This window comes from Sipha flava, unplaced genomic scaffold (assembly GCF_003268045.1).
Source record: "Sipha flava isolate LNK unplaced genomic scaffold, YSA_version1 131_pilon_pilon, whole genome shotgun sequence".
Classification (NCBI taxonomy): Eukaryota; Metazoa; Arthropoda; class Insecta; order Hemiptera; family Aphididae; genus Sipha; species Sipha flava.
In genome coordinates, this window is record NW_020271757.1 from 763,565 (window position 1) to 835,653 (window position 72,089).

The 72,089-nt window shown below is 34.6% G+C and overlaps 2 protein-coding genes across 3 annotated transcripts in view; one reads left to right on the forward strand and one right to left on the reverse strand.

The window, feature by feature from the left end:
* Nucleotides 1–22,134: 22,134 nt before the first annotated feature.
* LOC112694588 (neurogenic locus protein delta) lies at nucleotides 22,135–37,886 on the reverse strand. The gene is made up of 8 exons (XM_025570107.1): nucleotides 37,168–37,886; nucleotides 33,198–33,464; nucleotides 31,034–31,091; nucleotides 28,734–29,009; nucleotides 26,047–26,107; nucleotides 25,254–25,578; nucleotides 23,713–24,941; nucleotides 22,135–22,880 (listed from the first exon to the last, which is right to left on the reverse strand). Exons 1-8 carry the CDS (start codon nucleotides 37,231–37,233, stop codon nucleotides 22,757–22,759), a joined length of 2,406 nt encoding a protein of 801 aa, XP_025425892.1. The 5' UTR covers nucleotides 37,234–37,886; the 3' UTR covers nucleotides 22,135–22,756.
* Nucleotides 37,887–71,035: 33,149 nt separating this feature from the next.
* LOC112694643 overlaps nucleotides 71,036–72,089 on the forward strand; it is a 4,731-nt gene continuing 3,677 nt past the window's right edge. For both annotated transcript variants that reach the window (XM_025570179.1, XM_025570180.1), the window contains exon 1: nucleotides 71,036–71,220. The gene's annotated coding sequence lies outside the window, so the exon portion shown is untranslated. The remainder of the gene's footprint in view (nucleotides 71,221–72,089) is intronic.

Consider the following 72,089-nt stretch of genomic DNA (forward strand, 5'->3'; position numbering starts at 1 on the left):
ATATTCATGTTATTAACTAGAATTTAAAGTCTATATATAATAGCACGTAGAAGAAGCAATAATTGACTGGGAACGGGAACCTTCTGTGTCATAGAAGGATTAAGCATTTTTGAGCATGTTTTAAACGTTTATCACTATAATGGTTCTCAAAATATTAGTTTTATGTTCCAGAGCACTTGTAGATATGTGTATTAAATGTTTTTTATTTAATTTTGAATAGGCAACAAGTATATATTTTTATATTTTTAAACAAAACTATTAATAGTTATTATTTTTAAAAAACATTTTAACTATTAATATCCATGAATACAACATCCAATACAATAAAGTCATCACAAATGTGCGGTATCACTGGTATCTATAAATGTTTCTACATACAATTTTAGTACCTTGAATGCCGAAGTACTAAATCGATGTAAGAGTTGTTACTAGATTTAATGTTTTCAACTTTACAATCTTATTTATGTATAATATCTTATATTTTTACATTATATTAATTCATATTAAAATTGATTATGGTTTAAATGTCTTCTATTTGTTTATTTTTTTTCGTTATACATGATTAACTGATAATCAATTAAAATTGTTATAATGCATGTAACCACAGTAAATTGTATATTAATGTGATGACTATGCGAATAAATATGAATGTAAAATTTAGAATAATTCTATTAATACAGGAAAAGTTTTATTATAGTTAGTTTGACAACAAATGGTACCAAATAATTATTTTAAGATTTAGTTTGAAGTATTCATATTAAATTTTAAAATATTTGTAATTTAAAATATTTAAACTAAATAACGACTTTTTAAAACGTATGTAAAGTGAACTATATTTATAACGGTACAAACTAATAACTTTAAAATCTTAACAAGTAACAACTATAGCAACTAACCAGAGATAAGAATTAAATTCATCTAGAACTTTCGAAATGAATTACAAAATAATTATTCATAATATGTTTCATAATTAAAAATAGGCCTATTTTTCATTCCCTTTAATGTTCAATAGTAATAAATATGATGGTACGTGGTCGGACCAACGTGAAAGATATTAGAACATGCATTTTGGTTTCCTGGCCATGTGTTTTCCTGTTCACGGTTATCTAAATCCAACAGAAAGGGTAACAGACGTCATAACTTCAGTAAAAAACCCTTTCGGTTATTAATTATGACGAAATAAATTTCCGCACGGCCATCAGGGACGTTCTTTTTATAGAACGTGCATATATCATGTCAGTTTAATAATTTGATTTACACGCTCCTTTTTATAAAACGCCATATTTTTTACTACCCCTTTAAAATAAAAAAAGTAGAACCAATGTCCAAAAATTGTCCTATCCCCTCCAAAAGTTGAATACTTATGGTATTGGTGCTAGTTTTTAATCATAATTCTTTTAATACAACGTATTTTTAAATTACTTTTCTTTTTTTTTCCCATTCATTAAAATGTTATTGTTTTTAAAGTTATTATAAAAAAAATGTCTTGTTAATTTTAATATTTAAATCATAAAATCTCAGTAAGCACAAACGTATAGTAGCAGATACCTATACTTGATGGTAGTTCGTATCATTGTACTTCATGAATTTCCCCCTTTTTAATTTTTTTTTTTTTTAATTATTATAAAAGTATTAAAAATAATTCGGAATGTGGAATATAAAACAATAAAATGCAAAGAGCTCGATGAACTCTAGACTAATTAAAATTCGGTACCTCAAACTTACGTCTTCAACTATATTATGGAGGCTACTTCACTAATTATCCGGTATACCGTTATGATAAGTGTAGTCCGAGATGGCCTCTATATAATAAAACAATACTGCTGTAGCCTGCTTATTGTATGCGTGTAATGATAGTAATTATGATTAATTAACCTGCCCGAAATGGTTTGTGTGTTTTTCTTTCGGGAATCTATTACCAAAAATAACAGTCAATAATCCGAAACGTGAAGTACAAAAAGATCATTTCTTACCTAGTCATTTTCTGAATTGATAGACGTAATTTGTTTTGGGCATCCCGTTTCCGATGTGTATACATACGCAGACCTCAATTCACAATATTGTATCGTATAATATCCATAGTAGTACAGGTGCTTTTGATTACTTTATATTTGTAGCGGTGCGCCACTCTGTGTAATAATGTACATAATATAGTAGTAGAACTATCGAGTGGACTCATATTCCGTTGACGTAAAACCAAACACAATGCATATACAATTCATTCTCGTATAATTCGAAATAGACTTGTATCAAATACCTATAAAAAATAATCGATAAAAGTAATGAAATTTTATACCATAATCATGGGTGCATTTGAATATTTTTGTATTTGTTTGCTTACAAATTGAAATACATGATATCACGTGGAATGGATTATTATTATTATAAAAAAGCAAAAGTCTTATCACAAATAGTTAGAACCAGGATATTATTAATGTGATATATACATAAATATATTAAACTCACATATTTTTAAAATATAACCGATACATATTTTGATAATTAAAGAACACTGGATTTATCAAAACATTCATAAAATTATAATAAAAAAATTGGCTATAAAATACAAAATACATTTTTATTCCAAATAAAATTAAAATGATTTTTTAATTTAATTAGTAATAAATGGAACGTAATAAAATTTTTTGGACGTGGGAAAAAAGGAAATGGTTTTTATGAGTATATTTAAGATCATCATTTTATATTTGGCTAATTTGTATTATTTTGCAAAGAATCAAAAAATAAGTATAATATATAGTAAAATATGTATTTATTTTTCATTTCAATTAAAACGTTCAATACATTTATAAAATCATCTCCCACGACAATAATTGTTATTATAAAACAATGACGAAGGTCGAAAGGTTCATTAACTTCAAACATGATAACAATAAGGGAACACAGTTCTAGGGAAAAAGTTGAAAATTATGGAAGGCCAATTATGCATAATATAATAATTTTAGTTCAAATTATGGTTGGTGAAAGACATTCAAAAAGTATATAATTTATATAAAAGCCTTATTGTCACATAGAATTGCAGTAATAATCACGATGGCATGTCGATTAGTGTTAGCGATATTCATATACAATGTACGATAAATACATTGTAATGATCACTTATGTATCAATTTTTGGAGTATAGATCATAAAAACGTTAACACTGCTTTAATTATTTTTTTATATGTTATAGGACTGTAGAAAAAACGCTTAACGCGTCATATTACAGGCTTATAAGAACCCATAATAGCGGTCCTACCACTTCTTTTAAGATATACGAAACTAAATAGTTGCATGATTATTTTTCCCGTCGGAGAGTTGAATACGGAACATTTTTTATTCATAAACTATTTTTATTTTATTTTTATATTATTTACTAAAAAATATACGTATACATTTTTATACTACTAAAGATTTAATTTGAACTTTTATTCGATACCGTTATAATTTGTACATATAATCATGTATATTTATATTATATTATGTACTAGTAAAAGTCTGAACACTCTTTGTATCCTTATACAATTTTTGTTTTTAGCTTAAAATTTTTATTTTAACGAGTAATTATGCTAAAATGAATTTATTTGAAAAAACTGAACGAGATATTTTACTTTTGAAATAGTCTAATTATTCTCAATCACATTCGTCGGATTCGTGTTTTCACCAATATTAATCAGTATAATAACTATTAAAAAAATAAACCTCTAACCAGTATTATTAAGGTAGATTAATAGTGGTATAAACATTTTATAGTTATTTATTTGAATATTTATTTTTAAAGTAATATCATTAAAATATATATTAATAGAAATATTTTATTCGTCATGATTCATGAGTCTTATATTCATTTTAATAAAGTAAGTAATTTTATACTTTATGAGTTGGACATTTAATTCAATTTCATTCTTAAGCCATTTCACTTGATGGTTTATAAGTTATAAATACAAAACCTTATATAAATACATCATTATTTAGTTAAATTATCAATTTAAACTTCTGAAATCAGCTTATACACTTATGTTAATTTATCTATAATAAATTCGATCAACTCAATTTGAAATTCTTAAAATCGTTTTCATGTTGGAATTGCAATGAAATTTGTATTGAATATAAGTTCATAAATATTTTTATTTTTCATGTATAATTTAAAACTAGAACGTTTTCTTACATTGTTGGCACCAACAATGAGTGAATACGTCGAATAAGATCAATGTTGATCTTTACAGAATCGGTCGAATCGCATTTATCTTGAGTTTTTATTTATATATTTATTTATTTATACTCCCCTTTACCTTCCAGTGTACTGAACTGGAATTCCGGAAATCAAAAATTGAGTTTATTTAACGTGCAGTATACCTACATTAATCACCTACCGAACACACAAGTTCTTGTGTATAATAATGTATAGACCCCCATCCAAACAACCCTTCTACGGATTTCAACTGCATGTTATCAGCGGGACGCCTGGTCATTTTCTTAAGAAACGTCGATGACATGTACACGTCGTCTCCACCCTGCTCGAAAAGGATAATATACTCAAACATGTCAATAACTGTCGGTTTTCTGCACGGGCCACACACAAGGTGTGAAATGTGTCAGTTTTTTTATCGGTCCTCATCGCATGTATATACACAAACATCATATTATAGTAGTGATGTAGAATACACACACACACACACACAATATGTGTACGTATTATGTATTAATGTATATGTATTTAAGCACAAACATATCATAGTTGGAACGTATACATATGGATAGGTACTACATACACATACAAATGCTTATATATAAATACTATACAGTATACACACGCGTGTACGTTTCGGGGTCTGCCGATATGTATAATAACGAAACTCCTATCGTGTACTGCACGACGACCGGTGACACACAAAAGGAACATGATATAAGGTATTCGATTTTTATTTTAAGATTTATAATCGAGACGGACATTGATGTGTCTGAATAAGAACTGGAGAATATGTTCGCCCCGAAGGCGGATAGGTAGGTACTCCATACACACAATAATATACAATACGAGGAATTAATTAAAAAATGGCCCACCACGGGACATATTTTCCCATGACCACTCTACTTACCGACTGACGAAACCGTTTTTTTTTTTTTTTATACCGCATTCTATTTTATTATTATTATTATTATTATTATTTTTAACTAAAATAAAACACATATTTATAGCAATGAAGTGCGGTTATAATTATGTGGATCGCTTGTCTTAAAACGCGTAAAGAGGAAGTGCATGTACATTTATGCGTTCAAGAATTAAAACAGAATTAATAAATCGTTTAGTTTGTACGCTTTCGGTGTGATATTATATTCTAGCTGTATGTAATACGTTCAACGGAATTTTTAATATTTTTTTTTACTGCTTTATAGGTATATTGTATGTATACCAGGTATTTGTAATATATTACAACCAATAATATTTATTAATTATACTTTCTATTGTCTATCACATAGTATGTGCACACCTACGTCTACCTATGTTTTATTGAGCACATGATCTAATTTCGTCAAACTCGATTCACAAAAAAATTAATTTTAGTGGTTTTTCTCATGGTTAGGTAATTACTTATAAAATAAAATATACATTTGATCATCCAGATTAAAACACCTGTCTAATTAAGAATGTATATATTTTTCTTCTAATATAGAAGTTTTTTTTTTGTTTGGAAGAATAATTTTTACGTTTTAAATGCGTAATAAATAATGAAAAATAAAAATATAATAGTTGTTTATCGTTTTTAAAATAACAAAACCGAATTATATTATACGCAACAGCTTTACCATAACAATATAATAGATATTTTTTTTTAATTACGTATAGTATACACATCGGAATGGCTAGTGTGAATCGTTGTAACTATTAATTCAAATATAAATTTAAGCTTAAGTGGTGTATATTTTTCAGTTGCACTAATATATAAGTGTTCTTTATATTATTAGGTATTGTCGTACGACCTATTTAAATTTTAAGTGGTCGCATGTGGTTTAAATTACTTTTATATCGTATTTAATTAGAAATTTTACATGTGAAGAATATTATATATTTCTGAGTAAATCTTTTTATTATTTTCTTGACCTGATGTTTTTTTTTTTGTCTGTAATGAGGTGGAAATTTTTAACAGTTTCACCGAACACGGTTTACGGTTTCTAATTATTATAATAAAAATGTTGGTTTGAGTTTAATTTATTTTTAAAATTTAAAATTCAAAATTTAATTTTAATAAAATTAAATGTACATCTATACATTTAATTATTTTATAAGATGTACCAAGAGAGAGATTAAGGCTTGCTGATTTCTTACTTTAACACTTGAACTTTAAATATGCGCGCTATGGGTACTACCTAAAAAAATGTATTCACTTCCAAATTTTATTATTATATTGCACATGAATTTATTCGATTTAAACTTGATAATTAATTATATTTTGATTATATCGATTATACATTGATCATTAAAATATATGTATTTGTTATCCACCGAGGAATTCGAATACCCGATAAATATAATAAATGTTTCGCCTACTTCAACATTCATGTGTACACTAATTTATAATCGTTCTATTAGTTCATTAATTATTTGTCAAAACGATTTGTCCAAAAGATAAATAAAACAATGAATAAGCTATACGGCATGCGCGTGTCTATTAGGCACGACTACATTATACATGGAGATATACATATAATTACTAACAAATGAAACTATTTTAATTATAACTTGTAATTTAATTAAAAAAATAGAAAATCACTGGCATTACAAACGTTGTTATTATACATCCAGGTATATAGTTATGAATCATAGTAACGTACCACCACCGTACGTCATAATATATCTTAATACACGCGACACATAAATGATATGTTGAAGATCTGAACGACTCGAAAGAAACATATTAATGTGTTCGTGTCATTATTAAGTTAAAGGAAAGAATAAATAACGAATAATTGACACTTTTCGATTTACAGGTATACGAATAGGTTTTCTAGATCACGTTTCGGAATGTGATTGTATTGTGTGTGCAGTGCACAGTTCTGTAGAACCAGTAGACTTCGGGTGCCTCGAGCTTCTTCTAATACAACCCGCAGAGGTCGATTAGGTCGATCCTTACCACAGCCGCCGTACACCGTACGTACGGGTGTTCGCCATATCCGTACAGTAGGGTATATCATGTACAGTACATTATACATTTATAATACACATGTGTATAAATGTTTATGTCCTACACATTATTATTATTATTTTATTATGTTTACGGTGTGTTGCGTAACCCCGTGTGTGGTATGCGGATTACGAGAAATCGGATATCTGGGGGTAGCGCAGGGAAACACTTTGCTGTCGCTGGTGCACCAATAACGGTAACCCGGAAACCTATCTATCCGTCCCAAACCCCTTTCGATACACTGATTTATATGTGTACGCTGCGCACGTCTTAGCATATATCACAATAGATGCGTGTTATTATTCGGTCCGAAAACCGGTGCGTGTATGTGTACACGTACACATCGGGTACACATCACACCCGCGTACAGCCACATGACGTATGCGTACAATATAATAACATATAATATGTATGTGATAAAATATAATACAATGCACGCACAGAAGGTTAAATGATATTGTTATCCGCCTGTCGCGGTCACAACAGTCACACACACACACACACACAAGGTTTTGGGTGAAAACTTTTGACGCTAAGCCAATATAATCGAATATACGTTCAACAGATGACGATTAAAAAAATAAAATAAAATAAAATAAAAACGAACGAAATTAGTATTCTCGCGTGGAATAAAATAATTTTTAAGAGGTCCCACGAAAATTCAAAGGTCGTTTTTTTTTTTTTTTGTCCATTTCGTGGCGGAAATAGCCGTAGCGACATTTGGCGCAATGCCAGATTACGCGCAGCGTTACAAATTTCTGGATGAGACTCGAAAATGTTACGCTGCGCGCGCGTATGATACCTATAATCGTTCAACGGTTCGGTCGTCCTTCGGCGGCAGTGATACCCGCGACCGCGGGAACATTCGAAATTATTTCGTTTTGAATATAGAAAGTTGATTAGACGGTGAAGAAGAAAAAATGCAGGGGAGGAGTTTGGTGGTAGTCATCCGATCGTGGGCTGAGTCCGCTCGTCGATCGACGAGTATATGTATGTACAAATAAACGCGTACAAAGTTATGGGCCATTACATAAACAAAGCGGAAAAATATCCGTGGAGAAAAAACGAAATATAACCATAACCAATAACGAGCGATTTCGTTTAAGCGGGACCGCTAATTACTATTAAATAACGGCCGGGATAATTACGACACTGCGCTTAGATGAATCACGCGGTATGCCGTGCGTATACGTATATACATACGCGTGTTTCGTTGTTAAACGGTGTACGCGTTATTACTATTATTATTATTTTTTTTTTTATCGTTTTACACGGACAGGGGGCAGGGACTACCTAAAAACGAACATGACGTTACATGTACTTTTATCATATACATATTATGTACACGTATGAGATATTACACACAAGACATAACACGCGCGGACACACACACACGAAAACATATGTGGCGTATAATATTAAATAAAAAGTAATAATTAAACGCGTGAAAAGAAAACAATAGGCAACGCAATAATATCATATTATATCGATAATTAAATAAATAACGCGCGTTTGCATTTCACACTCTGTGCAGTATACACCGGTGCTGCGCATTCGGGTATTCATAGTGGTGGCAGTAGTTTTAACAGTAGTATCAGCGCGTTGTTGTATACCGCGTACGTATGAAGATGGGTCACAAGGATATGTGCGTATACAGGTGTTTTCTCATAAACGGGTGTCGGTCCGACGTGATATAACTGTTGCGATACGAGTCAACGATATGTATGCGGATAAGAATAGAATAATATAATGAAACACGCGAATATCGCTGTGCACGTGTAAGGTTAACGAGGACAGTTAGAACGTTAGGGTAGTCGACCGATTGACATTTTTAAAGGAAAAAAAGAAACAATTATTTATTTCCAACGCAGTACTGCGCGCGCTGCTGGTAAGAAACAGAAACCGAACGATAATATAACTCGCGAAACAATTATTATTGTCACTATAGTATTATTAATGATTATATAATATACGTCACGGCGACGGATAATTCACAAAAATAATAAACCCGTGCATTTTATCCCCGTAACGTGCGCTGCACAAGTTGTTTTATTGGAAATTGCAATGTGAAATAATTTGTGACTATGCCGTCGGGTTTCGGATAATATAAAGGTATATCCGCTCGCGCGATAATACATATATTTATACGGAATGTAATGCGTGAGCATAGGCGTTAGGTGTTAAGCGTAACTGCAAATTATGTCTACGCGTGGTGTACGATAAAAAAATGTAAAAACGAAATATAATTATAACCATCCGTTTCTTTCCCGTTGCTGCAGGTTACAAACCGCACGACAACCGTATTATAATATATTCAAATTGATACTGTTACTATTTATTTTGTTTCGAATTTAGCACTTCCCATGTATTATGGTAATACGTCAACTATAGATCGCGATTCGAATCAAATAAACAATACATCATTTACGCGATTAGTTTTTGAGACATAAGAATGACAGACATGATTAAAAAAAAAAAACAAAAAATTAAAATAAAACGGAATCACTGCAGCACCTCGGTCACGAAAACCAGATAATTTCGAACACACGGTTTATCACACAGGGGTGCTGAATCATCAATTATTTAAATTAATTTATCAAAATACCATTCAAGGTTTTGATGAGCTCAGTCGGAATATTTGATTGTGAATTCCAGTTGAGTAAATCTGATTTATAAAACGTTATTTTTGTTAATAATTCAAGTTGGAATGATAATTTGAAAAAAAAACCAGGGACAGTAAAAATCGATAGTATTAATATATACATATGTATATACATACAATAGGTACAACTACAAATGAAATTCATTAATTGCAACTCCCGCGTTATTTTTTCAAAATGTTGTGAAAAAATGTATTCATGCAGAGTATGAAATATTTTATAATCAATCTCGTTAGTATTTAGCGGTCACCAGGAAAAAAAAGGAAGTAGATATGTAACTTTTTTTTATTCGTCCAAGTATTTTGACATGTTTTTTACAATACATTTTTAACAGTTTACCATTCTCGCGAATAATGAAAAATACAATAATATTCGATGCGACCAGTAGTGAAAATTATATATAAAATATATTGTTCTAATATACATAATTGGTCCTTCTTTTATTCATGTATATCTTTATTAGCTTATATATTTTTATTAATATTTCAATATTACTCATTTTGAAAATATGCCCGAGAAAAATAATTTTTATTACCTCATAATAAGTAAAGAAAAACATCTATTTACATTAGCATGACCGTACTAATTTCAATGTTAATGCTTTCTTTTTTTTTTTAAATTTGTATAAATATAAATAGTTAATTATTTCGATATTAATTAGTCACTTAAGTCGATTCAATGACGCATATTAGTAGATTATTATTTATGTTGATAATATTTTGTCATATTTAATATTTATAATTATACTTAATGTAATAATAATACTTAGGAAAAAAATTATAAACAGCTCGATTGTAAATTATAATAAATCTTAAACAAATATTCAGTATGTATGTGTATGTGTGTTATTGCGCGCGCGATTTCTTTTAAACATAATTATTAAAAGCCATTATTTATCAAAATAAATGTATACATTTGTACATATATAAAGATACATTTTAAAAATAGATCATTGTCATTTAAAACTTAACAGCTCATGTTTTATGGTATTAGATCCTATAACTGCAATATACGTACAAATTGGTACACGTATATAGGCAGAATTATGCAAAATAAAATAAATAATATTATACAGTCTACACGGCATGAATGGGCTTGTTTCTGATTTCATTGCAAATAACTATGTAATACATTATATGTGTATATGAAACCTGCGAGTGGAGTTTAATATTCATACGCTGTCTACAAACATCCGGTTTAAATGATATCTGATAATTGGGCTGGAGGAATATCGATGTATTTGACTTTTACATTGCTATTCTGTAATCAAAACACGGAAATAATATCGATTAAAATAATAAATGTTTTTTCCTATTCGTGTTATCACGATTTATGTCGTAGAACACATTGAAAATGTGTGCCCAATACATTTTGTGATTGATTTCAACGTGTACAGCATATTATCACCTATATAGATGCATTTCAATGTACGATTGTACTGCAGTGGGTTCTCGATAAACCGAAAAAATAAATATTCCTCTAGATATTGTGCTCAATACCAGTGAATCGAAAACAAGGAAAGTCGAATTTTGTCGGCGTTGTATAAAAATTCGAAGTACCGAGAATTTATAGTAACGTATTGTGGTCGACATGCTTTGCTGTAATGTATTTGATAAAAGAAAAAAAAAAAATTAAAAAATATTAGTCGACCGATCGAAAACGTTCAGTCGCAACGATGGTAATGAATATTTTATATGTCTACGGAATAAAAACTAGCGTACCTATTTATGGATGAAAAAAATACCATCCCGTGTACAAAGATTGTGAAAAGAAAGAAAAAAAACAATTATGGAAAAATGTTTGAAATTTGTTTTCACGTTTACAATACGGATGAGAAAATATTTTTCGACATTATAATATAAGTAACCTAAATGCCGCGTGGGAATGTCGAAAGTGTGTGTGTGTGCAAAGCAATTTTTCGAACGACGTTCGGATGGCGATCGTCCGTCCGTCTCAGTCGTTGCTGCTGCTGGAGAGTATAAGTAATACGTGAAGCGTCGGGGAACGCGTCGCCGCCGCCGCCGCCGCCGAGTAGACATGCCGCATGTACAATAAATACATGTACATATATATGTATATGCATTTAAAAAAAAAAACGCGCGCATGTATATAAATAAATATGTATATATCGTTTTATTAGTCGATGGAACGTACGCGTACGACGGTATAATCTCTCGCGAAGACGAATATTTTATAATATTACATTATATATATGTATAGGTACCTACCCATCAATGACGTGTCCAGTATTTTTCTCTTGGCACCTGCGAGGGGAGGGGCTGGCTGGTGATATCAAAACCGTCTCTCATTTTGGATTAACATATTCTCAAACCTAGTCAAAACCACAGATATTAACCACATCATATACCACGCTTATATTTTCATTTCTACATTTAGTTTTTTCTTTCTTCAGAAACATATCTGTAGTTTATAGATAAACAATCGCTTCTCGAATCAAAATTCAAATCTTATAGTACTATTCACAATGGATGAACCTAGAAAAAATTTTCGTGAAGGGGATTTTGAAGAAATTTAACATTGAATATGTTGATAATGTGTTGATTCATTATACAATAAACATATTTATATAATTATTTTGCAAGTCTCGTGGCAAATGTTGAAATAACTATTACATTTGTAGGTCATTTAATTTTTTAACTCCTAAAACATCCCCTGCGTTTGCGCCTGACTATTCACAATAAAACAAATAAAGAGTATTATAAATAAAGCAAGAGGAATTTACATTATTACGATATAATATATTTGAATATTATTCAAGTATCCGTGTATCATAATTTTATTACAAATATTATTAATAATATATTGTTCATAATTTGAATACTTATTATAGTGAAGTTATTTGTCTTAAATAAATAGAAGTAACACTTAAATCATAAATATTATTATAAACTTCGCGTTATAATCAGTATAAAGGGTATAATATATTATAAATAGACACGTAGTATTTTGTAACTGTAGTAGTAACTTAAGACTCTTACCTCGTATATACTACACGAGGTATAGCATAGAATTACAAATTCTGTACTTCTCAAAATATAGGAGGAGAGTTTTCAGACCCTAGTAATTTTCTTCGCAATACGCCTGAGATATTCATTATCTTACAAATATCTTACTAGATACACATGGAATATGAAAAGCTAAAAAGTTGTTGTAAATCGTTTACAAAGATAGTAAGGTGAGGAGAATAAAGCCAATGGGTATTAGTACCGAGTGAGAGTCCTTTGTTATATTCATTTTAAAAAATTTGAAAGTATTGTTGATTCATTGCATTCGAAAACCGATTCTGAGCGATGGTCGGTGTCAAGTATGTACTTAATATATTATCCATACACATCGTATAAAAATTACGGAATTCAAAGTTCAAATTGTTTTACCTCCCTGGAGTTTAAAAATACGCTGTTACTGTGATCAATTGAATGCCGACTTTAAATTGTTTAGTATTAAATTCTTGAGGGTTCTGTCACTGGACAGCCTCCCTACTTAAAGTTATTCATGTCATGTAAATATTGTTTTACCTAATTTGCTTATTGTACAAATGCTACAGATTATAAATATTCCTCGTTTTTTAAATAAAAAACGTTGTTTTAAAAAGAAAGTCGTACAGAATATAGTTCATGGAAATTTTAAACATTATATATACGTAGAACAGTAACGTCCTTAGGGTTAACCATCAATTCGATTTTCAAGCCATAAGATGTTTCTAATATTTTACCGAAAGATAATAAATATTGGACGAAATTAAACATAAATAAATGGTTTTTTTTTTTAGTTTGCTTAGGAAACTCAAGCACAGTTAGTTTCCAATGTTCTTATTTGTACAATAGTCTTTGGGTAAAACTTTTGGCGATGCAGATAAGCTATCCGAAAGATAATTTACAGAAAAAAAAATCATCGATGTAAAACCAATACATTCCTCTGCGTTCGCTCAAAATCTATAAGGATCGTCCGCTCGTCCTTGCGGCAATATCAATATAATAATAATTACCAAAGAACACAAGTAGTATGAGCACATAACGTATAATATGCGCGTGCGCGTGCGTACATGTATAATAAATACGAACGAACAACAGCAAATCGTGTACAAACCGTCTCTCATCGCTGCCGCCACCATACCGTGATCATAGCTTAATGTTTATTCCTACGAACGAAAATCGTTTCAAAATTAATTACATTTTTACTCTTTTTTTTTCTTTCTTTCCTGCTTCTCGCAGTTCCTACCGAGTGCGCGCACGCTTGCAGACGGCCATATATTATACGTATAATATTATTATAGGTGTTTTATTTTTTCTACCAAACCCTACACAACTAATTACACACACATACCGTATCCCAACAAACATTTATATATATATGTATTAGTAAATATTATATGTTACATGTACACATAATATATTTTGTATTATATATATGTATATACCTTCTTTATGTATATTGTGCATCGATCCTGCACACATTGGTGCTGCCGCCGGCCGTTCGGTGGCACGCCTCCCCGGGCAATATAAATCTCTTTTGGCCTCCAGCATTGCACAATCCGGCAACCGGCTCCTTCATTCGGCGGGGCGGAAATATCCAATGTGCCCGTATTAAATACAACAGAGACTCTGAAGAATGAAGTAAGAGAGAGAGAGAGAGAGAGAGAGAGAGAGAGAGAGGTAGAGGGTAGAACGGACGAAGAAAATAAATAAAACAATGAATTATCGTTTATAAGTAAAAAAAAAGAAAAAAACATTCTCAAAAACATCGCAAACGATTATAATCTAATTATATAATCGAGCAGTTCGTGCTGCATCGGACGTACGTTGTGTATAATATATACGCGCATCATCGTATACCTATGTATACGTATCTAAGAGAGTTTAATTATCAACGGGTTTGTTTAATTTTTCGGGAATGTCATTATTTTATAAAACTCTGTATACGTGTTCCCACTCTACGTGCTTACAACCGAAAAAGGGGTGGTCTCTATTACAAATTAAAAAAAATAATAATTATTAACAATCTTTTGACGCCGCCGCGGCGGATACCGATCGAGTCTGCCTCTACTGATGACGCTCCGCTTTCAGATTACATACGCCACCTCCGTGTACCGCTTTACTACTACTACCGCGAACCACCGCTGGCCCACGTGGATCCGAAAATAAACACTAATCGTCTACCGCCGAAGTTTGGAAACACAAGAGAGAGAGAGAGCGAGTGAGAGAGAAATGAAAACCCGACGACGTTTGCCAAGACACTTTCTTGAGAAGCATAACATAACAACGCGCATTTATTTTACGAAAAACAAACAATCCACATGCGGTGTAGGGCAATTAGGGTGAAGTGACGCCACTGCCGCCGGAACCGACTTTTTTCGGCATAATAATAATATTTTATACAAGCCGGCCGGAACTGGTGTACGTATAAACACACACACACACACACGCTTATAGTTATATAGAATACGCGTTTATATATATAATGAGGGCCGACCGAACGTCCGTATTGTCGCGGTAGCCAGCAGACGAATGTCTCATTTATTCGGAATTACCATAATTTATTAGGGCTTCCACCGCCGTGTATATAATAATATCGTTTTTACATATTTGGACACGTGAACCGTTTCCTCCGCCGATCGTTTTGTACGTAATAATAATATATATATATAATTGTACGGAAGAAGACGACGGTATAAACGGAGAAGAATGGTATGTATACCACCTATTATATACGATCGTTGTGCGATGAATAAAATGAGTAAAACCGCAGTTAATTTCCACTATTTTCCCGTGGGAGATAGGTACACACCGCTGCCGAAAAACAAAAACGGAATAATACATCGTTCATGTATAATACGCGTTAGTTTACCAAGCGCGAAGTATGAATATAACAACGAAAAATTAATTAACAGTTCACTTAATAACGATATGATACGATCATTGAAAAGGAAACGGTTTGGACGACGGCGCGAACAGTTGAAACGATTAATAACGGAAAGGAATAAAGTCCTGCCAAGTGATGTTGTTATAACGTACAACAATAACAACTGAGACGAGCGTATTATCGTTTACGCATAAGTCGTCGTTGTGTTACTGTACGTACATTCGCAGGAATGATATACGTTGTTTGCGCGGAAACGCGTTCTGCGGCTGCTGGACCGCGCGCGCGCGCACGCGAATAGAATTTTACATAATCCTATACACATTCGTACGGATAATATATAATATTATGTACATTGCGAGTCGAAGAAAATGTTGGGGCGGGGGAAACGACACTTGCAGATTAATAACGTGTATCATTGCGCACGATCTTCCGTCGTTAGAAGCATAGCGTTGGAAATACGTTCGCACGCGTTCTCGTCCTCGTGCGTTTCCTACGCGCGCATGTTTGCTGACTCCCCCGCAGTCGCTCCGGTGGAACGCGCGTACGTGCCGCGACCATTGCAGCACTGTGGTACGTTCCAAGCACGCACTCATTATAATGTTTTCTAATTATTATACATTATTGAGCGCGCAGTACGCTACACGGAATCCGCAGCTACAGAGGCGTATCCAGAAATCCAGAATTTTTTTTTGAGGGGGGGGGGGGGAGTTAGTTAATTTATTCGTAGTATATACTATGCGATATCATGAAAGTAATGGGGTCCGCTGGGTGCTATGTCGATCGATTAATTAATCATTGAAAAATTTTCAGGGGGAGGGTTATAACTCCTTAGGTTAGGTCGCCCCTGGATACGCCAATGAGCAGCTAACGTGGGTATAATGTCATTCACAATATTTTTATGTACGTTTCGACCGAATGTGCCGCGCCGCCGTGTCCGGTTAGATTTCGCCGAGTCCTCCGGTTAGGTTGGCTCGACTATGCGATACCGTCGCCGGTCGACGAATGTCTTCCGGACCGCCGCGCGCGTGTTTGAAGCGTATCGTGCCCGTGGAAGGGGTTACGGACATGTTAACTAAACGGACAGCGCTTTTACGAAACGATTATAGCAGCTGTGATCATACAAAAGGGGTGTTACGACGGAAGAGAACGTAAGTATCGAGTAATTAAACAATTTGGCATCATTACTTCCAGAGGACCCTTCTTGACGTTTTATATTAATGACCGAAAAAATGTCTGTAGGTATAGAAAATCTGAAAATACCATAAGCGCGCGCTATACGTATAATTAATAAGTGTATATGTACTAAACGCCGTCGCGGTCGTGTGGCACATCATCAAGAATCCTATTTGCTTCGGTATTGAAACCTTGTAATTACAACATTACATCGCCTCCCTCTATGCTCTTGATATTTTTTGCCAAAGTTGAATACTTGAAATTGAAATCGTTTTCATGAAGATTTTGGCCCACCAACGTAATAATTTTCACCACTGAATAGGTTTGAGATTGTAACATTATTTTCATTAAAAGAACGGCCGATATAAGCGAATGTTCTGTTGATTAATACCGATGAATCGTCGATTCAATTTTCAGCGGTAAAAAAGTCATACACATCTGGTTACTCCATTACACGCGTTCTTGATAGCGATAAAATAATTAACACCGTTAATTCGAAAATCATAAAAACAAAATATCTTTTTGCATACGCCCGACATTCATTGTGGCAACTGGTAATCAAAAACTACACCGTTAAAAGCGGAATCGACAGACTCCTGCACGCGTTCGTTTTTCGGAGAAACTGACGTGACGCGTTGCTGGTCCCGTTCCAACTATTGATTTGTCGCGAGATTCCTATTTTCAATGACGATGACGATCATGATCACCACGTCGTCACCACACTGGCGGAGGAATCTGAAGCGCTACAATGGGTCTTCTAAATTTAGCCGATTTTTTTTTCCACCACGTACACGCGTTGCCTTGTGCGTCGCAGGAAACAAAGGAATCGTATTTTTACCCCATCCTTGTGAAATTCCGCGACGGAATATCGCGGATAGTCTAGTCGCGGGTGGCGGCGGGAAAGGACGCTATTCCGCGAACGATTACCCCGAAAACAAAAGTCCGATCCCCTCCGCCGCACAATAGTAACGGGAAAACTAAAGAGAAATAATCCAGACACACTCGGATGTTTAAATTTAGAAGCCTTGTATTTTTTTTGGGGAAAAGGGGAATAGAAAATGGGCACAATTTATCTCATAGCTGCTACACTCAGATTTTCAGATTTTCGCGTATAAGAATTAGAGATTTGTTCAAAACTCGCGTACTGTATTACCGACAACTACGAGTATATGGGATAATATATATAATATAGATTATATGGATGTAATAGGATCGCGGATAATTCACTATGCGACTATTCACCGTCAACATTTCATCATCTTTACAATTCATCGCATGTCAATTCACCGGCTACAATTCGTCGTGGATATAGAACAGTTAATTAAATAGTAAATAATAACACTCGTAAACGTCGATACATGTACTGGACGATGCCGACACAATAATTCAATAATCATTTACGTATGTAATCGTTATAACATGTTTACCAAAATGGTGATTTTCGAATTTAAAATTTTTCATAAGGAAATCAATTTGTATCAGTAAGATAAACTTAATGGCCCATCATATAAAAAAATTATATATATATATATTTACGATGAATTGTACGCGCGGTGAATTAATTGCGGTGAAATATCTGGATACCGAGTATATTGTATTTAAGCACCTACATAATATAGTCCGTCTCAGATTGTGTAAATATTATATTGTAAATGTACACAATCTGAGACGGATTTTCGGCAGCATAGTAGTTGAGTCTCAAAGATGTAAGAGGGAAAATCTAATCCGAATTCCAGGCCAAGTTTTTTTTTTTTTTTGGGTACAGACGAGTGGCGACCCTATTAATATTTGCCATATCTGTCATACCTATATAATATTATCCATTCCCATTCAACAATAGCGGCAATTAGCAATCATATATTGTAGGTTTTGTAACATTATAACATATCTATTGATTTGTATTACATCAGGATAGTTTTTAATGTTGGCTTAAAAAATATAATGACAATATAATGTAGACAAACGCGTACACAAGAGGGGTTTTGGGGTTAAACCCCCTCTCCAAATCCAGGAAAATTATTACATATGTTTTTATAGAGTAAAAGTAGTTTATACATTATATAGATATGAAAATATACAACCTAAAACCTCCCCAAAATATTTTTTTGTGTAGGCGTCTGAATGTAAATACCAAAATACATCTTAGTCGTCGCTTTATTACCGTTAAGAACATTTCATCGCTCTTCTAATTTTTCTGTTCTAAAAAAAACTTATAAATCATATATTCAATGGAAATGCAAACCTACCTGTTATATTCAGGACCGGCTTTAGTTCTTTCAGCACCCAGTCGACAAATGATTTTGCCACCTCTCCCTCTAAATCAACCTAAGCATATAAACTGACAGAATTAGGGTAGCAGGAAAAATGTTAACCCTATTTGTAACAAAAAATACTAAAAATAACTTTTCAAACGTTAAGACATTCCACATATTTGTAAATCATACAGAGAACAAACATAATAATAATAATAATAATAATATAGTGACAGTTTATAAAACTGTAATTTTATCTACAAAAGCGGATAATCCTAACATGTAAATATAGTAATAAACAATAATAATAATAATCAAATTTACATTAAATAACATTGTGAACTTTTTTTCTCTACCTATAGTAGATAATTTGCTTCGTCAAAGTTTCATCAAATTTAATTCAAATTTTGACACTTCTCACGCGTCCTTTTGATTTTGACGCCTTTCACCTTTGAACGCATCTAAAGCCGGCCGTAATTGTATTGATTCTACAGACAGTCCTAAGTCTGTATAAAAATGGTAAGGAAAATTAAGCGTAGGATGTATAATTTATATTTAATCATTTTTAAGTTAGTGTGTAGTCGTATTTGAGCCACAATTCATAAGCATACTAAAAATACTCGAGTCGCAATTCGGAAGACATCTTTACCGCGGGACGCAACTAATAACTACCAGGTTTTTTTATAAACCATATCGTATAGAAGGAGTGAACACATTGTAGGGTAAGCGCGAGCAGTGATCAGGGAGACTTTTTTTTTTAATTATTTAATCAGACGGGGGAAAAATATTAATAATAATGAATTATGAACGGTTTTAACGACGTATGGTATGGACTACGTAATATATAGCTATGTTAAAGTACGATCAAGGCCGAATTAAGGGGGGACTAGTCGGGATGGTAGCCCCAGGGCCCTCTCGAATACCTAAGTGAAAGGGACCCAACAATTTTAAGCCCATACACATTTTTTATCATACTAAAATTAGTAGTTTTATAGGCATAAATTGTATATACATATTAATTTTATTATTTTATATTTAATTATTTTTAATTTGTGAAATAGTTAAAAAAAATATATCGTTCTGTGAGCAGCTTTGTAAAGCATGTTTTGTCAAAAGGGCCCATATAAAATTTCAGCCCCGGGGCCCAATAGGTGCTTAATCCGACCTTGAATACAATCGCTAACTAAATGATGTTCAATGAACTCAATTGTCCAGTAAGAATTAATAACTATCCGGACATGACGTCTTATGTTATTGCGTCAAAAAATGATTGGTATAGGTATGCATAGTATATCCGACGTATCTAACGATCGAATATGTTAGGTTATTGCACGTATATGTTAAAAAAGTGATTTTCGCAAACCGTACGAAAGCGTCTGGTTGCCCCCACCGGCGCTTAATAATGAATTGTTCGTCACATAAGCAAGCATAGACCTGTGTTTCGGGGGGGGGGGGGAGAGAGGGTGCCTACAATATTTTTGGACCCTATCTTAACAAAACATGTAGGTGTATTTAATAAATTATAATGTATAAACTATCAAATAGACATAACTTTATTTTTTTATCCAACATTGTAGTACACATAAGTCTCAATGAATATGTTTTCCTCGAACCTCGTATATTTTTCTCGGACAGCTTCGATTGTTTATGATTTGTGCTTTTGTAGTCAATCGTTGTATTTTCATAAGAAGTTTTTGCACGATCATTTAGAAAATCTAGTCTTATTTTTCCTATTACGAAACCTAATTAATCTTTTACCGAATATTTTAGAATGGACTAGCGTTTAAGTTGAGCAACATCGGTCGAAACTCGGGCCCCTCACTCCTACATTGCAGAGCTCCGTTTAGAACTTTTCGAGAGAGTGCTCGGGTACACCCGACACCCTCGCCGCCTATGGTGACGTCTTCACATGCCGGCCTCATCACCGTCATACCGTTGAACCGCAGCTCGTATAGTAGCGAACGACGCAGGTCCTAAATCGGTTGCTACATTTTTCGAGAAAGCTCGCAGCGCGGACCGCAAACACAATCTCCGCCGTCGGGGCCACCGGTCGGCCGCCTGAACCGAAGAAATCGCGGTCGTACGTGCGCAGTGCCGGGTGTAACACGCCGCAATCGATCGGGCGCGTGCGTTTTCGAAAATCTTCCGGTTAACGACGCGGGCGCACGTCGGCCAATCCTATACACGATTATTATTATTATTGTTACGTGTTCGGCCGTTCCGTACGATGCGCGAGCGCGCGCACTGCGGTCTGAGAACCGATCGATCTTCCGACGCACGGTAATGCGTGTAATAAATCGAACAGATCGTCCCCGGCGCTGCACGTACCTGTTATTATTATCATTATTACGACGACGACGACAAAGGGTAATTCGTTTCTGAGGTTTTTTCGATTCAATAAATCCAATTGCGGTGCGCCGCGCGGCTACGTGACCATTACACGGTATTTGACCGTCCGACTGTGTAGTGTTGTGTACACGCGCACACGACCGTCGTAACGTACGCGATAATATTTATCATTGCGCCGCTGCGGCCCGTACCGTCCACGGTGGTTTATCCCCGACGAGATGTTGCACGCGCGAAAATCGCGTTCACCGACCGCAGCGGTCGCGTGTTCCGGGCAAGCGATACCTCACGGCGGGCCCCGATCTCCGTATGTGCGGGTGAGAACAGGACGGCGGCAAGAGAACGAGCGGGGAACGGGCGGATGAAAAATAAATAATAAAGTAATGGTGTGTAGGTTTTTTTTTTTTTTTAATCATTTGAAACAATCATTTATTAACAAAGGAACAACAATAATATATTTAAAAACATTTGAATGAGTCAATTTAACAAATTTATTCATTGACGAAAAATAAATGATCGTTGTTTAGAATTGTAATTTACCTTATTTACATAATTTTTTTTTTTTACAAAATACAGTACAAAAAACTTAAGTATAATTTTAGTTTCGCGCATTTATAATATAGATATGTTTTAATATTATAATTAATACGTCCAACAACACTTTTACTTTTATTTAATATTACATTAATATTTAACAAATAATTCGTCCTAAAGACTCGCACAAAAAAGTCGTATAAAAAACTACAAAATAATGACTTAGGGATTAAATAACAGGAACATGTTTTTTTTTTGTTCGACACATTAATTAAATTAATAATACTTATAATTATAATTAACAACAACAAAACGATCACAACGCCTTAGAGATCATCACCCTGGCTCTAGTTTATAATAATGGGTATATATATATATATATAAAGATTGAGATTAGAATACATTTTTTTTTTTCAGTTGTCGAATTCTTTTTTTTTAACGGCCGAGAGAAAATTGGAGGTTAGGAAAAACAGAGATATTTATAGAGTAATAGACGTTTAAGTCTAATCGCTATTTTAAAAAACAAAATAGAGAGAGAGACAGTATTTGTGAGAGTATGTGGATGAGTATACAAATATGAGAGGGTCAAAAAAAAATGTACCGACAGATTCATCAAGAAGTCTACTTAAAAAAAAAATATCGTTATATATATATTTATATATATATATATATATATATAAATGTGTGTGTATATATATATATATATATATAATATAAATTAATAAACAGTCTAAACTTGTGTGGCAAAAGAGTGTTGGTCTAAAATCATCGATTTTACAGCCGCTCTTTCGTACTGAAGCTGCTGGTGTATGTTGCGATGATAATGGTGGTGAGCTTTGACGGGAGATACCTCGCTGAAACAGAACAAAGCGAATGGAAAACTTAATATACACATTTTCCAAATACTATAAAAGTACACGCTATAAGACGACGGTTAAATACAGCGGTGCGGTAGTTCGTTGGTGGAAGGCACTGGGCCGGTACGCTGTTATACGTCAAGTCACAGGTGGTTGATAAATGAAGTCCTCAACAATATATATTATTACCCCGTTGTCATTTTGCGCCAAGTCATCAACGCATTGAACGCTCTCGCCCGCCCGCTGTACCTTACACACGACTAGACGCATTGAATAATTGTATCTATCAAATACTCCTATTACCCATCTACCGATCCATCTACGTACTATATGCAAGGTATCAAGACATTCCGTTATCGTCGTCGCATTAAGACCTCACACACAACAAAACAATAACAATAACAATAATAATAAATCTCTCTTCTCGGTATTCCGATTGTGTGTATGACTCGTAGGTATACGTACCTAGCACGCGAGATTCACGAGTAAATACATAAACGCATTACTCGGTCCGAGGAACACGTACGTCAGTCATCGCGCGTATATTAAATAATAATAAAAGCCCATACGAAACATATTAATATAATATGCGTATGACTCGGAAGATTTTTGGGAATCCATCGAAATGTCGTTAAACGCAATAACATAGACGTGAAGTCAGTTCTGGTCGAATTTTTTTTCTCGTTTCCTCTCTCTACCGCCCCCGTATCGACGGCCGACTGGCACTCGATCTTCTCCGAACCGCAGAACATAAATTATATACTAAGTGTACCGCGCGGAGGGATCGGTCACATCGTTATCATTGCGTATAAAATATAGATATGCTTACTTGGTGTTGTTGCATTGGTTCACGGCCGAGTCGACCGATATGACGGATATCCTGCGGTCCAACGCGTTGGCGGCAGCCACGGTGTCCTGTTCCTTGAACGACATGCGGTTCTGCCGGTCGGTGTTGAGCAACTTTTGCCTCTGAAGCGACGACGACGATTGGGCCGGCGTCAGCGACGGCTGCTGATGCTGCTGCTGCTGCATCATTTTATTTGACGCGGCGAAGCACAGCGGCTCGGAGTAGACGTTCTCGCGGGCAGCGGGTGGCAGCGGGTCCCACGAGTTCCTGATGACGTGCGGGTCGCCCAGCTTGGCCACGCTGTGTATGGAGTTCTGTTCATTTTGGATTCTCGCGTTCTCGTCGGCTTTCTTTTGGTCTCTGCGCCGGCGGTTCTTCATGCACAGCACCACCACGATGGCGGCCAACACAGCCACGGGCACGGACACGGACAGTACGACCATGAGCACGCCGTTGACGGACGCCTGTACCATCTCGGGCTGGTCTTGCACCGACACGTGCTTGGACCGGTCACCCAACGTCGTCGGCCATTCTTCTGTGCAGTTGGAGCCCGAGTAACCGGCCGAGCATTCGCACTTGAAACCGTTGCCACCGCTGCCGGTCGCCGTTACGCATGTGCCTCCGTTGGCGCACGGCGAGGACACGCACTCGTTCACGTACCGACTGCAGTCCTTGCCCCCGAATCCGGGACGGCAGCTGCACCGGAAATCGTTTTTCAGATTCTCGCATGAACCACCGTTGGCGCACGGCTTGGCCACACAATAATCCACCTCGCTGCGGCACAGGTCACCGACGTAGCCGGGCACGCACTGGCAACGGAAACCGTCCGCCTGGACCTGACACGTACCACCGTTCTGGCACGGGTTCTTTTGGCAGTGGTCGGCCAGGTGGCAGTGGGCGCCGGCGAATCCGGGAGCGCACTTGCACGTGTAACTGGAACTGTCTTTGCTCGGCACGCAGGTCGCGCCGTTCCGGCACGGGTCCGGCTGGCAGTGATTGATAGCCTGGTGGCAGGTCGGCCCGGAGAAGCCCATGGGGCAATGGCACACGTACCCGTTGTTGTTGCTACCGGTGCCGTTATTGTTCTTGCCATTCACGCAAGTGCCGCCGTTGCCGCACGGTGAACTGGCACAAGCCGGTTGCGTGGACGTCTCGCATCGAACGCCTTTCCATTGGCTGGGGCACGAACAGCTGGGTACAGCGCCATTTTTCTGCGGAAACACAACGTTAAGCCCGTCGATTAGCATACGACCGAACGAGAGAAACGCAATCGTACGCGCAAAATGAATTACCACGGGAAGATATAGTGGTAGTTGGGGAGGGGATTTAAATGTATACTAGCCATGATCAAAAATATAATTAATTAAAACATATTTTTAAACGCGGTGCAACCCGCGAAACGATTTAATCTTAAACGGGTGCCTTTTAAACGATAACCCTACCTCATTATCTTGGTCGGGATCAGCCCTGGGGGTAAATACGATTTATACAATATAATAGTTATCCTATGACGTAATACTTACTTTGCATGTCCCGCCGTTAAGGCAAGTCAACCCTGTGGTACAGTCCAGTCCTGGTTTGTTTGACAATCCCAGGTCCACGTTGCACTCAGGTCCCGAGAAACCTGGTGGACACGAGCACGTGTACAGTCCCTGGCCCGTGTTGAAGCACGTCCCGCCATTCTTGCACGGTGCGTGATTTGTGCAATAGTTCAAATCTTGGTTGCAGAACATGCCTCCCCATCCTTCTTTGCACAGGCACTGCCACGGTTTTTGACAATAACCGTTCACGCAACCCGGGTATATTTGACACTGATCGCATCTTTCACCGGTCCAGCCCAAGTGACATCTGCACGGAAAGGGAAAAACAAACACATTGGTTTTAGTAAATTGCTTTCGACGAATCATTTCCGTTGCATTATTTAGCGGTTATATGAGTAAGAACCTAAGAGGAGAGTACAGTGTACGTGAGCAATAGGAAATAACATTTTATATTAGGTATATATTCTCGGGCGCTGATTGAATCAGATAAATAGCCGCAGCACGATCAATCCATAAATAAACAACAGGAATAAGTGTATATGATGATGAAGATGACGATGATGATGTTGATGATGACCGGTTATGTGGGAGAGGTGCTGGGGTTAAGGTCGTCGGATATAGATGGCCGTGAACCAGTCGGAGACTTTTAATTACCGACACGAAATAAAAAATATAGGTATAGGTACATATATATGAAGGAAAAAAGAAGGCATAAAGAAGACTTATGGACTCGTATTTATATAAAAGGTTGGTATATCTATGTATTTATACTCACTGGCAGGTTCCTGGAGTCATGCACGTTCCTTTTTTCTCGTCGCAGCCAGGTGCGCAAATCGCTGTAAAAAAAAAAAAATTCAAAACATTTTTTTTTCATATAGTAATTCACAGCGTTGTATATACATATATATTTCATTTTGAGCTTTATTCAATTTTTCGAGACGGGAATGGCGAAACCGGAACATGGCAGATGTTGCTCGATGTAAGGGGCTCGGACGGTTTTTCAGTGTGCGTGTGTATGTGTGTGCAAATGAACGAGTATGAGTGTACAACACTGCTGCCATAGTAGGGGGGGACACAAGTGGTCGCGCGCGTTTTGCAGCTGCCACCCTGCGCCAATGGGTTTTTGTTGTTATGTCAGAATACACCCAGTGCGCGCGAGTGTGTGCGGACACTATTGTTCCCCGCTGGGAAAACGCACAGCACATCGTACAATTGCAGCGATGGAAAATTAAAAAGTAAAATAAAAAATTTCGAATAATAAAAAAAACCTATGGTAGCTACGGCCAAGAATGTCGGCGGCTACGATGGCGATGGGGGTAAACGCCCGCGACTTAATGCGATTTTCGTGACTAGTCGGAAGGAATTTTTTATTATTATTATTATTTTTATGTATCTCTGTTTGCTGATCTTATTTTGAAACATTAAAATAAGATCTTATTTTGAAACATTATGAATGACGACAAATTGCACGGGTTCTGAAACATAATTATTCTCTTGTGGGATCCACCGCCGACGCCACTGTCTCGCGCGAGAGAAAAATGCAATACATATATGTACGCGAGTATGAACATATATAAATATATAGTGCATGTACACATAAATATATAAAATAAGGAAGGAATCGAAGATGGAGAGAGAAGAAAAAAGAGGAAAGAGGAAAAAACCAGTAACTGGATATATAAAAACAATGGCGTTTAATAATCGTTCGTATAAACGGTTCTAGAGGTCGGATGGTGGCGGGGCAGGAGAAGCGATCGGGACCGACATCAACGGCTGCGGCGGGTAACCGATACCCACCGTGTAATTACAGGCTATCTCCACTCGTCTTTGCGTGTATGTGTGTGTGTGTGTGTATGATTATTGTGTCACCGGTTAAGAACTCGTGTGCGGCGACGGCGATAGTCCAGTGGTCGGTAATCAACCATGATCGTTTCGGCCGATGATGAGAACGAAATTTTCAAAATTCGCACGGAACGGCGATATTTTAATAAACTCGAGTGGAAATGTGTATAATAAATTACACTATGTACTTGGTGAATAAATTAGAACGTACTGTGTATTCGTTGATCAATAAATGCACACAAAAAGGAGAGACCTAACACCGCGGCGCGGTTATCGGCTCGTTTATCGGCTCTCGCCCTCGAGCGGTGGGTCTGAACGCGATACATAAATAAAAAAATAAAAAAAATCATGCGAAGAGCGGACCGCAGTCCAGGAGCAACCCGGTTTTCCGTCGCGACCTCTTCGAGGAGTCGTAAAACACGACCGAAATACGCTCGTAAAACTCTCTCGCACGCGCGTCCTACCGAATAATATCATCACTGCCGTCATCATCGTCGTCGTCGTCGGGGGCAGCGGTGATTTATTAACGTTGCACATAAATAATACATTTTTAACGTACATTTTTATATTAATAATGTATTCCGTACGTGTGTGTATGAAATGAGAAAAAACTGTCGCGCGCGATGTGAGTCATGTGCGCGCAGTGCGGACGTACGGTATTTTTTTTTTTTATTTATTTATTTTTTTTTTATTCGTGTGTAAAACAAAAGGAGCATATAAAGAGATTGTGATCGGCGGCGAGGTATGTATGCCGGTCAGTCGCCACGGTCGCCGTTTGGGAATCACTGAGCGCATAACAACCTGACAGGCACACACGGCGCGCGAGAGAAGCCCATAGCTATGGAACGAACGTTACCGTGGGAACCTGGAGGACTACCGGAGCGGCGGCGGCGGCGGCGTGTCCGAGAGACGGAACCACTGCCTGTGCACAAAAGGACAGGCAAGGCAACGACGGCGGTGGCGGCGACGACTACTACTACTACTACTACTACTACTACTACTACTATGATGACTACTACTACTACTACTACTACGAGACTCTGCGCGGACGACGCGACGGAAGGTTGACCGGAGCTGTACGGCGGCGGCCCGTCGCCCGTCCGACCACGGAGAAGACCACTCATCATAGTCATCGTACACACCGATAAATTATATACATAATTTATATAATAATAAAACACACCATCGGTCGGGCACAGTTAATTTTACAATTTTCCTCCTTTTATATTACATAGATACACATTCGTATTACAATTATTATTATTATTACTATTATCATCATGGCCGACCGCGAGCGGGGTACAAACCTATTATCTCGTTATTATTATTGGACACACGTATTATAAAATGTACGTATTAAAAGAGATTGGTGCCTAAATTATACATATACGTATATGAAGCAGGCAAAACAATGAAATCTTCCGTAATCATTTTTTCCTTTTTTATAATTAGTCACTCCCCGAAATTTTAATTTCAAAACCGAAAAATACAACTACGGGTTCTTAAAACCGTATACGTGCACCGCGAGAAGGGTTGAACACGCCTTCCATATACGCAACAAAAACACATTCTTTACGCACTACGCGCATAACGCTTTTGTTCAATCGTAATTGTTGTTACCTTTGCTGCAATAGCTTCCCGTCCAGCCGGGCATGCAGATCATATCGCCGTCATCTGAACACAAGTAATGTCCAAAATTGTCATCTCTGGGACGGCAGAATTTCGCACACCCATCGCCGTGATAGTTATCCTCGCACCGGACCCTGTGCTCGTACACGAGCCGCGACCGGACGCCGCCGGTCGATCCAGCGTACTCCTGCTGTACCCATCCGTCACTGAGTTTTAGGAACCGTTGGTCCGTGATCCGCGTGATTAGCGCTGATCCGTTAGTCGTTCCTGGTAAAGCGTGAAAAAAAAAAACGAATTAATAATCGTAAAAAAAAAATTAATATTAAAAAAAAAAAAACAATGTGTCGTATACGTTGCAAGTATTCGGTTCTCATATACGCGTATACACGCGCACACACGCGTATGTGAATGTGTACGCGAACGCATGCGTGCGAGTGTGTATACACACGAAGAACAGGAGGCGCCGGCGGACGAACGCGGCAGACACGTCGGCAGAGGCACCGTGGGAGAATAAGACGGTCACCCACCGCCCAACAATTGGTCACACATACACACACACGCGCGCGCGCGCGCGCGCACACACACACACACACACACACACACACACACTTACACACCGTTTGAATGCTACGTGCCTACCGTTTTCTTCGGCCGTTTCTAACGTCCGAATAAAATGGAATAATAATAAAAATAACAATAATAATAGTTAAGAGCCAATACACAACAAAGTGATTTCGTCGTCTCTCCACCGACAACGCACCAATAAGCCACGCAGTGACCGCCACGGGTATTCATTCGTCTACGTACGCACTACTATGCACGTCGTGTACGTATGTATGTATATATGTAATGATAATGGAAATATTTCAAAAATGTGTTGGTGACTGTTTCGACGTTTTATTTTCGGTAAACGTTTCCGGGCTGGAATCCCTATTATTTTCATCAATTTTCTTCGTAATCCGTGACAAGATTATTTCTGGACGTGTATACACACACACACACCACAATATATTAAACAGGGATGAGACGATGACTGTCGACTTCCCCACGAGTTTGGCTCGGAATCAAAAACGAAATAAGGAAGGGAAAATATCTGTTATAAAATATATCGAGAGGGGCGGCGAATGATCGCAGTGCAACGGGGGTGGGAAGGGCGCGACGGCCGATGGGAGAGAAGGCAGTAGCAACAGCAGCAGGGAGAGAAAGAAAAGAATTCCTGACGTCTGGTCCGGATTTTATTCAACAAAAGCGTTGAAATTTATGCGCTTCGCGATTACCCCCGCCACACCACCGCAGGTCATCACTGTCGTCGCGAAGAACACGATATGCATTTTTTTTTTTGTTCAACCACACAAATCACAAAAGAATATGGTAACGCATACGTAGCGTACGCAAGATGAATTTTAAGAATTGTACACCCTTTTTAATTTTATCCGATATTTGCGGGAACTCCGTTTCGAGAGGCAAAACGATTTATTCTCATGATTTTATTATTAATTTTTTTTTTTTAAAAAAATCCAAGGAATTATAGTAACGCGACTTTAAGACAGAGGCAACATCCCCACCTATACTACCGACGAGTGATTGTCGGTGTTTTTTTTTACCGCCGAGCAAACAAAGATAAAGTATATTACTCAATCGTAAAACATTTTAACATTTATTTTTTTAAATAAATATTGGTACACAAATACGATCTTATCGAGGGTATGATTTAATACTCAAAACGTTACTTTGGAGTTACGTCACTAAAGGCATAATACATGCATCATTATAGATTTCGGAAATATAATGTACAATTGAAATAATTTGTTCACATTTATCATAACATGGAATAATATATTACTATTATAACCAACGTTCTATAATTAATAAAACAACCAGACCGAACCGGAAATAAGAAGGTAATTAAGACATTGAAATTCAAGAGAGGAGGTTGTGTCAAATCTTTATTGTTGTGTGCTTACAACTCTTCGGTTTAATATGTTGGTAAATTTTATGAATGGAACACTGTTCAAGGTCGCTAATAGCCGATTTTACTACGTAGAAGTCGTGGGAAAACGGATACCAAACAGGTGTTGTTTGTGACTTAGAAGGGTAGGACACATTTCGAGGGCGTGCGCATATAGGGTTTCTAGGTATAACGATTCTGGACGACCCTACTGACTCAGAAACATAATATTTTTTTCCGATACTTCAGGCCCGACGTTTACCTAGTATACGAGAGACCCAAATGTATGCATGAGAAAATATAAATAATCGTGTATTTGAAAACTAAATTATGTTATTATTACCTGAATTTCTTGCTGACGATGGTTCATGCCATGCTTCTACAATTAGTGAAAATGTACCCTGTAACAAAAAAATAAAATAAAATTAACACAGACATTTTAAAATATTTTTTAGTTGAAGATTATTGATGTTAGTATTATTATTCAGCCTCGTTGAAATAATTTAGCATATACATAGTATTATTATTATCACGAATTAACATCAGTGTGTGGTTTCGATGAATCCAATACAGTAAATTATGCAAATAAAAAAATCTTAGTAATTTATCGTGTTGCTTCAAAGAATAGCCCGCATACAATAATATTGTTTGTGTATCTAGTTTTGATCGTGTAAACTGTTAACAGAATACAATCGTTGGTTTAACGTGTATGCGCGTTGGTGCACTATATATATATATATATATGACGACCATTAAAATAAAAATAAAAAGTATAATAATACAAATATAAAAAAATAGTGGGCTATTTGAAGAAGTATTGAAATAACTATTGTGATTCTAAGGTTTGTTTCGGGACAATAAAAATAACGAAGAAACCTATCCTTCCTCATATATACATTGACAAGCAGTCAGGTAAAGGAGATCCTAATAATAATAATTCCAATAATGAAAAGATCGATTAAATTTTTTTCTTCTGTTCAACACACGCCCATGCGGCCGCAATTATTTTAACAATCGGATACCCTCTAATTGCCACTTGTGTGACAGGTAATCTCGAAATATTTTTGAACCAATTAAAATATCCACCTGTAGAGATGACTTTCAAAGAAGGAAAAATAGCGCCAACAGATCAGATATATTATAGTAAAGAACTTGAACTAATTTTCCATGATTGCATTTTTATTATTATAATTTTTACGACCAAGTGTTATGATGAAGCTCAAGGCAGCATTGCAGCAAATTTGAATTAGTGCCATATGGGAGATGATGCGTAAGCCTATTGATTGTGTTACAACATCCCTTCCAGCATTCAACTCCCAGTGGAAATCGGTCAGCATCCATCGAACCAAAATGGACCGCAATACCGGAGTGTATTATTCCCAAGTGAACATGAGTCACAAGTAATCCGCTAAAGCTCTCAAGCTTTAAATGCGGCGTATACACATTAAATCGTTTAATCGAATGAAAAATCGTGATTTTAACGAGTAGGCGTTCCAAGGAGAGCCACTAATTTTCTAGCATGAAATAAAACCAGTTTTAATCAATAGTGCGTGATAAGATCTAATTAAAAAAATCAAACGTATACGTATAAATTATATACATATAAGTATAAAAAATAAAACGGGAGCGATTTTAACATAATATTTGAAACTGGTATTTATGACATCAAAATACACGAAAGACGGTTTGTGTTCCTAGTGGAGGTTTAGGACCTTCAAGGAATATATAAGAAAGAAAAAAATCTCCCATAATTTTACCAATTCTGACAGGTTTTGATTTCACACTCCCTAGGTATCCGCATCAAATCGTTGCGCATACACCTCATAAAGGGTTTTTTTTTTTGAGAATTTTTGAAGGTTAAGGTCCCTCGCCGGGGCCGCCCTAACGGTAAAACGGTCCACACCGGGGCGGATTTATTATCTTTTCCTGCTACCCCTGTACAATAAGTATATATATTATGGGTACGCACAAAAGAAAGGCTTCTGAAAAAAACATATAAATACTAATCCGGCATGAACAGCGGATCCCCTACCGAAGGAGGAGGTCAACCCTTTTGTTGAAAAACAACAAATACACACACACACACACATTTACACATTGCAAACATGTACCTTATATATTTTATACGTACATACGTACGTTTTATATACGTATTACGTACAGCGTGTGCACCCATTTATCTTATCTTCGGTATGGGTTTCCTGTGGCGAGACGACGACGGCAACGGAGAAGGAAGCTAAGAAACCTCTTCCTCTATGTTATAGCGTATCGTCGTCGCAGTCGTTGTCTCGTGTTTGCGCGGAAACATGTACACATTATGTGCATTTGCGTCTGTGCGTACGTACACCATACAATAACTTTTATAATATGTACACGCACACACACAAGCAAGTACGTATGAAGTACGTAAGAATGGTAACGACGTATACGTATGCAGAAATATTATATATATATATATATATATATTGTATTAGGTTATGTATGACGACGACGACGAGGTAACTTACCGGCCATGTAAAATTGAAATGGAACGCTATCGGCGTGGCGTTGGCCGGTAACGTTAGGCTGTTCTCGCCGAGCACGGGAGTGACAACGTCACCGAACGTGCACGTGGAGTTCACATTTATGTTGGTCTCGTAATGTTTCAAGCACGCCCGGAACTTTGTCCGGCACGGCGTGCCGCACACGCCACCGCAGCACAGTCCTGAAGCTTCTCGGCCCAGCTCGTTACTGAACGATTTTATCCGCAGCTCGAACACGCCGTTACAACTGACCTGTGAAAACGAAAAAACATTATAATTAGTAACCGAACGAAGATCACGGAGAAGGGAATATAAAAAAAAAACTACGAAAATAAAACTATATATTGTAATAATAACCGATCGCGTGCAAGTCATACCTATGATGCGGTATCTATAGACATGTGCTCCCGAACGTTCGCGCAATCGTTTTTCACAATCGACGACGACGTTAACGCCCAACGGGTAAAAAACGGAATACTTGCGGTCCTTCGTACACGGGGAAAACGTTAACTCGCGCTGGACCCCGACGCGCATAGTAATATATTATAATAATGTATAAGTGTACGCGAGCTTTGACGCACGCGCGGCACTCCGGCGAACAACAGTGCGCGTTGCGTTGACAGGTGACGTTGACATTAGGACATAAAGGTCGTCTTCTCAAAGGACGTAACTCAAAACAATGGGTGAAAGCGAACTACCTAAATCGGAATGTTTACCGGAGGCGGTAGCAGCCGCTCGGGATAACGATGACTAGGGATCTCCGCCACCACCATCGCCGCCGCCCATGATAAGATTCGTCAGTCGACGATGGCTCATAAAGTCTTCATTTTTTTTTCCACACCTGGTACACGCGATGTACAATTAATTTTTTATCCTTTTAAAAAATCAACCAACACCGAAAGGTTATTTTCTTTGGAACACATAATATTATTGGGATTATTGGTTTTTTTTTTCCAGAAAAAGAAACCGTTCGTCATCTGTTATTATAATTTGTTGTTGCATATCTATATAATGTATTATTATAACGGCCCCATCGTCTCGGAAGCAAAAAGTTGTTCAACCGATGACTGTGCTCGGGACAAAACGGACGATCTACAACTACGGATAATGGCGACGATGATGATAATAATAAAATCGCGTCCAAAGAAAACGAATCATTCGAGAACACGCGATTTTTCTCCGTACACTATTGTATACGTATTGTGGAACAGCAGCAGCCGTAGCAACTCTCTCGCGACCCGTTGAAAAATTGTCATCGACATACCACGACCGACCGACCGACTGGTGCAATAATAATAATATAGTAGCCGCGGCGCTATCTTACAGAAGGTACTTTTTATGTGCCGTATTTCTTTTTGTACGTGCATATATATATATATATATATGTGTGTGTGTGTGTAATATGTGTGATTGTGTCGTAGGTACAACACGTCTATAATATAATCGAATACATGCACACACATACACGTTGGAAAACGACAACTGTATATATTTTCCGGTTCTAATAATATTTTATAAATATATATGTACTATTATTATTACTACTGTTGCTACAAGTGTTATTATTATTATTTTTTTTTTATTATTATTATATAGGTGTGTGAACATGTAATCGTAATTTATTATACATTTTATTGGTATTATATGTAGGACTAAAAAACCAGAAATTCCCTATACCGGCGAGTAAGGGATTTACTCGGGTTCGGGTAATTAACCACATAACAAATCGTGCACACGTTTTACGATTAAGAAAGAACTTGTTGCCTTTTCATTTAATGGATCATTAATTAATGGATCAAACACGAAACCAATTGTATTGCGGCTTAATTGAATGAATTATTATCATAAAAAAGTGATCGAGACACATTTCATACGTATAAATACATATAGATATTCGCAGCGTGGCGTTGACAGGGTAAATTATGATTTACTCGTTATAGTTATCAATTTTATTTTTTTTACGACACAATTTCTAGGTGTACAAATGGCCTACATAACCAGCACCACTAGATATTATATACTATTATGGTTAAGTTTTTTTTTTAACATCGTTATTATTTTTTCCTACAAATTTCATTGCGCCTAGTGTTTTATTTCTTTTTTGTCCGTTCATAATCGTCGTCTTCTCTCCTTGTTCTTTAAATTCTATATGATGACACATCTTATTCTCCCGACATGACATAGGTTAAAGACGAGTTACTGCATTTTATAAAAGTCATTCATTCCAAACAAAAAAACAATAATAACCAATGACTCAACACGTTTAAAGTTTCTTTTTAATAAAGTTAGGTAATGCGCTCATTGTTAGAACCACTCGTGTTTGTAAATATACCGAAATACGATTTTTTTCGACTTCTCTCTCCTTGTCCTCCGAACTGCGCGTGGTTGTTTCGAGTTTTGCAATAAACACCTCGCCGACCAACAGCGGACGGGTCCGAGCGGTAACAATAATAAACGACGACCGATGTGTTATACGTTAAAGTCAGCGAGTGACATCGGTGTGCGCGAAAATCACACTTGAATTGACGAAAATAATAATGTATTGATGACGATAGGTGGTGACCGGACGCCGCCCCCGCATTCCGATCGCGGCACGCGGATTTCCCAAACGAACGGTTCGGTCATGGAGAAAACGACAAAGAGATGCACATTTCGACGCGGAGCGGGTGAACGTGCACAATGTAACAATAATACGACATACATGGGGAACCTTGTTATCTCTGCGACTGATAAGTCAACGGTCTAAAACCCGTGTACAAACTAATAATAAACACCTAGTCACGACGATATATGCACACGACGTCAATCGGAAGAGAAATTATTAATTATTTATCTGACGAGACAAGAGGGGGAGGTAAGAAGAGGGAGCCGACACGGAGCGCGAAAAACATATAATTGGCGACACGCAGATAAGTCCGCTAACGTTGACGGCCAATAAAAAAAACGATAAAAAAAGTACCCGTCGAGTTCTTGTGTACTAATAATAGTAATAACTATCGACACGATACAAAGTCGTTATCATAGGCGCGTGCGAACGGACGAGGATTGTAAACAAAAAATAAAAATTAATATAAATTCACTCTCGATAACAACGAGAATAAAAACCACCGATCACTCTAAATAAAATAGAGCACAGCCCCGGAGGATTTCAACAGGCCTCTGTCGATGACGACTTTATGGGTGTACGCGGGCGAGCCCGTGAAATCATCAAAAGCGATATAATAGTTAAACGGAGAGCGCACCACACGTACACAATATCGGCGGTTATGATATAGACAGGGAGAGATATAAATAAAACGGGACGACGGCTACGTGGAGAAGAGTGGCGGTGGAAAACAAGAGATACGCGGCGCATGGGGAACGAACGTATATATGTCAGCGACCGTATTATTATTATTATCATCATCATTATTATTATTGAAAACCGGGTTATAGGTTTGTATTTATACATTTTTATAGACATACATACCGGGCGCCGTTTCGTTGATGTTGAACAGGAGGATTTTTAATGAATCGGTTGTCCGGCGGTTCGATCAGAATTATACGGATTCCACTGGGAGAGGAATTCGTAAACAGAAAATTTTTTTTTCTCTCGTACCCGCGTGTATCGTGGAAATGTACCGTAGCGCGCGGACATTATACCATTATAGTGTAATATATCAGCGGAGCAGCGGCAGCGGTGGTAACCGTTGTTTACGTGAGTTTTGGCATATATAACGAGGTGGGCGGAGGGGAAATAATAATAAGAATAATAATAACTAACAAGACTATACGCATATCAATTTATTTTCGTCACTTCCAACGAAGTGCGACGACAAATGGCGGAGTGGGACCCTCCTGACGAGCCCCGATCGTGTGTGAGGTCCTCTTCCCGTGGGAATATAATGTTACAACGGCAATGCACGCAAAATTGTGCACAATCAGACGGTTGTTGTTTTTTTCGTTTTCTACTTACATTTGTAACGACGAATCCGATGACGACGCAAACGATGCAATACAGATTACACCATCGGTAACGCATGGTGGACGCGCGCACCGCACTGATAGCGACGACGACGACGACGTGTGGAAAAATTATTTCGTTTTTATTCTTGGAACACGCGCGCGTGGTATATCCCGACTAGATGTTGTCTGGGACGCGGGTACGCGGTGGTACGCAACGCATCGCAAAACACTTAGCGCGTAAAAAAACAAAAGCTCTTAATACCGCGGCGGACACGGATCGGGTTTAGATAAACGGCAATTATTTCGTATTCGAATACTATAATCACGAAACCGGCGGGTAATCCGTGTAGTAACGATATGATAAAAATAAAACACACACTGTAGAATATTTTGTAAAACAAAAAAAAATTTTCACAACACGGACGAGAGAGTAATAATTCAAGTACACATTGTAGTAAAAAAAAAATTAATATATATATATTTTAATTAATTTTTTTTGTAATAATTTACACGTTACGAATAATAATAATTGTGATGATGTTCAATACCCGCCGCGCGATCACTGGCGAATAATTATATTTCTGTTTTGATATGTGAACGGGAAAAACGGATAAGAAAAAACTACGATAACGAACCACTACTGAACGACCGGGGAGCAGCAGAGACTCGCGCGCTATCGAACGGCCGTGGATCAACGACTGTGGCGGACTGACGTGACGATACCGGCCGACCCGGAGGATACGTTCTTGCGACGACCACGACGGCGGCGATGCGTGCGTGCGTTTCCAGTCTGCCGCCAGGTGTCGGCACCGTACGCCCATCCCCCCCGGGCACCAGGTGACACACACACATACGCACGCGCGCGACGCCGCCGCCGCTGCCACAGCCCGCCCGTACGTACAGTAGTCACCCCTCTCACCGTTATTAGGGTGGTTGTTGTGTGCCGGGGGGAAAGGGGGAGCTCGTGGTGTACGCACGTTACACTATATAAAATATAATATATTGGTGGCGTGCGTGCGTACATTATTTTTTTATCATTGCTATTATTTTATTTCGTTTATTTTTTTTTTTCATCTAATCTCCCCCGAAACGGAGACATTAATGGCCAACAATGAACGTATTTCAAAGGCTGCGCCCCACCGTTGACGATTTCGCGTCCGAGAAAAAGCTATGCTGCGACTATAAATCTTCTCGTTTCATCGTGTACTGTTGCGAACGAATATTAGCGGATTTAATTATAATTTTTTCCTTTCAACCCGACAACACTTGAATTTTGAACATCGAATGAGCATGTTTTTCGTTCATTAGTAAGAAATCTACGGAACGTTTCGAAATGCTATTCGTCCGACGCGATATTTATTTATACTATCGCGGTTCGTTGGTGCGCTCAAACGTCTAGACTCTAGAACACGCGGGATGAACGATATGACGCATACCTCGACAAATATCTATACGTTACGATGTTCATGTTAATATTACACGTTTCCGAATAAATTACGATAAGAAAATTTGCAACGTACCTCATTAATTTGATGCCGATGGAAAAATGATTCAAAATTAATGATGTTCTTAGATTCATTACATTACCTAAAGACTTCTTGATTTATGATTATTATTATTTATTACTAATCACAATTATATTGTAAATTAATACTATATTTCTTAAATAATGTTAATATTATTATTCGGCATATTATGTGCATCATAACATGTGCAATTTATTTATAATTTCATGTTTACACGTTTTAACAGTACATTTTATTCAATATAATATAATATTATAGTATACTATAATTCTGTTTTAATAATAATAATAGCTTTTTTTAATAATATTGTGTGATCCAAACCAATAAACTAAATACAGACATTTTCTAGATGAATCAAGGTAAATAATAAAGTTTTTTTTACTGTCCTAAACGTCAAAAAATTATGAGAATACTTCATGTACAAGTTTGCTGAATTTCATCGTGTGATATTTTTTTTATTTTACCACGCTGTTGAAAATTAACGTTAACCCAATTTTTATAGTGCCAAATTGTATATCCTGTCCTTCGTTTAACTTGCACTAAAAACTCATTTATTTAAATAACTGAGCTATATCAAAATACTATAAAACCATAATACGATACGTCTTGTATTTAATAGGACTAGAATGCTTGATTAATGTAAGATTTTTTGGTATATATGGTTCACCCATTGCCAAACTTATCGTAAAAAAAATTTAAATCATTATACAAAACTACCAAGAAGTAGAATATCCATTTAACTATTCTATAACGATTTAAAAAAAAAAATAAAAATACCAACTATTGCACTCGTTTAACTCTGTTGACTATAACCTAAATATATAATTCGCAAATTCCGTATTTATATAATTAAATAAAATGCTAATAATAAAGTACTAAAGACACACGAAATGTTGTAGTTATAAGAATTGATGATGCCTTGAAGCATTTACGGATAGAAACAATGGATGCAATAGACGGTTGGCCAAACAAACATAATAATATTATGTTATTCAACGCGTCCATGTATGAAACCGTGCGGGAGCGGAAGAGTTTAACTTCCGGACGTTATCCACGCAGCAGTTATAGTATTATTAAAATAGTCTTAAAATACATAGCTTACCGATTTCAACGAATGTGCTGCAATTTTTTTTTTTTTCTATATACATTATACACACTCATGTATACACTCATCACTCACGTACAAATTATATTGTAAATTTATGAGAATTCCGGCCTTAATTAATATCCACACTAAATCCAAAGCCATGTATTATTTACTCACACCACTAACACAAAATAAATACTGTGAAACTGTATATCACAGTAGCCGACCAAAGAAGAAAACGAAACTTCGCAGCGTGAGTCCACTGCACGAGACACGTTTAGTCTTTTTTTTTTTTTTTTGACATTTCTCCGACAGGAATCGAGTAATGTACAAATACTATTTAGACAGTCCACAGTATAATAAAATCCATTGTTGCAACGGCATACGGGATTTATTGCGAATCAACGCCTTTTAACCTTTTCAACGGCCGAAAGAAATAAAACGTTTAATAAATCACTTGATTATTTATTATATAGGATGTGTGAGACGTGTACATTCGTTTTTGTGATTCGTGTCCAGTGCATAGAAAATGCAACAGCTTATGTTATTATTATTTTTACTGGGTGTTGTAACGGTTTTTGGCTCCGAACCCCTCGTTAACATAAAATGAGGGGTTCCGACTGAACGCCCCTGCCTGTATTCATACTGTACTCCTGCAGCGATGATAGAAGTTATATTTCGTTAACTCTTCGAGAAGAATAATATTTCTATTTTAAAAAGAATTTTTTTTGTTGTCGTTTTCTGTGACTTTTTTTACTGGTCTAAAAATATTTAAAATCGTACTTCCTATGGATATAGTAATACGCATACTAAATCCAGAACACAGTAAAATGGACGTTTTTGCGCATATTTAGTTGAATTTTAAACGCGAATATAAACGATCGTTACAGTAGGTCGTAATTTTGAACGGATTACCTTGCAAACATTATAGTACACATACTCGTTTAGAGATAATAGATTAATACTACTGTGTATACGTGTAAATTACGAATTTTATTTTTTACAATTTTATACCTTTGTTTGATGCATGGATCGTAAACTTGTTTATGTCGTTTTTATTATTATTTCGTATTGAATTCATATAAATGAATATAAAGATAGATATCGTAGTTTTCTAAGAGGTCATTAATAGTTGAATAAACGAGGTTGTATGATCTTTGACTACTACGAATCTAAAGCAACAAGATTACTATTCTGTTCAAAACAGTCATAGTGGTGCCAACTGCCAATTTGGCACACAACAAAGTATTTGATTGTATCCAATTTTTTCTCACAGCTTTACACGTTATTACTACATGAATTCATTGAAACGTGATGTTAACGATACGAAAGAATTTTATATTATTAAAATTATTTACAAATGAACGATACGTATTGTATTAGATTGGAAAAGAAGAGACATTGTGTCTGCATGTGGTCTACACGACAGCAGAGCTCGAACGACCCCAATGATCATTTTTTACGAACCCTTTTTAGCAATATACTAGTACTACTGCAGGGTACGTCTGCCACCGGTTTAACAAGAAGGGTATAATAATACGGCCGGCTGCCTATACCTGACGCCAACCATATTATAATGTAAAAAAAAGGTATACCCCGAGGAGACAATAGTACACGTACACAAACGTTTTCTAGGATGGACGGTAGGTTTATAAAAATTAAATTTTCACACAGATTTTAATCGGAATTACGGGAACACAGATAATAATGACTTTAATTGCTACTAGACGGTAAAATCTCTAAACGATAGATATTGTAAAATATTATAGCACAGTGAACACAAAAAAAAAACTAAATGTAAAAAAAAAAATATACAATGTAAAATAATATCATGGTTTACACAGTAAATGATTTTGAATGAGTTTTTTCTAATATTCACATTATATACATATATATATACCTATCACGGTATACATTCTTTTTTTTTTTTTTTTTGTTAAATCCTCAAAGAACCAGTTAAAATAATGTTACACGTAAAAAAATCCAATATATGTCATTAATGACAATGAGCCTTCTGATAGAATGTTCTTAGATTTATCAAGTGTAAATCACGGTTCTATAATTTTTTGGACTGTTAAAGAAGTACTACCTATATTACATTCAATTACCGTTGTATATTATACGCAAGACATTAAACATCATTATTATACTATACAGAGTGTACAAAATTAATTAATATTTATAATTAATACAAGTCTAAGAAATAAAAAACATTAAGTATGATGAATTTATTTTTATTTTTTTCAAAGTTTCATTTAGCTTTAAACTTGTATTTATAAATTATACGTATCGTATGTTAATTTTAATAATTGAATATAAGTACTTATATACGACATTGAAATTTGTTTTATTCTACTAAAAAGTGAGATGTTAAGCCATAGTATTCAATTAGTTTTTAATTATTTAAAACGTTTTAAATTAATTTTTATTATCAAAAGTTTATGTTAACTGTTTAATTTCACTTGAACTGACTTATACACAATATAATAAAGTTTGTTTGTATCTTAATTTTTTAAGTCATACATCAAATTTAGTCAGCCTTTCGTATAAAAATTGTAATCCATTCATTGTCATTCTTAAAATAATGAAAGATTAAAATAAACATCAATAACATTAAATTTTGTATGACAATGAAATTCCATAGCAGTTATTGAGTGGTAATTAATAAGATTTTATTATAATATATATATAGTGCATATTTTATTATTCAAACGATATTATTAAATTAATGATTTTAAGATTGTTATGTTCTATTAAAACAATACATGTTTCATAGAAATTAATATTTTTTATTAGTAGAAAATGTTTGCAACAATACCGGTCTCTATTTGAATAATGATTTTTTTTAAAGGTGTATTAAAAAGGTAGAGCAGCTGCAATTTACCAAACACCGAGTAAAAACAGCCGGCTGCAACTAAACACCCAGCACACGCGCTGCAGCTCGCTGTGCGCATTATACGAGTACGTACAGTGTTATTGCAACAAGTTCTTAAAGCCCTATGGAGATACGAGTATATTCATGCATATTATTTATATACCGTAGGGGCCATGAGATTTTCTAATATACTGATATGAAGATGGATAGAGTATATTTTTTTAGCGCGTATTTACCTTAAATGGTGATATTTTTAGTTCACGCGTAACACACATTGCCCAAAAAAAAGTGCCTACCGTCTGGTATTTCGTTTCGGGAAATAAATTTTTAGCAACACACATGTGTGGTTCATTAAGGGACCGCATGCAAATCCTTTTTTTACACACCTAAATATAGAATTGTAAAAAAATAGTTCCATTTGACGACTGACGAAAAAAAGACCAGCTGTCTGGCAACTGGAGTCTCATTTTGGATACTTTATTCTGGAAAAGGTGTTGAAAATATAAAGGTATATCTTCTAAACAGTAGAAAGGCTTATCTAAAGGAAAGGGTTGGATATACCTAGCTATTGACTTTTTTATGTACATCCATACATATATTTATATATATTTTTCTGTCCGCGGTGCAGACGAGAAGCAACAGCTGCCCAGCAACAGTTGGTATAGGAAAAAGACAGCTGTCTTTCTCAACCGAACCAAAACGCGCCTATTGTGTGAAAACTATTGATTTCAAAGAGATTTAATAATTATTTGTAGGTTCTACACGAATATACTTTCCTAGACACTCTAGACGAACAACTGTATATTTTAAATGGTTGTTTTTAATTGTATAACAAACTTCAGTTGTAGTGTATAATTCTGATGTTCTTCATGTTAGACCTAGTAACAAACTAGAACAATTAATTATAAACAAATTAACATAGGGCATTAAGATCAAACTAATAAGCTAAGGTCGAATTCTAGTAATAGATTAATAACTAAATTATTATTTGCGGGCTAGCCGGTTGATGGAAACACAGGCAATATTATAACTGAAAACACTTCAGTAAAGGACGAAGTTGTCGAAGTATATCAATCTATTTTTTAAACATACACATAACATATAAATTTCAATCATAATATAGTGATATAAATCAGGAATAAATGACAAATATAACAGGTTATAAATGCATCTTGGTAGAAATTAATGTCTACTATGTCCTTAATATGTATTTATGTTGTATACAACTTAACCTTCGACAATATAATATGTATGTATACTAAGAGGATAAAATTTGAAAAATAAATAAGAAAATATTATATGTTATTGACATAATTTAATTTGATAGACTGACTCCATTACATATTATTTGCAAAAATTACATTTAAATAGTTTGCAAACAGTTTTCCTCTCTATATTCATGTTCTTCGAAAAATTATATAAAGGATATTTATGCATTATAGTATAGTTACGTGTTTACTGTAAATTACCATTCACATTCTATATACATATTACGATATATAAATCAATCGCAGTCTATTGAGCATCTATGACAATTTCTTAGACACTTATAGTGCATACATCACGTGAGAAAAAATATAAATATATTTATAAACAGTAAAAAATAAATAAAAATGAAAAAGATTTCACCGAGTTTATAATAATAAAGACGGTCGGTTGTAGTAATAATTTACTCGTATTAAAATGATATATGAGGTCAGTAAAACACGTACAGAATTATTTTTTTTCTGGTCATCCAACTACATGCGCATTACACGAACGTTCTGGTAGATAGCTGACTAAAACTACCGACTATCATGTCATATTGTTATATGTACGTGCACACGAACATTACTTGAAAATACGCTTTTCATTGTGATACATATAAGATTATTACTCCTTGTACGAATAAACGCGATGTGCATTATACGTATACAGCGACGAGGTACACCTTATGATGTCTATAATGAAGATATATTTACATTTATATATATGTACACGTATTTGGTATTTTTTTTTTTTAACATCAAAAGACTATCAACGTTTCACGGTGAATAGAGACATAATATATATTTGTATTACGAACGTGTATTCAACTGATGGCATAAATATATTTAGAATCTATGTTCGAGTACCTCTATATAATTTTTAATAATGTGGAAAAAACGATTTTTAATCGTACAATTTTTTCTCGAGAAACGGCTGTAACAAAAACGTTATTATTATTCGAAATGGTAAGCTTAACGCGGGCGCATTTGTATAGATAATATATTTATATATATGTTGTTACAGCCGTTATACGTACAGAACGTGTGAGTTAAAATATTTTAAACGAACACGTCGCGCATTTAAACATAACTAATATTACTTCGCAGCGTGAAACCACGTGTATGAACGATGACCAAAGTCGGACGGACGTATAGCGATGACGACGACGATAATAATAATAATTGCTATTTCGTCTTCGTGTGAGCGGAAATCGCATCAATCCGATGGTACAGACGTTTCGTAAACGAGCCCGTCCACAAATAAGCATACGTGTATATATTCATATATACGCAATGAACACCGTTTAAAAAAAATCAAAACCACTTCGTAACAGTTCGGATGTATCCGGAAAAAAATGGGTCACATTCGTTATATCTTACATTTTGCTTTTCAGAAAAGTAAAACATCGGTAGGAAATATAGACATTTTTGGTAAAATGTCAGGATAAATTAGTTTTAGAATGTGATCGTACGGATCTATGCAGACTCTAGAAATATTGAGCAGTACATTAACGAGACACTAATTTTAATATGCAGACGAGTACGAACAGTAAATAGAGTAACAAATAGATTACAATTTTTTTTAATAAATTATAAATATCTAAGATCAATAAAATATGTACAATTAAAATAACAAGATAAAGTTGATGACCAATTTAAAAATGTTTTGATTTTGTCTCTATGCATTTCATTCCGTTACAATATTCACTTTGTACGGATCCACTGTGTTTAAGTGTTACACACTATATACCTGCAAATCTTGTGACAGTTGTTCTGCGGAACGTTTGGAATAAAAATAAAATCGTGTTGTTTTTCCGGGTTCGGGAAGTACACATAATACGTACGGTGTGCATCTCGCTTTACACATAATGTGTACGTGTATAGGTACGCAGTGTATAATGTATTTAATTTTTTTTTTTTTCTGGTCTCCCCGTCTTCTTTCACCGCCACGGGGACAGATGGTGGCCCAGGTAAAGCTGGAAATCAGGGTGTTCGGGAAGACGCGACCAACTGTTGGAGCGAGCAGAAAATCTGGCGGCAGATGCGGATTGATCGCGAGCACACGCACGTACATATAGAAGACATCAACGGCGACGACGACGACGATGACGACCGTCGACGATTTTACAGACACACGCGCACACACATTTATACACTTACGTATATACACACTCGGGATAGCACTCCACATCACACACACACGCGGCAGCTGGCACGTGCCGGGCAGATGGTCTGACAGCAGACACGTGTTGCATGTATACCACCTGGCCCCGCACCCCAACAGGTTCGCAGTTTAGGTACATATACCTAACCTATGCGCACACTTATCCACGCGTACGCACATACTATACACTGCTGTATACACGCGTATTATATATTTTCTTACAGTATATCGTATCGGCATGTATGCATACGTGAAATGAACGGACCCCCTCGGGCTCCCCCTACATCGTCATCCGGCGAATCCGCATCGCTTCCGCAGGATAGCTGGTTTTACCTGGTGGCCTACTGCAGCGCAGGACGAGAGTCTGCAAGCTGTATGTGCCTATGCGTCGCCAACCCAACAGCTCTACATAATGCTTGTATAATACAATACAATTATAATATTTTTGAATATTATCAATGATCGTGCGCGTTCGGCAACGATTTTATAATAATAACGCGTACAAGCACCCTACATATATATATATATATATATATATATATATAGACGCAGGATCGTATTCATTTTGCAGGCGGCTGAAAATTCGATGTTTCGCAAAGAGATGTTTCTTTAAAAATATAACATTGTGCTTGGTTAATCTCCGAAGAATATGGCAGTGCATTGCACGTCGTTCACGTGTTACATACTCGCTGCAGATAACATATTACAATATATTGATATTAGTTTTTCTTTTCTTTTTTTTCTTATGCCACACCTTCGAACAACTCGGTATACCCAAATCGTATGCAAATACTGATAATATTCAATAATGTTAGTGTTTCCTTAAACAGAAGGCGTGTTAAATCATTGAAATTGGTTTTTTTGCTTTCACGTATAATGGTGTATGAGCAACTAAATTTTCACGTAATTATCTTTTAAACATTCGTTTATGAATCTTTATTGAAGGGGCTTTTTTTATGAATAGTGGTTTTTATGATCATTAGGGTACTAATTTTCTTTCTAGACTTAGTGCACATACGTATATCTTACCTGACACCTGATGTTTGGGCGTTAATGTTTAAAAATGTAATTTCAGAGTTACTTGTTTATAACTTTTTGGTAAATCACTACAATTTGTATTTAACCGGTTATGAGATTTAAGACGTTTTCGTGCCGATGGAATGAAACTGTTTTCTAAAAAAATAAATTAAGTTTTAAATTTAATTGAACGAAAGTAATGTACTATCTGCAGTATTCAATATACATAAGTAATGTTTTCAATTGAATGAACGAAAATCAAATACAAAAATATTTAATGATTTTTAATCATAAATTATCACGTTAGATGTTTTTGTTCAACTAGTTGGATTTAAATACATGTATGTACTCACTACGTAGGTATAGTATGTGTATGACGCTTATGTGCTGTACTGTTTTTTTAATACCCATCCATTAATTAATTACTTTCTCCTGTTTATGTTTCAATGATTAATATTATTGAATTATCATTTTGTCGCTCAAATTGTATTGGATATATTATATGCGAACATTATCTGGTAAATAAATCTCATAAATATTATATATTGCATTATTGCATTTAGTACGACTCGCAGTGCAGAGCACGACAATCGCGTTTTCTCTTCCAGCCAATAGTATTCTCGTTTGCCCATGTATTAGTGTAACATCGTCTTGTGCATCAAAATCGATTTATAGTTATTACGTGTTTTAATGTTTAGGCCAATATAAATGCGTGCGTACACTACAGATATATATATATATATATGTGTGTGTGTGTGTGTGTGTGTGTGTGTGTGTGTGTGTGTGTGTGTGTGTGTGTGTGTGTGTGTGTGTGTGTGTGTGTGTGCGCGCGTGTGTGAGTGTGTGAGTACATATACAAAGAGAGAAGGAAATAATAAAGTACACGTCGTCGAAGTACAATTTTTCTGTTCATAAAATAAAACAATATTTATGGGTTATTTACTACTTGTATATTTCCGAAAGGAATGTTATGTCTCTGAAAAGTATCAAAGGCATATAAAACTTGTTATTGTATACGTACGGGCTTTTACGTTACGAATACGAAACAAGGAAGAAAAATGTTAAGATTAAATGTATTAAATAACATACGAGATCATATTTATAACACGTCATATAGCTGTTGTCCAACCATTTTGTACACTTAAATTAAGAGCACTAAATAATAATGCTTGGTTAAATAGAATCATCCGATTTAAAGACAAATGTTTCTCATAGATTTAATTACCAAGAAATAATAAAAGAAAAAAACAATGATGTCACTGCAACAAAATTAAGCTGTCAGCGCATAATTATAATGAGATTATGCAGTTAATTTATAGATAAATTGCATTGTATGTACAATTTAACAGATTGAAAAAAAATAACAATATACTCGTAACACTTAAAATGTGACTGGTGAAACAAAATTAACAGTTAAGGTACTTAATATATGACATTTTTAATACTGTTTTACTGGTATAATATTTCATTTTGTTTCACACATTTGTTGTTTTGTGTTATATATTTAATATTTTATTTTTTATTATATTTATTTATTTTATTATTATTATTATTATTATTTTTTTTTTGTTATATATTTCTTTCGGTAGTTTTAAATTTGCGTTTTCGTTGTATATTTTGAACTTATATACCAACCACTTGGCTCTCAATTTTTAATTTTGTTGACAAATAATTGAGATTTTTTATCAACGTTAGCTGAATATATATTAGTTTTTTCGAACCGGAGGTTAACCGAAAGAATGGAAATAATATACACAGACGACTCTATAGTTTGTTCAACATTTAAATTCCCCCATAAAAGAAGCTTATCAGTATATATCCAAGTATCCGACCAAGTCGTGTACACTTTCCATGGCCCGCATTAATATTGAAGGTATTCAAAATGAGGATAAAAATGTAAATAGTTGTTGTATTGTTTAGCGAAAATAAACGTGACTAAAATATTATACCTCTATAATCCTTTTATAGATATAACTATTGGAAATATAATAGTATGAAACTTGTAATTTTACTTACATTTTCTGTATATAAGTAAACTTATTTTTATATTTTGATAACGTATTGCATCTGTTACGACATTAAAATATTACGATCGTCCTTATATACTATGATACGTCTTTAAAGCACTGAACATAAGTCATTGGAACCCGCATGACTTACCAATACCAACACATTCTCTCAGAACCATATTATAATAAATAAACAATCATAATAATAATCATAATTCTTAAATGCGTACGAGTACATATGACCCGCGAGATTTTTTTTTTCGTGCTGGAAAAATTTCAAATAAAAACCAATGAAAAGCAAAAATCATTGTATGATAAAAATTATTATAGAAATAAATAATTTCTCAATTAGCCATATATGGTACGTTACTGTTGATTACTATGTACAAGTCGGCACAAATTTATGACTAAGGAATAGGGCTTCCCATGCATTACGGTTAAATTGCACTGAAATCATTTCATAAATTATATATCTTACTTTTTTCTTATCGTACTTTACGCAACTAATTTACCTATGCAGGAAACTACGGTAAAACTAGAGAATTACTAATTAGTGTAGACTGTGTAGCCTGAGGGTGTAATATGTATAAGCAAGTGACGTAATTACACAAACAAAAAAAAATAACTTAAGTAGGTACATAGACTCACACAAACACACAATGCTATTATAACACGCATTATTTTACGATAAAAAACCTAAAATTCTTTTTTATTTGATTTTATTACATAAATTACGTAAATTATATTTTATTGTAACATTATAACAGTTTAAACGCGATCTAGGACAAATAGACGTAGCCGTTTTGGACGTAGCCGTTTGGACGTGGGGACAAATGGACGTCAAAAAAAATATATATATATAAATCAGTAAATAAAATAGATAAGTTAATTATATTTATTATAATATGTAAATTTTAATGTCAAAAATATTCATTCAAAAAAATTTCACCATCGCGATTTGAATTAATTAATGACATCATACATGTATACTTGAATGCAATTTGTACCCGACTAACATGGTTATAGATGAGTATTGTCGTGTCTCATGTATCATCGTGTTTCGATAATGTGTGATAATTATATTAAAAAATGTAAAAACCAATAAGTTATATGTATTGATATAAAAGGTACCTATTGCAAAACGATAATATTCGATAAGATTTTATATTATGATACGATACCATTAGTTATATTATGAACATAAAATATCAATGGTTTTATAACTTATAAATATATATATATTTTTTTTATTTATTTTTTTTTTTTTGACGTCCAAACAGCTACGTCCATTTGTCCCTATTCGGTTTAAACGGTATCGAAATGAAAACATCATCTCCAGTACAATTTTTTTTTATAGTTATTTGATTTGTTATGATGGTATTGAACAGACAGCTTTAATGAAGTTATTAGTTCATCTCAATACCAATATACCTAGCATATAAATGACTTATTGTTATTATAGGTACTATTATACTAACCAGTTGAATGCATTGTATTATCTTTATCTAAATACATCATATTTATGTATTAACCTTTAACATTTATTCTTTATCTGATGCTATTTTTCTGAAAGGAAACAAAATACCATAGTAATGAACTTATATTTAAATTATTTTGCTCAATCAATCAATTAGAATGACCAATTAAAAATCAATGCTTACTTCTTTGTGCAATAAATTATTTCTTATCCATAGAAAGTACGATGAATATTCAAAATAAAATATACAGAAAGTTTATTTTATAATTGGACAAACTTTATAACTATAATATTAGCTATCATTTAAATGGATTTCAAATCACAATTTTCAGTTAAATGTCATGATATGATAAATGTTCAAAGAATTCAATTGATAACTAATCCTGGGCCAAATTATAGGAATGATTTTTTTTTTACAGTTATCATGTATTTTTTGAAAATATTTGTTTGTTATTTGGAAATTTAAAACTTAATTTCTTTATTTATTTTATTTTTGGTAAATTTTATGCCAAAGTAATGTTGAGAATATTAAATTATAAATTATCAAATTAAAATTATTTTAAAAAAATACTCTGAACATGCATAAATATTTGTTTTTACCATAATAACTGTGTGCCTGATAAGAGATATCCACAAGGAGAACAAAAAAAAATGTTTTGAATAAATTAAAGAAAATAGGCCTTTTTGAACCCATGAACAGTTACTTGATCAATATACGTATTACCATTCACCAATTTCGTTATAAAAAATGATATGTATAAAACAATACAACATTTAGAATGATACATTTTAATTTTGAAAGCTGTTTTTGGTAATAACATGGTATAAAAAATATAGGAACAACTATTTAAAGCCTTGTAAAAAAAGTAGAGTTTGTAAATATATATAGGTACATAGAGTTATAAAAAAAAAATTCTCGGCCCATATCAATTCACATAAAAAAATCCTGTTATAACATTATGTCGTATTAATAGGTTCATATAGTATTTTTTATGGTTTTTACTTACAAATATTTTATAGCAGGAACCGCATTAATATATAGTAATTTGTCAATTTACACCATTTTTTTATTTGTGGAACTACAAAGATTTCAACTAATATATATATACATATATTTTCTTTATTTTCGTCTTCTTTCCTAACTCTTTAAATACAACATTGTATGAATCATTCAATCACGAATTAAGAATATTACAGTTACATAGGGTTATTAGGTAGCAGTTGTAATATAGAATTTTTACTTTTGTAATTATTAATTATACGAAACATTATTATTTACAATGATGTATTGTTTTTTAAGATTTTTTTAAAATAAACAAGGTACTTATGAGAAATAATTTTTCAAAATGTTATAATATTTTCAATCAATTAATTTTTAATGAAATTGATGTCGATTTTTATGTATATTATTCATAATCATTTCCCGATTTCTATTATTTATGATTTATGTGGTCCCTCTATGTAGTAAGAGTCGTAAAGATATACATTTATGTATGTCCGTAACAGAAACATAAAATAATAAATCTTGATAACTGATGTTGTAAGATATTTTACAAATATAATTAGTGTATAAAGGTAAACGATTTAAAAATAATTAATCCATTTTGAAGAAATTGTAATTTTTTTTAATAACAAGTTTATCTATCTGCAACTTAAACATTTTATACGAACATAGGCATGCTCAGAATTTAAGTTCAGGGCGTGCCCGAGAAAAATTAACTAATTAGGTGAATGGGAGGGGAGAAATTTTCCCAATCAACTTTTATTACTTACCATTAAATACTAGATAATACTAAATATCGTAAACATTTCTGCTTTTAGATTTTATTTATTTTAATTTATTATACGTATTATATAATCTAGATGTTTGACATAAGAGGAATGGTAATGGACCGTGGCTGACGCAGGGAGGGATTTTGGACATTCAACCCCCCCCCCCCCCCGAAATGAATGCTTGATTAATTTCAAACCTTGAAAAAAATGAATTGTTCAAAATACAAATAAAATATGCTAGAAAAAACATGTTTTGTTAAAAAAAAGTGAATTTGTAATAATTTCTAATTATCCAAACGTTCTAAAAGGTATTGGTTCTTAAATTTCAAATTTTTTAAATTCCATAATGGTAATACTTCGTAAAAATAATGCATGTTTGTAAGTCGCTTATTATCAGTAAGTAAAAATAAGTAAATAAACGTAATCGATAAAATATTATTTACAATAGTACATTATGATTGATGAGTTTCCTAAATTTTGTGTTGTATGGTCATGTGATAACGATCGACAATAGTCAATCTATAGTCAACAGTTAATTACTTCAAAATAACAGTAATCAGGTTTGTATGTAGAGGGGGCACGGGTAGGCACATATCCGGGGGCTTCAAGTCTCAGGGGTGACAAAATATTTTAGCAAAATTAATTTTAAAAATTATGTACCTAATGAAAAAAAAATAAAACAATAAAAAAAAAAAATAGTATGTTTTATTATGTTATAATTTGTTTAATTTGTTAATTAAAAAAAGTATTAAACGATTTTCATGTATAAGTTATATTTTAATACAGTAAAATTCGTTTAAAATGCTCTTTAAGGGACCAGCTCTTTAAAGCGTTTTAAACGGCAAAGCATCTTATGCGGGAATGAAAAAAAATGAAGTGATTGAAATATTGAGCTAATTTTTTTTATTATTGAACATAATTTAACGAGCAACACACTAATAAATTATGTATGTATATGCAATTACATAAGTATGTACATATATTTTTTTTTACTGAATTTAATTAAAAAAAAATTATTATTAAATATTTTATTATTGTTTATTAAAAAATTGATATATTTTTGTTTGTTTACAATGCTGACAATGCGTTTCAGCAAGAAAGTTTTCTATTTTATTTAGACAACCCAACATTTCTTCAGAATTTTCTATAGAGTATAATACTTTTCGAATTTCTGTTAGGTGTTACAAACCAGTAATAATTGTAGGAGTAGATACTGGATAATAACAATAGGTATTGGTAAAATAGGTATAGCGATAAAATAAAACGATATAACAATAAGAACATGTAAACAAATAAAATTTCTATTTTTATTTCCACAAACCTACTAAAATTTATCATAATCTACTAAACAAAAAAGCGTTTTATCCAATGAGATAGAGAAAAATCGAACGTCTTAACAGATGGTTTTTAAATTGACTAGTATAGAAAATGTCTAGGAACCGACGGAAAATAGCGTCTTAAGCTAGTTTTACTATATTAAAGAATCTTGATTATGGACGAAATAATATGTGTTATATTATTATTATTTATTTTATTTTTTTTTTTTTGGGGGGGGGGGGGCTAATAAAATAATATGCCCGAGGACGCCAAATTTTTAAATACGGGCCTGACGCTAATTATTCTTATTTTTTCAACCCCTCCCCCCCCGAAATTTTTTTCCGTGTCCGCCCCTGGTAATGGCTAAAAATAACAAAATACATGAAATAAAAATTTTTTTAAGAAAGAAGCCACCCATTGATTTAATTTAATAAAATTAAATTTTGTTAATATTTTGTAAAATATCTCGACATTACTCGCGATTTAGTTGGTTTTTTGAATAGAAAGGCGATTTCTAGGTTTAGTAGCAGAATCTAAATTTTAGACCGGAGGATTATTGTTAACACCATGTCAGTTGTAAAATATTTTGTAGGAGAACTTGGCTTCCTCTCCATTGTTTTTAGATTTAGAACTGAATGTAGTATATAATTTGATACTTAGAGAGGAGTATTTTTAGTTTCCTAAAGGTTTTTTAATATTTGAATTATTACTTGCTGAGTTTTTGACATGGATATATCTTATCGCTGGAGATCATACAAACATTTTACCCAAAATGTCATGTCAGATGTCACACTCGTCGAGTGATAAGTTCATACGAGTAAAATTTACAGTTTCAATGATTTTGTTGTCATAATAAATTCATAGTAAAATCATAGTAAATTTTTTATCGACATTTTCATACAATATTTATACAGAATCGGTTGGTAATGTAATTTTGACTATAAATTTACTATAAATTTTACTATAAATTTGCTATACAAAAAACAAACATTTTGTCAAGGAAACTGCATTTTATTCGTTTGTACTTTGTGATAAATCCATGCGCCAATGTATCCGTGTAGTGTGGATACTCAATGATGACTAGTGTAACGTTTCAAATATTTATACTAAGTATCTATTAAAAACTACTCAATGGTATCAAATAATAATTTTTCAAATGTAGTTTAGCATACAAATAGTTACTCTAAAATTCGCTCAAAATGCTTTTTCAAAAACGAAATTAATATAAATATTGATCGATCATAACTTAAAAAGTATACTGTTATGTGTACGATTGTAATAAATCTGTCCAAGAGCGACCAGCCTATAGCTCATAATAAGTCTTATACCCACTGTAAGTAGAGAAAAAGGCCTAAAAAAATAAAACACCTTCAATATATTCCAGCGGTCAGCTTATTATTTGCACACGTGTAAAAAACGTGTTTGTTTCGTCAAAAAATGCACTAGTTAAAATGTGTTTTCGTTCGACTGTTTTTTTTCTTCCTGCAGACCGTTTTCGTGTGCGAAGATTGTTCGATAGTTTGCACAGAGCACTTACAGGTGGTAATTTGTATATTCGCTTGGATTACAATACATACGGCTTGTATGGAAAACGTTTTGTCAACAAATATTGTTCCGGAAACGCATTTGAATAGCGGACGCGCGCGTGCGTTGATCGTGCAGCAGCCACACGATACCTACCAACATAATAATAATAATAAATAAATAACGATGATTATGTTTTAAATATAGGTAGTGTATCACTATAATACTACCCACAGCAATATATGTTGTGTATCGCGAGCACTGAATTAGGGATTATATATATTTATATCGGTACATTATAGGGTGATTAAAAAAAATCGTACCCGACCGACAATAGGTGTATCAAATAATAACAATAACACCTATATCCACCATAATAATATTGATAATAACACCCGGTGTGTATAGGCGCATCGCGATGAATCACGTCGACGACTATAAGTTCCACCACCACCGCTTGCACGGTGCACCTTTACGAGTGCACACAGCGCACACCACTTCCCGGGGACCCCGTAACCTCGTCGAGGGTAGTAGGTAGCAGAAGGAGCATTTGGTGCAACCGAGCAACAGGAAACCGTGCCCTAAATCCCAACAAGCCGGTCAAATAGTATCCTGTTCCTGCGGCCAGGTGCGCGCCGCCGCTTCCTTTGACACACGTGTCGCGCGGCACCACCGCCACCGCTGCCGTCGACGACGACGCCATCGCCATCGTCATCATCGTCGTCGTATATAATATCTCATCTTCCTGCACCTTATGTTACGCATTATTAAAAACACATATATACCGTACGTACTTGTACACACCCGCCGACTTTGACGCATATATAATATTGTTCGCATATGTGTTTATATATATGTATATATATATATCATATTGTACGTTCGTACTCTTCGTGTAAGCACATATGCGCATACACTCGCACACCTTATATGCACGCGCGTTGCATTATTGTTTCGTGTTTTTGATTTACCCTGCTGCACAAGGTGTACTTTTCGACGAGCTCTTTATCCCGTGTATGCCCTTCTTCCTCTCGCGCCGAACACTCTTCCGACACATGCTGTGCCCACGCGTGTGCACATATATAGTACATTACGATATATGCATTCAACAAATGTCCCACAGATATACTGAAACACTGACCCGATCGTCGAGTAAATAACGCGACCGAAATGTTTACTTCCATGTTTTTGTTATTATTCAATGCACAGTGTGCGATATTGGAAGGAGATTTTTACCCTTATCATTACTATAATTTATCATTGGATATAATTAATACGTTATTACATTATCAGAGATGAAAACAATGACACAGTAATTAAGTGCCATAATTTAAGGGATTCGGGTCATTAACACCCTCAAATTATTGACCCTTTGCCAAAGTATAATTCAATTCATCAATGATATTCTCGTTTTTCTGGGTATATTTTTTTTTACGAGACCTTTATAATAGCACGCCCTATTATACGACACAAAGGCACGTGCCCTTCTCTTAGGCATACTTGTATCAATGGACAATACTATACATGGACACGGGGTATCATAATGTCATACGTTAAGATAAATTAATATTTGTCAGTTTAAATATTATGAAACACAAAATTTATTACTATAGTAAAATTTTAAGCTCCACACATAAAATTTTGACAAATGTGTTATTGAAGATTTTTTGAAAATTATTCTGCAACATTTTTAATTTCTTTCGTACGGTTAAAAACTAGTATAAAACGTTTAGTTCTGTTATATTTTAAATCGTCCACAATCTACATTGTTTATTTTTTGAAAATAGAATTTTACTATTCTACAGGACACAATGTTTCAATTATATATTTAACAAACGGATACACTTTAATTGTGAACAGAATAAACACAATACCTAATCATTTAATTCATATCAAATAAAACCGCACGAATTACATGGTGAAATCAAACATATTTAGTTATCAATCTAGTGATTAAGAATTGTTATTTTCTTTACTGAGCCTATTTTAAGAGCGTTTAACAAAAACATAAATTAACAAAACAAAAAAATATTATATGGCATACGCAATACACATGCATAATGTATATTTATGTGCACACTAAATTTTTACGTATAAAAAATATCAAAGTTAAAAATTAATTTCCCCGTCAGTTTGCGGGATGTAAGTATAATGGCGCACAAACTACGTGCGTGTATAATACAGATATAGTGTATATAATATAGATTACACGTCGCACATAGTTTTTCGGTTATTTGTACCCGTATTGCAGTGTTTACGCATTGCGTATGATAATATGATATGATATATATTTAATATGATGGTATACCTCTTGCGACTTACGGCCGCGACGTTTATATGTTTTCGGCGTATAAATTATCAACTTAACACGCGCACGTAATGCACTCGTGTTTACATGTATATTGGTACGCACACGCGTCTTCGTATTCGTATATTTTCCCATTTACAATACACACGTGCTCATGTACAGTATGCACACAACACACGGAGACCATTTCGTTTAAGAAACATTTCAATTCGAAAAACGACGATATTCCCACTCGTATTTTTTCGTTAACATATTATCTAAATTCCATAATTTAGTAATTTAAATAGTTATTATATTTAACTAATTAAGTAATAGAAAATCGCTTTAGATGATATATTTTTAGTGTGTTTTTATTTAATAAACATACTCACGATATTTTCTCGAATCGTCTAAAGCGATTTTTTTTTAATTTAACCGCTTCTATTATGCCGGTAATAATCATTTAATTGATAACAAACTCTTTCATTTTATAGGGGGGGAGAGGCTGGCTAAATTACTGTATTGGAAATTTTTATAGAGTTCATTTATATTTTTTTTAAGAAGACGTTTGAGGGTAGGTTCTTTAACATTTATCATTTTATGCGTGCTGACATACGTAAAATAATTTCATGGAAAAAATGAAATTAATTAATTAAATGTAATGATTCGCTAATCAATAACAAAAAGGATTCGTGTATAATAAAAACCACTGAATTGATATTTTAAAGTTTTTTAGCCACTGCCGTAGACCGTTGCAGTAAACCGTTAGGGACGAGGTAAAAAGTGGAGAGTACACTCTTTATTATTATTTATAAGTGTAAACCGCGTCCACCCACTTGTATTGTGCCAATTCGAGCAACGTACTAAACAGCGGGTGCGCATATACCTGCAGCAGCAGCACTCGACGCGAGTTTTGAATACGCTATTTTGTTTTGGTATGTACGTATATTACACGTACTACGGTCGTCTTTCTCACACAATAACATACGTTGTATTATTCTCCGCGGTGACCACGACGGGGGATGATGATTTCGTTCCTTTTCCCGTCAAATCGCATTGTAATATCGCACCTCTTATCGACGACACGCGACCGAAAAATAATAATAAATATAATCGAAAAAGGACGCGAGCGGGCGCGCGCGTGGCGACCCGTACGATTTATATCCTCTGCGGCAGCACCGCTCACCGTTCACTAAAACACACCCGCATCGCGAGAGCAGGTGCCCCGGCGAACACACGAGGTTATATTGTACGGTGGAAATGCCCACATCGGCTGCAGCACCGCTCGTGCACACGAAAACCAAACGTAGTATAATAATAATAATAATATGTATATTAATGCGTGTTACGTGCGCGTTCGTACAATATGTACGTTCGGTAATGAGTTTTTTTTTTTTATATACTTTATTTTCCCCCGGCCGTCATCTCGTCAGCAGGCACAGCAGCCCCGGAGCTAGGCGCTTAACGCGCACCGTCGTCGTATTGTTACCGCGTTATTTTATTATTATCATATACGTACCTACGGGACGGCGCAACGCTGTTGTGTCATCGTGCAGTCAACTACATACGTTATTTTACGTTTTATTTTCGTATACATTATTTTAAGTATACGTACGTGTGTATTGCGGGTGTACGTCGTTATTATACGCAGTGCCGTATTATTCCAGCGCAGGCGGCTGCAGATATTGAAGACAATACAGCCACCGTCCCGTTGATCGGCTTAATGTATGTATTGACACGGAACATCCGAACGTCTATATACATATTATTACTGCACTCGTATTATGCGCGGCGCGCCCAGTCTAATTTCACGTGGCGGTTAACGTAAAAGCTGCACTGTTAAATTATGTGGTTCGCATATTTTTCCCGATGTACACGTACCTGAGCGGGAGGATTCTGTTCGTAGATCAGCACCGAAGAAACGTTCCCTTTACATACGTAGAACGTCGTATAGCCGTATATAGACTTGCAGTGTAGACGATTAATTGATTTTTTTTTCAAACGAAGTATGAATGAGCTGGAAGAAGAAGGGATTTAACATAATCTCCAAGTTTTCCCCTTCGGTTCGATCATCGCTTCCGAAAAGACTATTTAGAAAATCGAAAAATAATCTTTCTTGCATACAACAGCGTCGTTAAAAAAAACCAGATCTTTGTGAAATGCATTCAAATGTATAGAAAGCAGAATGATACCCGTACCGACTACACCCGTTGGTCATATTCCCGAAAACAATCAAACGAAGAAACAATTCGTTTTGATAAACACGCGTGGTTTATATATATGCATAATAATAGTATTCGGTTCGCTCTGAATCGACAACGTAATTCGTATCGGCGTCGGTGTTAACCACAACATTTTCGCGTGGATTGCTTCTGGCCAATTTAAATATTTCGTAAAGAAATCGTGTTATACATTATAGGCATCACATAAAATTTGAAGGAAAAAAAAGGTCGTGTTGCACAGATACGGTCGTCAACGCCGACGTGCTGCGTTCCGTGCGACTGGTGCGCCGCGCGCGTATAATACGTATTCCACGCAGCAGCTGCGACGGACGCCGACTATACGGTGATGCAGGCGGCAGGTGTTACCGGTGTATCGGCCCAGGAGCCACGTGCCTCGACGCGACAAGCCTAATTGATCGGAACCACTACGTATACACATTTATTTTTATATACATATACTCATATATATTTACACGTATACGTATTATACGGAGTAGTTACACAGAACGCTTTTCCGATACGCACCGAGTACCTCGGCACTGCCACGCCGTCGGTACTGCTGCTGCTGCTGCTGCTACTACTGCGGCTGGTGGAAAGCTTTTAATGATAAAAAAAAAAAAAACTCTGGATAATAATAAAAAGAAAAAAATTATAATCATTTTAAATACCACGCACGTAGAGATTAGATACGCGTTTTAAAACAATTTAATTTGGGGTGGTTTTTTTATTTTTCTAATAACTTAATCCGCTGTTCTGCTGCACGCGTAAAACGCCTGTTTGTACTCACACGCATTACACGTACTATAATTTTATACGCACGGCTCTAACGTCGTTTAAATTGTCATCTTGCATACAGACCGGTACAGTTAACTTCGAATACCTTACCAAGATCGAAGTAAAATATACAGTTTGTTTAAAATATTATCTAGGTATTCAGCTGCTCATATTCAACTCAAGTGTTTTAGGTGTTTATACAAAGAGAAAATAAAATGTTTAAAAAAATAAAGACTGAGTAATATCACTCAGTCTTAGACGCATATGTTTTCAGAGAGCCTGCAGTTTGAGTGTGAGAAGCTTATGGTCTCTCCACTGTGGAACCCTCTCAAATCGCACACTTATCACTATGTATACACAATTCTGCACTATATACCTTTTCATTTTTGTGATGATATATATTACTCCTATATTTTAGGTTTATGTGAAATATCTCTTAGTAATCATCTAGTATAAGGAATAAACATTTTATACTTTTTCTGTCTAAAAAAAAAAAATGTTTATATTCATTAGAAGCAGACACAGTTTGAATAGGCCCGGTGTAGTTTACGACTGCGCATACCCATTATTAAATGTCCGACAACGATTTTTTTTTTCAAATCCGGATTAAGGCCAGTCGATATCGAACGAGATTCGACCCCAAAGGATCGTTTAATGACGAATATATTAAAAAAAAGTTCATTACATGATATGTCTATTACGTGCATAAATATTTAAAAGTTGTATCATATTTATTTTTTATTAAAATCATTGTTTTAATAGCTGTACTGAGATAAGGTGTGAAAATCGTTAATATTGATGGAATTCAACAGTTCCATTACAGTAATGAAATAATATAATAACACTTTATTTAATTTCACCTTATTATTAAAGGGAATGGAAAATATAATAATTATTGTTGCCATAAAATATTAAAATACACGCTTATACATATATATGTAACATGTTGTATGTGAAATTATGTATTTCTGATATTTTGTTGCAATATCAAGTATATTTTATTTTTATTTTCATAATTAATGATGTTAATTACCAAATATTGTGTAAAAAAACTAATTTATTATTTTAACTTAAGACACTGTATTACCACACAAAGTATAACTAATGAATAAAATTATACGAAATGTGAATATTGATAGCACATTCGATTTTGATATTATTTTAGATTTTATATAATGAAGGCACAGAGCAATACATCTAAATTATAACCAGAGAATAAATTTAATTTATTCTGCGGTTTAACTATTAAATGTGGTCGTTGATCGGCGATAGCGGTTTTCATATCGATTTTATATAAAAACGCTACACCAGAAAAACCAATTAAGAACAGTTATATATGTATTCAATGACCTATGGCTTATTTTAAATCAAGAAACTTGATCGTTGAATATTTTCCTTTCGTGGTGGACTACCAATTTTAGCTTTAAACTTAATTTCTTATTTTTCTTTTAACTATTATTCTTAATATTCTGAATTTGTTACAAGTAACCTCAAAATGCATTTTAAACATTTTAGTAACATACGTATTTTAGTATTCAAATAGTATGTAGGTATATGTCTGTAACTATTGTTTTCCACATTTTATCGTTATTGTGTTTATTGAGTATTGACAAAATGTAGTATTATCTGTAATATTGTATTTATTTAGGTTGATGGGCGGTGTAAAAAATAAAAAAATAAAATAACGTTTCGACTGAAAACAGTTTCGTTTATTCATAGCCTCTCGTGTAGGTATGTATAATATAATAATATTTACAGTGTCGTCGAGCGTTCCCGTTTGTTGTTTATGCAATGAGCTTATGATAATTTACGATACCATCAATTATTTATACATGCGTACGTTTCCTAAAGAACATGAATGACAGTCGTAAATACCACCAGCGGAAAAGAAATCCAAAAAGAAAAAGAATCTCGGCGGTTTTTTTTCTGTTTGCAGTTTTGTACAATTTTGCAATTATATATTATGCGAACTACCATAAGGTTATACAAAATTTATATCAAAACATACGCCTGTCGGTACATTGAATCCGCATATTTCCTAAAACTGTATAATCTACTTGCTAATTCGAGTACATTTTTGTTCTCATTGTCTTTTTTTACACGCATTTGCATATTATATTTATATAACATATACCTATTATTTGCATGTGCCGGGGTTGCCTGCGGAAATTGTTTATTGTTGAGTACAGCGAGGGGCAGATTTCTTCTGCGGAGATTCTCATATTTAAATGTGTTTATCATTTAACACCATTATTACACTTCTCGTAGTATTAATATTTATGTTTGCCAGTAACATAGTTGTCGCATAATAAAATAATATTATTTAATACGATTAATTCATATAATGATTGTTTGATTTTAATAGCATATTATATTGTAATTATTCGTTTGAAAGTGTGAACATTGTTAGTAGTTTGACTGAACTGCCTGTGCCTAAAGTCGTACGTAATTATAATTGGATTTTAATGAACACATTTATCACCAGAAAATTAAAATGAATAAAGGACCAATTAGTTATGTGACTTTAACTGTATAATTATAGTATTTAATAATTAAAATAAGCGTGAATCAGTTTATAAATTTGGTAAATAATAGTAATTATTACATTATTATTTTTTAACACTTTACAAGTATAAGGTACTATTTTACATTTTATTATGCTTAAAATCCGTCCATGCCCTCATTTCTTACAAAAATAGTGACATTTTAATTTTTTGAAAAATTAATTTTCAAAGAATAATATACTTTGCAGTAGTAAGAAAAAAGTTGGATAGTGTTGTCTAATAATAATTTAGTTAAAGAAGTACTCTTTTTCAGGCATTAGATAGTTCACAAATATTACGCATATATATTCGAGAATAACTAAAAGTTCAAAATAAGATTTCTTCCTCATTTAATGTGATTTTAAACTTTACAATTAAGTTTTCATCCAAAAACAAATAATAAACAAATAACCAATTTCTTCTAAAGTTGTGCAGTTTTAAACATAATTTTTTAATTATAATTCCTTGAAGACATTTTCTCAAAGTTTTAATGTACACGTAAATGTATTTCTGAGTACATTTAGGTGAATAAACAAAATCAAAAAAAAAGTGTTTACTCATTTATATGATAAAATACAAATTTTCCAAAACTCAAATTTGTTACTTAATCCTCGATCGATACGAGTTACGAGGTTTCGCTATATTCACAAAAAACAATGGAAATAATACAATGTTTAGAATCAAAATTAAGAATAGTAGTGATTCGATAAGTAGGTACATAAAAAATAAAACAAACTAGAAATAAAACACAAACCACTAAAACATAATATTTCACCGGATCGACCAGTCTGATCCTGTATGCAAAATGATCACCGTGCACCGTGCACACGCATATCTGGACGTTATTTTCCAACTTTTCGTACCGAGTCGTACTTTTATGCATATTATACATACGTAGCTGATGTAGAGTAACGGTGTAAGAATAATGTACGTATATACAGCAAGGAAACGCATCTATAGGTAGCACAACATCGCGTGCACATTGTATTACGTAGGAAACGGACATTTTCACATCCGATACTTATTTACTTGACGTGCATCCACTTCCACGCGCGGAGAAGAGTGCGCGCGCGTAGCACGCGGGTGTATAATATAATTGATAAGACATCTCCAAGGTGTATGTGTATATCATGTTGACGTTAGCGAACTACTTTCATACGAAATATACGTTTAACGACTCGTTTCCTGCAGGGTGAATGTACAGTCGTATACCTCACGTAAGTGTCTGTACAAATTTATATGTGTGTATGTGTATGTGTGTGTGTGTGCATATAAAGTGTACGACGTATAACTATCGTTTTTAAAGTGTAATTAGTGACGATGCGATGTTTTACAGCAATCGCGATGATCGCCGATTCGTAATCTGGGGCGTACATTAATGTGTATACAATGGCGTATCGTGTATACACGACGATTCGACAGCGCGCAAACAGTATTACGCGTATACCGCACTCGTTGGATTTCGCGGAGATACTATGCTGTATACTGTCCGAGACGGAATCGCACACGGGACGAAGCAAAACCATTCGTTTTAGACAGGTTTCGTCCGCGGCCCTATAACTCTATGTAGGATTGTACTAACCGCACGCACGATGGTTATGACGAAATCAAATCGTATTTTCATCTCTAAGTCTGCAACATGCACATCCGTCGATTGCAGGTTTCACTGCACTGTTGGTGCATAATACTCATCTAGTCCACAGACCCCCCACCCAACCCTTTATTGAGTTTGCGATTCGTACGTTCTGTCTAGGTTTATCCTTCGCCGAATATCATATAAATTAGCATCGCAATCGTAGGTATAATGTGTATGTATTTTATGCCATCATGCCTATGTGCGTGTACTTACCTGTATAAATATTGTTATGAGTCTATGGATTTAATTTCGTAATCGTTATTAAAACGTAACATTACGTAACAAGTGATTTTCTACCAGAAGGATTTATTATAATACCTTCTTATGAGTATTTATCGTTGAATCTGAGCGCGCGGGTTGTACAACTTCACTGAACCGTTAGTTATTACCTGATGGAGTATCTATGCATAAAGTATATAATACATATTAAAAGTGTATTGCCTTATAATTTATACTTTTAATTGATATATTACAACCAATATGAATTGATCGTTGTCGTGAAGGAACACAAAGTTATAGAAAAATTAATAACTCACATTTGGTAGAAAATGCCTGTATATAAATGGACTATACAATTAAAAGAAGTAATAATTATAATAAATAATATAACGTTGTAATCATTCGAGTTAAACATTCGTAGTTTAATTTTTTCATCAATCTCATATATTTTCATTTATATTACATAAAGACACTAAATATATTATACTGTGTGATTAACAATGAATATTTACACATCGATTTTAAAAGCTATAAGTATACACTGAAATTTATTAAATAAATGCACGTTTTTATCCACCATTTTCTGCGTGTTTACGGGTTACTACAAGAAGTTCACGTAGATAAACGTGAAAAAATGCGTGCCCGTGGGTATACCGCGAAAAATAACACAAACGCCTACCCGATTATGAACGCTATTGATCAAAAGTATCTCTTTAATAATAATATTGATGAATTAATTAATTAAATGCACTATTTAATACACTTTAATTTGATTCACAGCGTGTACATTTTATTTTAAAAGTCGTTTTAATATTTTCCGGTATATCATCACCGCAGAGTTCTATAATTCTTAGTATAAACTTGCGGAGCACGTTACATTATAATATAAATATGATTTTTACGTATAAAATGGTATCTCCGGTAATATACATGCTAATGCGTAATCCCGCGCAATGCACCTGTTGTAAAATAATAATAAATATATGAAACGAACGCGTAACGATGGTTATGTTCTTGAACTATTAATTAAATGGTACATATTATACCTAATAATAGTATAATAGAAAACGAGTATTTCATTTATTATTATTATTATTATTATTATTATTTCTACATATTATATGCGATACGCAGACGAGTGCGCGATCGCATTACGTTGTGTATACGTGTGCGCGAGCGGCAGTGAAATAGGGACGACGAAGACCGGTAACCAGGCACGCGTGTGCGGGGAAGGGAAGGGGCTTATTTTTTTCCTTAAGGTATGGCTCTTATAAACGATACACACACACACACACACACACACACACACACAAATACACGTATACGTATATATTCGTGCGTAAGACGTTATGTGTAGCCTACACGTACATGGGAGGATGTTATAAGTTTCCAATGGACAAACACGCTGCGCGACCGAGTGAAACGGAAAAGCTGCACGAGGAACACGTATAACCGTATACCAGGTACACGCGCTCGCGTCGGCGCGCGCCAGCTCACCGGGAGGTGGTATCGGTATTATGCTGAGAACGAGAGAGAGAGAGAGAGAGAGAGAAACCCGGTGGCTTCAGCAGAGGTCCGTCCGTCCGCGTGCACGCCGTAACTGCCGCCGCCGATGCAATGACGCTAATTGCGCCGCCGATATGTTCTGGTCTGGTTCATGCATACGTGTATACGCGCGCACAAGGGGAACCACGGGTTCGTGGGTCTTCACGGTTCTCTTGCTTTCCTGCAGTCGCGCTTCACGTGTCTTCTTCTTCCCCCCTCCCCGGCCCCGCACTCAACGCGCGGCTCACGCGCGTGCTCCTCCCCTCCCCCAACATAACACGCTTCTGGCCGGCCCACCGACAAATTACGTACCTAGAACGTGTAGTACATACAATATAAATATGCTATAAAAATATTGTACCGCACACGTAAACGGTGACTTCGGCGGCCTGGCGGAAGACCTGAAACAGCATCTGGACTTTCCCTGGCGAGACTTGTCGACGCGGTTTCGTACAGACTTTCCCGCGAACAAACCTTCGAGTTCCATCACGTCCTTCGGTTTCGTATCCGTTTTCAACACCTTTGCCGAAGCACCCTGACTGTGCTAGGCGTAATCCGTTGCGCGGCGTTTACGTTTAGCGGTTGCAATCGACTTTACTAGTACAAACACGCATTCGCTTTGTGCACCCGAGATGTTCGCGTGGACGTTCGTACTTTCGGGTTTGTGCTCGTCCCGCGTATTGTTACAAAAAATAAAAATGTTCCGTTCCGCGCAACACGGTTTCCGATTACTTGTCCCTGTGGTACGTACGGTATCTCTGGCAATGTGATTCGTGACAGCACTAAAACCGATTTCCATTTCAGACGGTTTCCGGATCCGATCGTCTGCGCCGCGGGGCGCGCGAGACACCGCTCGGCGGCCGCGGGACCGATGACGATGGACGATGTAGGACGCATATGTTGGATAATATGCATCGTAACAGATATCAAACCCCTCTTGGTTTTGAAATCCAATTGAAAACTTCGAATCTGTCGTTTCGAATTTCATCGAATAGGGTGACATATGGGGAAAACTCGGCCTCCACCGAAATCCAACTGTTCCGCCGTATATATTATATAGGTATACGGTATACCCGTGCGTTCGAAATGGTTTTTTACGATTTAAAAATGTGCATTATAAATGAAAAATATATTTATAAATATATATTACATTTTTTTGCAATAAAAGCAGAATCTATATCAATTGAAGTATTTCTTCCGGTTGTTAGTTATTTTGGATAGCAAGTATTAGATATTAAACTTTATAATAAGTGTACATTTGATAACGATAGGGAATTATTACTTTTAAAAAACGATTCCGAGCGTAAATATACGGTGATAATATAATCACAAGTTAAATATTTTATACCATTAATACAATGAAATGCACACCGCACATGCTTATAATTCAGTGTAATATAACAAAATTATTAATTATTGTATATTTGTAAGAAGAACTTAATTTATAATAATCATTATTTATTGTATAATATTAGTATAATATTAAAGACTCCAGAATCAGCAGGATCCTGAATGACTAACTTATTTCGTTGGTCCAGCTCTAGTAGTAGTATTGATTATGTATAATAATAGTGGTCAATCATACATTTAACAGGTGGTTTTCATGCCTCTGGTCAATTATTCTGATAAGAGATAAGTGGTAAGCGATAATTGCGTGATGCTCGTTAAATGTTTACTTATTAATTAATAGCCATTGTTGTAAATATTAATAAAAATATTAATAGAAAAAAATATACTTACTGTCTTGATCATTATCTCTATAAAACATTACTAAAGATATATAAAAGTTTCTACAACAGATACTGAAAAAAAAAAAATTATAAATTAATTTGAGAATTTCTGCGTTTAATGAAAATAAAATAATATTTTATCATATAAAATTACTTTATTTAGATATCGATGAACATAAAAGGGGGTTGTAGGTAACAAAGCCTGTACATCTTATTTTTTGTCAGTGTTCTATAGAAGTCTTTCAGTCCCCCAAACATAATTTAGTCTATTTGCACCTATAACATGAACATTGTGTACAATATTATCGCCATAGGACTGTAAATTAATGAATGTGCGCGTATTGACATTTGATGCACACAGTACATTGTATACGGCACAGCTGCAGCAATGAGTGTATTTATAGGGGATAACGTGTATGTATAGTCATAATATTTTATACCCTCTCCGATGTAAGAACTTTTTTCCCCTGTTTATGGGGTTTTCGTACAATACATCGTATATTTTATTATTTCGATAAAGTCCAAAGCACGTTGCTGGTACAGCTGCAACGTCATTGTGAATATATTCGTATTGCACATCGTGTTGCAGTGCAAAGCCACAGTCGCTCACTCTAATTCCGATCTAGGGCGAAAATACATGTGACCTGGCAGTTTTACAGGTACACGTATATGCGTGTATATCATACGCAACACACTTATGTGTTATGCATGTACGCGTGGCCCCGTAAAAATTAGAATTATTATTTTACATAAAAACACGAAAACGATAATTAGCAGGTGCTCATTATTAATGAGCCAGTTTTAACATAAATTATAATTTACTTGCATCCTGCAAACCGCATATTGTCTACGAATTTTGGTAATCTTATTCAATTTTAAGGATCTTGGTTTGTGTAAAAATAATATTAAGAATTAAAATATTAATTATTTTATGTATTATTTTTGTAATTTTTCTTATCTCTGCCATAATGTTTGAATATTGTTAAACCAATGTTAATACCATTATCATACTAGACATGATGATATCGACAAGAAAGAGACGACACGTATTTCCTCCCGAAATATTTCATTTTAGTATTTGATTGATGTTGTTACATACTATATTGTAGCGTTGGAACAAAAGGGTATACGTCGTAAATAAATATAGGATTTTATCTGTCGTGTGTATATATAGCGAGAATGCAAACAGTTGTTTTCAGGACATAACGTTTAGACCTCCATTTAAATATTGATATTAGCAGTGACAATTTTTTTATGAACTAAATAAATATACATAATACACCTATACCTATAGTAAAAGATATGAGCATGGCCCTCCTAAACAAAAATCCCGGGCCAACCGTATTAAACTGTATCTGATGGCAACTTATACATGTGTGATTGTACCATTATGTGTCAGTTCCAATATTTGTGGTGTCCTGCCGTGTTATCGGGGAGTAAATAGTGATTCAGGTACACATAGGTAGTGTCTATGTATTATAGAAGAGTCATATTGCATTGTCAGAGTGTCAATAAAATAAGAAAAAAATAATGAAACGTAAATACGTCATCGATACGTGGTATATTCAACGAATTTATAAACCAATGGAATAGAGAATTTATGTATGCAATCAAGACCAATAAAAATCAAGCAGAGATAAATCTACTGAAAAACGTTTCACGTTTATCTATTTTGTTGATTTTATTGTCATACAATTCCACTCCAATCATTATTACGAAAATAATATACTATATTACATATACGTGGTGTATTATGGGTATCGTTTGGAATTTAAATATATACTCTAAATTATTTATAATATATAATATATATGCATAATGCACGAAAACCATAAAGAATATTATAGTTTATGATATTTATGTAGTCGAAAAATTCCACCAATTGAATTAAATAATATTGTTGAAAAAATTTAAATTTTACCCATCAAACGGGATTTCGTCATATACCTGTTTTAAGGATTATACCTCATTTAATAAACAATAAACCATCATAAGTTATATATAACTATGACTTAAAATATTGAAACCTTTGAATATTTAATTGTTATTTTTAATATAATTGAATTATTAAATTCTTGGACTTGAATTATTAGTGTAATAACAGTGTGCATGAAATATAAGAGTGCGGAGTACTTACGGAAAAAAAAAGAAGTATCCATTCGCGTAGGAAGACTCGCTAGCGTCCCTGGCAAACTTAGAAAAAACGCTTTTTAACCAAATACAATTTGATATTAAGATATTTTTTTAACCTTTAATTTTACTAATATTTTTAAGTATACAATTTATACTTGTAAGTTATTATTACAGTGTTAAATTTAAACTTTGAAAATTTGTTGTTTCTCGCTTTACAACTGGCAAATTCATCGATAATTTCTTCCTATGAAATTTTTATTTAAATGCCCTTGTGCTCTTTCCATAATTTTATCATTAAATTCACACGTAGTATGTACAAATAGACAACATCTACGTATTTCAAAAAGTATAATGAAAAAATTTCGATTTGATTATAGGATAAAAATACGAATTTGCACAATATTTGTACCCCTTTGCGATTTCGCGCCCCTGACGTATGCACAGTTTGCCATACCCTAGCTACGCCACTGTACCTGTTCGGCTTAACTTTTTAAACATGCAGCCTGTATCGAGGTACATTTGAGTTAACTTTTGTTTCATTATTATTTGAATTGTCTTACATAATATACATTTAATCTATTTTCGTAATACATTATTTTATCTGCTTATATTACAGTAATATCCAATAAAAGTATCTACTGCACAATTTTCACATATTATTTTCCCACACGTAGTCAGGTCATTACGTTAAATGAATCACCCTGTATGTATTAAAATATATTATATACGTGTAAGAACGCCGTTGTCGTCATTTACGCGATCAACACGTTATTTCCGGACGTCATTCACGTCCTTTCGCTTGCGCATTATACACGCAGATGGCTATGCAACTACACTAATATTAAATGCACGTACATGGAGTTATCGTAAATTCAAAAAAGTTTTAACTTTACTCTAAAAGAAGAAGAAAAATACACAAAAAAAAGAGAGACCTTGGAGTAACGGATAGTATACACAGGTATAATACATCGTGTCTGTTAATATATATATATATATATATATATATATATATATATATACGGTGTGTGTGTGTGTGTGTTTAAAATATATATTTTAGTTCTTGATAATATCTGTTCAGTTCAGGTTGACGAAGACGTTCCATTTCGTGCACAATATTATTGTTGTTTCGTCATAATAAAATAATAATATTATTCATGAAGCGTTTCTGCCGTTGAATCGTGTTTCATCTTTCATACTCGTTTTATATTTTTATTGTCTCCCCCATTATTCTAATGGTAATTGTAACATTATATTCGTTTTATTTCGTGTACGATTTCCATATATGTTTGAAAAAAGTATTTTTTATTTCATTCTCAAGAACAATATAAAACTGGAATTGCCGGATGTATGTTCGCAGTCCTGCTTTTGTTATTGACACTTTTTATAGGATAATCTTGTTTATCATAATGTAATAATATATTTATATGTATATATAATATTATATTGTATATACTATTATTCGTTATTTGCTGCTACTACGTATATATCGGTACCCCGAAAAAAAAACCGACCGTTGTCGTAACGGTTTCTTATTTCATTAGCACATCGAGTGGACATAAACAAATTCATTTTTATACCGTACGCACATATTATTATTTTTTATGTATATATTACACTATGTACCTACTAGTTTTAAGTTTCTTTTTTAAATACTTTGTCCGATATAAATCTCAATACTATATATTACTAATCTTAAAAATGAAAGACAAATGACTTATCATGTAATAACTCAGTGATCAGTTGGTTTACTTAGTCGAATTATGATGAATACTCGAAATCCTCGATAAATCTGCTATATTTTCAGATTCTTATTGTTTAAGGATTCAG

Bases quoted from the DNA above. Each gene is read 5' to 3' on its own strand.
- LOC112694588 (XM_025570107.1), bottom strand. From the start codon at position 37,233: ATGCGTTACCGATGGTGTAATCTGTATTGCATCGTTTGCGTCGTCATC. The intron at 33,465-37,167 runs GTAAGTAGAAAA...TCGTTTTCACAG, and splicing joins TCGGATTCGTCGTTACAAAT to GTCAGTTGTAACGGCGTGTT. The intron at 24,942-25,253 runs GTAAGTATTACG...GTGTTTCCGCAG, and splicing joins TTAACGGCGGGACATGCAAA to AAAAATGGCGCTGTACCCAG.